We start from the raw sequence: 69184 nt of genomic DNA on the forward strand, positions 1-69184 counted from the left end.
TGCTCTTTGTCCTCCTTGACCCTGGCAAAACGAAAGACAGTTTTACCCACCAACAATACCCACTGCATTTTAAGTGAACGTGCTCTAAGGCAGGACCCGAGGTGACAAGATCCACACCTCCAGACCATCTGCTGACTGCTATGCAGAGCCCAGAAATCAGGTTTGGACAAAAGAAAGGACAGAAAGCATGGAGCTCTGGAGAGTTGTCCTTCTTTCTTTACACCACAGGATCCAGGCAGGAGGAATTTGTGACTCAACTAAGAAACATCGCATGAAAACCAGGACACCTGTTTACCAAATGAAGAGTACACTAACACTTGCCTGTTCACTACCCTGGAGCAGGCAACTGCTGCCTGAGAGAACTCCACGTACAACTTGAGTCCTTGGTTACCTCTTCAGAGCTGGCTGGAAACACTTGTGGCCCCCTCCAACCGATCTTGATTTGAGTGTACCACCTGCAGGAAGCAGCACCAGACCAGAAGTACAGCTGCCTTCAGAAATACTGTGGCCTGCAAGGCTGAAAATCAGAGGCCAACCTTGCATCCTGAGAGCTGCAGAGAACACGGTATTTTGCCAATTGACTGGGGAGACAGGGCGACAGAAAGAATCAGACACCACTGGAAAGAATGGTCTTATTTCACTATTAATATTAAGGCAGTACAGAATGATACATTTAACAAAATAGCTTATTGCACACTCGGTTTTAGCAACAGACAAAATAAGCAAGGTAATGCACCTAACCATTACTATACGAGAAAGAGAATAGTGATTAAAAGATACATCACCAATTGCCTAAATATGTTACTGTCATACAGATCCGCATTCGCTGGGGAATGCCTGTTATGGTGAGGATTTGGAGAACCTTCCTGGCAACTGGGAAGTCTTACGTGGTGCATCCACCCATGAGGTCTCCAAAATCACGGCAAGAGTGTCCATCTTTTATTGAGCCAAATCAGCAAATCATGATAACTTGCATTTTGTTTGTGAGCGGTAACATCTGATGTGGCATACTTTCCCTATCATGTGGGATGGGGATCTGGTCAGAGCCCAGGCCTTGGATGGGAGCGTTCCCTTCAAGGTCAAAAACAGCTGCATGAGAGCTTAAAAAAGCTACAGTTTAATAAGCCTCCATGCAAGCTGGCATGAACAATTTTACAGGCGAGTGTTGTGTACTGCAAAGGCAGGGCCGTATTCATCTCTAAGTCAACCCCAACTCGGGCCTGTCGATCAGGCTTTGGCACTTCAGTTCCTCACGTTCCACTCTGTTGTGACACACCAGGTTATATTCGTCCCCACATTGTGGGGCTGCCAAGAGTTTTCCATGGTAGTGGGAAGCAGCATGAAAAGAGGAAACAGGACCAAAATACAGCTTGGGAAGCTCAGATTGGGCAATAGGATAAAGAAATATCACTTGAAGGGTAGAGCAATGATGCTACAGGGCACCCAGAGCAAGTCTGTCACCACCAGTGGCTTTGTGTTTCAAGAAACAGCCACTGAGGATGGAAAAGCCATCAAGGAAGGGAAGGAGAACCTCTTGTGAGACCTTGCTGGGGAAGCAGATTGGGTGTCTATAGTCTGCAGGGACACAGGAGCAGGTCTACGATAACCTGTGGTAGAGATGGCCAAGGGCGCTGCCAAGGCCCCAACAGAATGGAGGTCTTTAGCCTCTTGACTATGGCTGTTGTGTCTGTTACCGAGGCCTACCAGGAATCACTAGGACTTCTCCCAGGGTCCCCAGAAGGATAAAGGGGGCAAAGGTGTCATGTGTTTGTCCTGCGCTCAGCATTGCACACCCTCACCGAAACACTGATGCCAGGAAGAGACATGGGCAACACATGGAGGAAAGGATCTCCCTTCCCAGGGTTCCTCTGCCTATGCTCGGCCATTTCCCTTGATAAAACACATCAAGGGTGTATTCAGCATGAGGGTCATCTGAGTATTTTCTCTACCTATTATTGATGATTAAATTTTTTAGCTTTAATCAGCCCCTGGTGAGTTGTTGTAGTTAATGGCCCCAGTGGGATCCATTAGTGCTCTACAAATCTTTAGGGTTTCCTTCTGACTTTGACTTCTTCACGGATTTCTTTAATCTCCTTTCAATAGCTGCAATTCATGGACTCAGCTCCAAGTACTGCACGAAGCTCATTAAAAAGCAAAATGTCCTGATAAACCCGGACTCTCCCTGCTATTTCCTTCAAGTGTCCATGGCTAATTGGAGAGGTCTGGGGAATCTAGCTGAAAGCTGAAGACAACAATCATATACAAGTATTTCATCTCTTTAAAGTTTTCAATTATTATTCTAAAGAAGAGCTGACAGTACACCATCTCATTCACAGCCATCCAGAGTGACTCCTAATGAAGTCAGCGTATGTAGGAAAAGCAGTGTCCCAGAGATCAGGCACTGTATGCATAATCTTCCTCCCCCATCTTCCCAGCCCTACCAGTTCCCTCATCAGCCTCTTGGGAATTTAAATCACTCATGTTGAAAGCTAGCCTTTGTCCACCTAAGTCTGCACTCAATGTTATAGCTCACCTGCCCCAATTCTCACCTGCTTTACTTAGACAACTGTCTGCCAACAGGCACAGGGTGATCTTCTTTTAGTTACAAAGAAACGAAAAAATAAAGCAGAGTATAGTTTCATGGAAAATAATGACACTCTTTGAATGTATGCTAGGTCCATACAATCCGTACATATAGTAAGGACTCAGCTAATGGGGCAGACTGCAGAAAGACAGAGCAAGCTTTAACCTCCCTAAAGGGCAAACCAGCCGCTGGGTCCCTGAGTGAACAGAGTATCGGGAGGAGTCACAATGTGTCCAGATAGTGCCCTAAAGAGAATGTTAGAAATTGCCACTTTAAACAGGACATGTAGGAATGGGAGACTTACGTAGATGCACAGGAGGCAGGGGAGAGAATGGGCCAAGACCCCCAGCATGAAGAGCTGGGCTCACAGCATCACCAATGAGCTGCCACAGACTGAATAAGCAACCCAAAGAAGTCCTTCCTTTGGCAGTGACTTGGAAAGCCACCTCTCTGACAGGATTCCAGGGAGATGGGATTTCTCTTCTTTATGATGGTCCCCAGGACGATGCAGAGATGAGGAAGAGCATGAAGGGAGGTTGCAGGGATATTCACCAGCTTCATCAGCTGCAGAGCAGGGAGCTGGTCATCTCACAAACTGCTGATTGAGTCAAATGAGAGGGGGACGGATGAGTGAGATGGGGACTGCTGGATCAACACTCGCAGCCTGGACCTCAGTTCTTGCTCCCAGTGATCCTGCTGCTCTCCAACAAGGCTCCCAGTGTCGGGAGCTCCTTCCCGAGGTGTCACACAGAAACTGTCATTGCAAAGACCCCTGTGGATCCCGGGCTGTGGCAGCAGCTGCTCAGGGCTGGAGGCTGCCACAAGAGTCCTGCGTGAGGGTCCCACCTTGCTCAGGGGACAATGTGGCAGCCAGGACCCCTGGGGCTGGGGCTTTCCCGAGGCCCAGGGCTCCCGTGGGGCAGCTCCAACCCTTGTGTGGGTGCTGGGGCAGAAGGAGAGAATCCAGGGCAGGTTTCCCTGGCACTGGCTGCCCCTCTTCTCCCCCACGCCGGGGTGGGCAGTGCTGGCTGAGCCCAACACAGCAGCTCACACAGCCCCCCAGGCCCCCACACCAGCACCCGCAGCCCCGAGCTGGGCTCCCCTCCCTGCCCCACGCTAGAGGCACCGCACAGCCTCTAGCACAGCCAGGAGCCCCGCGGGGCCTCACAGCCAATGGCTGCGCTGTGCACGAGGAGGTCACTGCTGCCGCAGCCCCTGATAGGCCAGCTGCAGGGAGAGGGCGTGGCTGCTGCTTGGGAGGTCCCCGCTGCGGGCAGAGCTGATTGGGCAGCAGCAGGGCTGGCTCTGCCTGGTGACTGTGAGGTCACCGCTCCCGCAGCGCCTCATTGGGCAGCAGCCGGGCCCTGCGGGGCTCTGCGCTGCTGAGATCATCTCCGCGGAGCAGCTGCTGAGCCCGGGCTGGGCTCCTGGCGGGGAAGGGCTGGGGAGGCCATTGCTGCCCTGGAGGGCAGGGCCAGAGAGCTGGGCGGGACGGCGCTGTGACGTCATGTCTTTGTGAGTGCCTGATTGGCCGGCAGCAGGCAGGCAGGCGTGGGCGGTGGGTGGGGGGTCTCTGTGGTGAGAGAAGCTGAGAGGGCAGCAGTGGTTCCTGTGTGGGGAAGGGGATTGAGGAAGCTGCTGTCTCTGAAGGCCACAGGCAGCATCAGGGATGTGGTGGGGTTTGCACCTGTGATGTCACCTCCACCTGAGCAGCTGGTTCTAGGTTTTAGGGTTGTGATCAGTGGCACAGAGCCTAGCTGGAGGCCTGTAGCTAGCAGTTTCCCCCAGAGGTCCAGTCCTGTTCAGTTTATTCATTCGTGACCTGCATGAAGGGACAGAGTGCAGCAGGTTTGCTGAGGATGTAAACCTGAGAGGAGTGGTGGTGCTTTGGAGGCGGTGCAGCCATTCAGAGGGACTTGGGCAGGCTGGAGAGTTGGGGGTAGATGAACCTCATGAAGTTCAACACAGTCAAGACCAGCACATGGGGTGAAATAACTCCCTGCACCAGGACAGGTGGGGGTTGACCTGCTGGAGAGCAGCTGCGCAAAGAAGGACCTGTGCATCCTGGTGGCCAAGTAGTTGTCCATGAGCCAGCAATGATGGCCTGTGGCGGAGAAGGCCAATGGTGTCCTCGTTGGAGAGGAGATCTTATCAGTGCTTATAAATACCTTAAGAGAGGATGTTCAAAGGAGGGGGACAGCTCGTGTCATCAGGGGCTCTGTAGGCCACTGCCATGGAGATGGCCCAGCGAGGCAGACAACAATCCTGGAAAGCAGTACCCTCCACTCACCCCTGTTGTTATCCAGAACTTGCTGATAAATGCTTCAGAAATGTCTCCAGGTGGTACCAAAGGATGTAAAGTATTTCCAGTGGGGCACTGGAGAAGTCGCCTCTACTCCCCTGTACTAACAGGCCTCTGCACTGGGCACAGCTGTGCAAGAAGCCACGACTTTGGGGTTGTTTAGAGGTTTGGTGTTTTGTAAGGGAACCAGGACTTCAGGGCTACTTTCAGGCTAGGCATTTTTCAAAGCCAGGATCCGAGGCATGTGGGATGAAACAGTGCAAAGTGTGGCCATGGGACAAGATGCTTTGTTGAGCCTCAGTACGGATTTCTCCTGGAGGTTGCTTTTTTTGTCTGAGTGAGATGAAGGACAATATGGGACAGGGCAGAGGTTTCCTTCTTTAGGCACCAGAGCCCTTTTTAAGCAGAAGGAATCATATTTCTTAGTTGCTACATATGATTACTAGGAAGAAGGTGCGTCTTGGTTAGGAGCGCAAGAAGGATCCTGAACATTTTTCTGTCTAACTTTTAAGCAGGGCTAAATTTTTACATATACATTATTTTACATGATGGATCAGATCCATCCACAACTCTTAGTTCCACCAATCCCTTTGCCATGTTATAGTGTGAGTTAGTTCTGTGCAGACCTGAAATGGGCCATTGGGGCTGATTCTGCACTTCTAGTGTAACCTTTGAACAACCTTTGTACCGCTGGCTGGATTAGACAGCTTTCTTTGCAGCACTTCAATTTTATTAGAAGAGCGGGGCTGTGGAAGGTCAGCTGGGATGTTCTGCTCACGGGGCACACAGGCTTGCATGTTGTTTCCTGCATAACTATAGTATAATATAAATTTCCTTCACAAGTGACCAATAAATTTCTGCAATGGAAGGAGGTTGTGGGAAGAACATAGGGTTTGATGGACCACAGTTCTTGCAAGGAAAGCAGAAGGGTGGGACCGGAGGGTGGCCCTTGTTTTAAATAAGCTGCAAGACTTGAGTGGAGCAGTTGACCATCTTGCAGCTGAGCGGTTCAAGTGGTTGTGCAAATGCCTTTGACCATGTTAATCAAAAGAGAGTGAATGTCTCCCTGAGTGAGACAGACCAGCGTGTGTTGGGTAGGGGGAGTGTGGACAAGGCTCAGCTCAATGCAGGGTATAAAAACCAAAATGTAGCAAAGAAATAAAAAAGGGGTCTGGAGCTGTTTTCATCGTATTCCTTTCTGGCAGCTGGGGATGCTCAGTGTGGTGGCAACGAGCACTTTGTAAAGACAGGTTAATGGGAATCCCATTTGTACTGTCACACACCTGAGTTCCCATCCAGCTGTGGGACGGTCCCTGGCCAGCTCCATCCTCCTGCAGGTCCCCATATCCCAAGGGAGAGGAACAGGCCAGGCTTGCACGACCTCTCTTGTGCAGCAGAGCCCAGCAGGTCCTGCAGCCCAGCTGCCTGCGGAGCCTTGTGTGGGGCACAGCCTGGGGTGGGCAGGGACCGGCTCCTCAGCTGCCCCAGACCTGACCCTGCTGAGCAGCAGCCCCCATTTCCCTCCCTCCTTCCTTGTGCTCTGGATATGCTGGCAGGAGGCCTCTGTGTTGCCCTCCCCTCCCCTCGCTCTTTCCAGCTCCAGCCGAGCTCTGCATTTCCTCTCTCCGTCCCTGCATGCACAGAGCAGGTCTCGATACTCCCCCAGGGCATCCCGTCCCCTCCTGTCCTCTGTGCACTCCCACCCCAGCACCCTGAGTGCTGGTGCTGCTGCCAGGGCAGAGGGGGAGGATCCCCTGGAGCGGCTCCTCAGGGAGCTCCCAGGGAAAAGCTGTGCCCAGCACCAGTCCCAGCATGGCAGAGAGGGTTGCCCTCTCCTACCCACCCTTGTGGTGCCAGACGCACCTTAGCCCAATCCTGAATGGCTGCAGCGCAGCCCTGGAGGAGCTGGAGCTGCCTAGGGCCCTGGGGCAGACTGGAGCCTGAAGGGTTTGACATGGGCACAGCATTTGTGGTGCTGGAAGCAGGAGAAGAGCAGGGGAATTGGGGCAAAGAGCCTTGCCCTCAGCTGCACAACTTTGGCACTGGGCAGGAGATGTCTTTGTGGGGGCCGGTCTCCAGGCTTCGGCGATGCCAGCTCGAAGGTAGGAGCACCAGGATCTTCATGCAGAATGAACTTCCAATGCTTCTGGATCAGGGGACGAGGCAAATGAAGTCATTGAGTTGCAGAGCAGTTGTGGTGAGGGGTGACCTCTGGAGGTCTCCAGTCCATGTCCCCCACAAACCTGCGCTGCTTGGTGGCTTCTGGTCCTGTGTGGCCATCACTAGACTGTGCTTGACCCCCGTTAACATCCCCAAAGCTGCTCTGCTCCTCTTGTCCTGGCACTGTGGGATGTCACCTCTTCTCAGGGGGTACCTCCCCTGCCAGCTCTGCCAGCACTCTCAGCTCCCAGTTCCCACGTGGAGCAGCCCTGCTGTGGGGCTAAGGGCCATACTGGCCAATGCGTGAAGGAGAGCCAGCTGGACAGGGATCAGCACTGCTGATTCTGCTGGCTCAGGTCTGTGCTGATGGACGGTACCCTCCAGTGCCCCTTCCCTGGGCCTCCTGGGTCCCCACTCTCTGTTTTGGGATTGCAGAGCTCTCCTTTCCCTGTGTGCACCTGGATTTAGTGCTCTCCCTTCTGGTCACTGCACTGTGAATCCCCCTGGTTCAGTAAAGCTGCACTCGCTGCCCCTGGAGCTCCCCTGGGGGTTTGGATGCCCCTCCAGAAGCATCTCTCACCAACACGGTCACATGTGGGGCAGCCTGGCACAGGCAATGCAGAGCCCATTGCCCATGTCCACTGGTCACTGAGTGATGAACACTGGATTCAGGCTAACAGAGCACCCGGGAGCACTGAGCTCATCGCTTGGATCTCATGGAGTTCACAAGCACAAGAGCAGGCCCTTTGGGGTTGCACACCCTTGGGCATATTTTTTGGCTCCAGTGTCTGAAGGAGGGCCAGATTTAAGCTGATGACAGGGCAGATCCCCCTTTATTATGGAAATGTTATTCTGGAGTCCAGCTGTGGTGAAAGGGAGCCCAAGGACTCATCCTGCCTGTTGTTCTAGGACACATGCACATGGAAACACAAGCCTGTGACCCTCAGGGTATGGGAGATGCTGGACCATATCCACAGAATAGAGCATGGAAGGACAGCATGGAAATGAAGAGAGCGACTCAAAAAAAAGAGTCCTGTTGCTCTGCTGGGACGTGTCTCCAGGAAAGCTGCCACCCCCACAGGAAGGCTGCTGTCACTGTGGGGATGATGCTGTCAAGCACGGGGTCTGTCCTCACAAACGGCTGCCTGAGTCCCCTCCTCTCCAATGTTCCCCCTCTCCCACAAGTTGGAGCTCTGTAGAGGGAAAGGATCAGCCCACGGTGACACGTGGCTGTCACCCTTGCAGGAGAGGGTTGTGAGATGACATGCTGACTGTGCCTGGAGCAGCTGAGCTCTCCCAGTGGACAGGGGACCCATGGTCTCACCCCATCTGTACTCGTCTGAGCAGAACTCTGTGCCCCGGGGCTCCCTTGGTGCCAGAGCAGGAAGAGACATTGCACAGGGAAACTCTCCTCACTGCACTGAGGGACATGACACCTGGGGGAGCTCTGACCAGAGGGTTCTGAGGTTGCCCCTCTTTGCTGATGAAGGGGGAAGCCTGGTTTCCTGCTTCAACACAGTCTCTGGAGAAGATACAAATGAGAAGAATTGGTACTCACTATTTGTATATTCACTTATTTATTTTTTATGTGAATGCATCAAAAGGAAAAAAAAAGAGAGATAAAAGGAGAAAGAGTAGAAGAGAGAAAAGTGAAGGAAGGAAGAAAGGGAGGAAGGAAGGAAGAAGGGAGGGAGGAAGGAAGGAAGAAGGGAGGAAGGAAGGAAGGGAGGAAGGAAGGAAAAGTATAAAGCCTTGATGCCAGACAGCCTATAACTGGTGAGTGGCTGCACAAGAGGGGGTTATTGTTGCTGACACTGGACCCTTGTAACAAGTTTCCTCACTGCGTCCTTGAGCTCCTTGTTCCTCAGGCTGTAGATGAGGGGGTTCAGAGTTGGAGGCACTACCGCATATAGAAGAGCCACCACCAGATCCAGAGCTGGGGAGGAGATGGAGGGGGGCTTCAGATAGGCAAAAAATGAAGTGCTGACAAACAGGGAGACCACGGCCAGATGCGGGAGGCACATGGAAAAGGCTTTGTGCCGGCCCTGCTCAGAGGGGATCCTCAGTACAACTGTGAAGATCTGAATGTAGGACACCACAATGAAAATGAAACATCCAATGCATAAAGAGGCGCTTACACCAAGAAGCCCAACTTCCCTGAGGTAGGAGTCTGAGCAGGAGAGCTTGAGGATCTGGGGGATCTCACAGAAGAACTGCTCCACCACATTGCCTTGGCAGAGAGGTAGGGAAAATGTGTTCCCACTGTGCAGGAGAGCATGGAGAAAGCCACTGGCCCAGGCAGCTGCTGCCATTTTCACACAGGCTCTGCTGTCCAGGAGGGTCCCATAGTGCAGGGGTCTGCAGATGGCAACGTAGCGGTCATAGGCCATGACTGTGAGAAGAGAATACTCAGCTGATATGAAAACAGTACAACTTAAGACCTGCCCAACACATCCCACGTAGGAAATGGCCCTGATGTCCATCAGGGAATTGGCCATGGATTTGGGGACAGTGGTGGAGATGGAGCCAAGGTTGAGGAGGGAGAGGTTGAGGAGGAAGAAGTACATGGGGGTGTGGAGGTGGTGGTCACAGGCTACGGCTGTGATGATGAGGCCGTTGGCCAGGAGGGCAGCCAGGTAGATGTCCAGGAAGAGTGAGAAGTGCAAGAGCTGCAGCTCCCGCCTGTCTGAGAACAGCAGGAGGAGGAACTCTTTGAGGGAGCTGCTATTGGATATCTGCTCCATGGGGTACAGGAAAACTGTCAAAAGGAAAAAAGACAGTGACAACTTAGAAGAATTTTCTCTGAGAAAGCTTTATAGAAATGCTTCACCTGCCCCTGACCACCAGCCCCTAGCAGTGAAGAGAAAATTGTTTTGTCCTTCTCGGAATGACCTTTTTCAGCTCCTGAGCCTCAGCTACTGCTGACTCTTCTGTGAGGAACAGGGGCCTGTCCCCTCTAAGCCCATGGTATGTCACAATGGGTGTGAGAGGACATCCACCTTTAACAGGAAAGATCCCTTAGTATCCCTGCATATAATTCTAAAGTTGTTCTGCTGAAGAAGAGAGGCTTAGCATTGATTTTTTTTACAGTTATTTTGTTTGGTAATTTTCAATTCTGCCATTACATCTGGTGAGGGTTCTTTAGAGGCACATATGCTTTTATTGCTGCAAGCATGAACATTAAACAGAGCAGAGAGGGAAACGGGCTCTCTGCTGCTTAGTGCAGAGCGAGGTGTGCTGTTGAGTCCATCTGCCATCCGCTGGTTTCAAATCACTGATTTAACTCTGCTCTCCCTCTTAGCCCGAGGTGGAGACGTGATGAAGAGAACAGGACACTGCTCCTGACTTGAATAATCACACCAAAAAGACAACACTTTCCTCAGTCCCTCCAGCCACATCGCCCAGCACCCTGGGATGAGAACAGGCCCTGGACACCTCACCCCTAATCAGACATCTCCATGACACTCAGGGTGGCTGTCTGTATTTGCGTGTGAAGCCCCAGCTGAGTGCAAGAACAAGGGCAGAAAGGAGAGATAGAGAAATGAGGAGAGACACTGTGAGTCTGCTGCCAAGGGAGGACAGCGGGACAGAGCAGCACAGTTCCCAGGTTGCACCTCCTAGACAGTGTGTCCTCCCAGGACAGTGGTTCTCAGCCCCTGTGCCTTGCAGTGAGAAACAGACATGTGGCAGGAGAGAGGCAGCTCTGCTGTTCTGGAAATCTGACTGCAGAAGAGGTGAAAGATGCCATAGAGCCCTTCCCCTTGAGAGCGGAGTGAGACTAAGCACAATGAGAATGATGGGAGCTGAAAAGGGGATATTGCTGCTGCCCACAGGTGAAAAGGCATGTTCAGGAAGGAATGTTCAGGGATCCTTGCAGACCTATTGATCCCTCGGAGCAGATCTTGCAGAACTCTCCTTCAGGCATTTAAACCTAAAACGTCCCCTTCGGTTGGTGATTTTCCAAAGATACAAACCAAAATCTGGCCCTCTGGAGATTGCCTTCCCTTTCATAGAAGCTCGCCATGAGTGTCCTCTTGAAAAGCCCCTTCCAGATATGTTGTGTGGGTGAGGCTGAGCTGTGAGCAGCCCTGACCCCACGCAGCAGCCTCTCAGCAGGAGAATGAACCTGCCCGGGTGGGATCTCTCCTCTCATGCAGAGCTTCTCCCTGCAGCGCCCTGTCAGGCTGAGTGCTGACCTCCTAGTCGGCTGAATCACTGCCCCGGGCACACGGCACCCTGGGGTGCAGGGACACTGCTCTCAATTACAGCCCTGCACAGATTGGTGTGCACACCCAGCTTCACATCCCTGCAGCTTCCCTGAGAGAAGGGAGCAGGACGCCCTGTCCCTGTGATGCTGCGGCAGGGAATCCCTGCTCTGTACTAGAGAAGCCAGGAGAGAGATGCTAAGAACACTTTCAGTAAGAGCATGGACTGCGTGCTGAAGACCCCTCCAGAAACTCAGCAGAATTGCCCTGCAGCCAGAGACTTACTGTGTCAAGAAGTTGTGAAGAATTCTCCTACAACAAGCTCTCCTCTGTCCTCCCACTCCACGCTGCCTTTCACTCCTCTGACTTCGCTCCTGTCCGCAGCAGCAGGCAGTGCCCGCAGCCCTGCTGCTCTTGGCACAGGAGCTGCTCCTGCACACGCTGTCTCTGGGCAGTGCTGCCAGGCTGCCACAAGCTGCCTCCATCCCAGGGGCCTGGCCCTGCTCAGGAGCAGAGGAACAGCTGAACTCACCAATTTCTCTGTCCCTTGTGCTCCCTCCTCCGGGGAAAATGTCCCTGAAGTAATCAGCTATTTTGCTTCGGTAAAGAGCACAGGGAGACTGATTTCAACATTGCAAGCTCTTTCATCACAGGATGACTATGAAAGTTGGAAATATCCCACTCTGAAAGCCCCAATTCAAATCTCTTTAATAGGCAGGACATCCAGACAGGGATAAGAAGGGAGCTCATTGGCCCATGATGCAGGTGTGGATTCAGAAGACTTATTTGAGGCACCACATGCCTATTTAGAGGACCCTGGCTTGGAGGAGATTCAACTAAATTCCATGAACTGCAGAAATACATAGAAGGTGGCATTCCCCTTGCCAAGCTAAGTGTGCACAGCACAGACATCTGCTTGAGAGCCCCTTGTCTACGTTCTTAAGGGAATCACTGGATATGGATTCACTTGTTCACGCAAAAGCATCTGGTGACATTGGAAGAGACAGGGGTGGCTCAAGGCATGTAGTGTGCTTGCTATGGTGGAGGAAGTGTGATAACCTGCATCCTTCTGGAGCTTCAGCTGCATGCCAGACCAGGAATTTCCCTGGCCCTCTCAAATGGCCTGCATGCCTTCTACTCCTACTAGAGCACCACTCACTCTCAAGCTGAGGGACAGGCAGATCCCTACTGCTCAAAAGGTTAATATATTTCACTGCAGGCATTTTACAGAATTACAGAATGGTTCAGGTTGGAATGGACCTTTGCAGGTGATCTAGTCCACCCTCCAACTCCCGCAATCAAACAGTGCCACCTACAGCACATTGCAGAGGATCGTGCCCAGGCAGGTTTGGAATATCTCCACAGAAGGAGATTCCACAAGGTTTCTGGACAGCCCATGCCAGTGCTCTGTCACCCTCACAGTCAAAACGTTTTTCCTCAAATTCAGGCAGAACTTCCTGTGCTTCACTTTGTGTCCATTGTCACTTATTCTATTGCTGGGCACCACTGAAAAGAGTCTATTCTCCTGTTTCCCTTCTCTTCTTGACACCTTCCTTTCAGGTATTCATACATGTTGATAAGATCCCCTCTCAGCCTTCTCTTCTCCAGACTAAGCTGGCCCCGCTCTCTCAGCCTGTCCTCATGGCTGAGATGCTTCAGTCCCTTGATCAACTTTGTAGCCCCACACTGGGGCTCCTTGTCCCTCTTGTACTGGAGAGCCCAGAACTGCAGACCATATTCCACTTGTGGCTTCACCAAGGCTGAGTAGAGAGGCAGGACGACCTTCCTCAACCTGCTGGCAGAGCTCTTCCTAATGCAGGCCAGGGTCCCATAGGCCTTTTTGGCCAAAAGTCACATTGCTGGCTCTTGGTCAGTCTGTAATCCACCAGGATTCCAAGGTCCTTCTCTGCAGAGCTGCTTTGCACCCTTGTGATCTTCAGGGCATGTTCTGCTTAGCAGCAACTTTTGCCCTGAGGGGATGTTCTGACAGCAGTCTGCCTGTGGTAGTCAGGCTTGATGAGGGCGTGTGTGAGTCAGAGCAGCCCTCCAAGACAGAAGGCACCTTTGTGGGGATGAAGATGCAGGTCACCATGTGGCAGCTCTCCTGCATCGGAGCAGCTGCAGGGACAGGAACGGTTTGCAGCCCGTCTGCTTGGTTGGTCCACAAGAGCTCTGCCAGAAAGTCAGCATGGTCAAGTGAATGCTTGCAAGCACCTAGTAGGCCAGTGGAAGGCACATGGCACTGCTGCTGACTGGAAGGTCACTTGGACTCTGGAGCTGCCCCTGTCCCAGCAGCAGCGCGGCCGGCAGCGGGGTCTGGTGCAGACACGCGGGGAGGTCCCTTGTGTGCGCGGAGCTGCCGGGGCAGCAGCAGGCGCTGCCTGTGAGGCCAGGGGTGTCTCAGCAGTGGGCAGGGACACGGAGGCCATTGCGGGGACGCTGCCGGGAGGCCCCTGCTCTCTGCAGGGCTGGCTCTGTGCTGACGCGTGGGCGTTGGCTGGTGACTTCACTGCTGCCGCAGCCCCTGATAGGCCAGGCCGTGCAGCTGGTTGTGACGTCAGCAGCCCCTTCCTGGCCGGGGCAGCTCTGCCGAGGAACCTGGTGTCCCTGCAGCCCGCGGCGGCAGCAGCCCACGCTGGGCTGTGCGCGAGCGAGGTCCCCCTGCCCGAGGAGCTGCTGGGCCAGCAGGAGGCTCATGGCGGGTGCTGGCGCTGAGGTCGCTGCTGAGGGGCCAGCAGCAGCAGGGATGGTCCTGAAGAGACAAGGGGTCCAAGAAAGCTGGACTTTTTTCAAAAAAGAAATGTTAAAGATGCAGGAACGGGCCATCCCTGTGTGCTGTAAGATGAGTCGGAGGGGAAGAAGATCAGCTTGGCTGAATAGGCAGCTGTCACAGAGACTCCAAGAAACAAAAAAAAACAGAGTTTACCACCTTTGGAAGAAGAGGCAGACAACTTGGAAGAGTACAAGGGCATTGCTAGAGTATGTAGGGAGGAAATCAGAAAGGCGAAAGCTCAGATAGAACTCAATCTGGCCGTCACTGTAAAAGACAACAAAAATGTTTCTACAAATACATTAACAAGAAGAGAAGGGCCAAGAAGAATCTCCATCCTTTATTTCACGTCACAGTCGTGGCAGCCAAAGGCACCAACGACTGGGGTAGATGCAACGCAAACTACGCTTTATTGTTTTCTAGGTACATTATTTATACCGAGCTTTCCTCGTTGTGGCTGCTGCTTATTGGTGAGGACTACAAAGGACAGTAGCTAGTAACAGAATTATGACTGGACGATTCTTAGCTTGGCCAGTTTCTGCTCCTTGGCCAAAACCTCCTTAAACTTGTTAATAACTTTCTGCTGTCTCTGTGCAACCTCCCTATCTCATAGATACACTCTAATCTTTTCAAGGTTAACGTTCTCTGCTAAGGGAGCCAGGGATTTCACAGACCAGCTGCAATCCCTGACAATTGCATGCAGTAGGGATGAGGATGGGGATCACAAAGGACGAGGCTAAGTCTGAGGAACTTAATGCCTAGTTTGTCTCAGTCTTTAACAACAAGATCAGTTCTCCTCAAGATGCTTGCCCCCTGAGCTAGAAGACACCTGTGTAGAGCAGAACAACTGCCCCATAAATCAGGAGGAAACAAACAATGACCTGGTACTCCACTTGGACACTCACAAGTCCATCTATGGGTCCAGGTGGCATCCACCTAAAGATTCTGAGGGAGCTGGCAGAAGTGCTCGTCAAGCCACTCTCCATCATCTATCAGCAGTCCTGATCAACAGGGGAGGTCCCAGATGGCTAGAGACTTGCTAATGTTGGCAAGATGGAGGATCCAGGGAAACTACAGGCCTGTCAGCATGACCTCAGTATTGGGGAAAGTTATGGAGCAGATCATATTGAGGGCAATCATACAGCATGTCCTTGATAAGCAGGGAATCAGGCTGGAACAATATGGGTTCATGAAAAGCAGGTCCTGCCTGACCAGCTTGCTCTCCTCAGAGCAGGTGACCTGCCTAATGGATGAGGGAAAGGCTGTGGACATGGTCTCAGTAGACTTTAATAGGGTTCTTGACACAGTCTTCCACTACATTGTCCTGGAGAAGCTGGCAGCTCATGGCTTAGACAGGTGTACTCTTTGCTGGGAGAAAAACGGAGAAGATGGCCAGGCCCAGAGAGTGGTGGTGAATGGTGTTAAATCCAGCTGGTGACTGGTCACGAGCGGTGTTCCCCCAGGGTCAGTGTTGGGTTGAGTCCTCTCTAATATCTTTGTCAATGATCTGAATAAGGGATAAGGGGATTGAGTGCACCTTCAGCAAGTTTGCAGACAACACCAAGCTCAAAGGAACATTTGATCAACTTGAGGGCAGGAAGGCTCTAGAGGAGGATCTGGACAGTCTGGATCAATAGGCTGAGGCCAACTGTGTGAGTTTCAACAAGGCCAAGTGCTGGATCCAGCACCTCAGTCACAAGACCCCCATGCAGCTACAGGCTTGAGGCTGAGTGGCTGGAGAGCTGTGTGGCAGAAAAGGATCTGCAGGTGTTGGTTGACAGCCATCTGACCATGAGCCAGCAGTGTGCTTGGATGGTCAAGAAGGCCAAAGGCATTCTGGCTAGTATCAGGAACAGTGTAGCCAGCAGGACCAGGGAATCAATCATCCCCCTGTACTCAGCATTGCTGAGGCCACACCTCGAATCCTGTGTTCTATTTGGGGCCCTTCACTACGAGGAAGACATGGAGGTGCTGGAGTGAGTCCAAAGAAGAGGAACAAAGCTGGTAAAGGGACTGGAACACAGACCTTATGAGGAGCGGCTGAGGGAGTTGGAGTTATTTAGTGTGGAGAAGAGGAAGGTCAGGGGTGACCTCGCTCTTTACAACTGCCTTAAAGGAGGTTGTAGTGAGACAGGGTTGAAGTCCTCCCCCATATATGAAAATAGGACAAGAGGAGAAGGCCTCAAGTTGTGCCAGGGGAGGTTCAGGATAGATTTTAAGAGAAAATTCTACACAGAAAAGTAATCAAGCATTGGAACAGGCTGCCTAAAGAAGTGGCAGGGCAGTATTTAAGAAATGTGTAGATGAGGCACTTAGAGACATGGTTTAAAAGGTATGGTGTTGAAGGTTTTATGATTGGACTCGATCTTGAAGGTGTTTTCCAACGATAATGATTCTATGATTCTATGATTTCTCTTTATTATTCAGATACCTCTCAACTCTCCAGTTGCTCCTTTGAGCAAGTGGAGAATTTCAATCTTGCCTTGCCTTTCAGGAGTGCAGTTACTTCTTCAACTAGCTGTTTTAGAGTGTTTCTATGCAGGCTGTTCTATCTATCTGTCAAAAACATGTCAAGGAAGGTTATTTCTTGTAGACTGGGAACCTCCCTGGAGGCAATTTGGACTCAGCATAGTGATCAGGATTGCATTCTGTTTCTTAGGACAGAGGATGAAGCTTATGCTTGTCATACAGGTGATTAGTTTTTCTATCTCATAGGACACCGGATGAACTGCAACAGCTGTAACATTCAGTTACAGCCTGGAGCAGAAAAAGGTTAGATTTGAACCAAAGCTATCCAAGTCCCCAGTGGCTGAGGAGAGAAATGTCAGGGCTGGGGATGTGAACAGGAAGGTTGTCCATACAGGTCTCCTCTCAAAAACACTGCTTTTCCCACATGTGCAGACTTCATTGGGAGACACTGTAGGAACTGGAGAATGCGGTTGGATTTCTTCTGAAAACAGAATGAAAAAAGAAAGCTGAAAAGCAGCCATCCTTCTTTTTCAGGTGCTCATTGAAATCTGCCTCATTTCAATACATTGCTTTCCAATTAGCCACACAAGAATTGAAGATAGAAAAAAAATATGACATATCCTTAGATATATATATTTTTTTCATTTTAATGAGTCCTGGGAGTATTTGGTGCTGAGTCTGTGAACCTCCAGGAGGTTGAGAACCTGGAGGAGATTGAGGAAATCTCTTCAGCAGTTACAGTCAGAAGCAAATGGCCAACTTTCTTGGAGAGTTAATTGGTCCTCTTGAGGACCATTAGCAGCAAAGTCTCCCCAGGGGCGGAGTAGAGCAGAAAGTTGGAGTCCCTGATTGCAGATAAGCAAAGACAAAGTGCAGGTTGCTCTCATGCCAGGTTAACACTTCATGTGTTTTTCAAGTACCTTGGCCGAGCGCAGGTGTCCAGACTCTGAGTAGGGGGGTCCTTTCCACCATGCTTTGCCCCGGTCTCCTGCTGGGTCAGTGCATGGGTGGGGGTGTTCAAGGCCAAGGGCAGCACACCTTGTGTCCCTGGGGGAAAGCAGGCAAGGAGACCCTGTGGCCATGAGCAAGAAGTTTCCTCTCCCAATACTCAATATCAGAGACACCAGCCATAGCACAGGTGACATAGACCTAGTGCTTTTGGAGGCTTTTGGCCATGGCAATGAGCCTTGGCCATCTCCCCCTTGGGCTCTGCTACACTTTGCTATTTCTGTTCCTGTTTGCCTGCAGCCTGTAGACATCCAAACTGCTTCCCACCTTGCTCTCTCCATCTCAAATGGTGTCTCTGGGTCTTGTTCACTGTTCTTTGAAACAGAATCATAGAATCATAGAATGCTTAGGGTTGGAAGGGACCTCTAGAGATCATCTAGTCCAACCCCCCTGCATACGCAGGGACACCTAGAGCACGTGGCACAGGACTGCATCCAAGCGGGTTTTGAAGATCTCCAGAGAAGGAGACTCTACAATCTCTCTGGGCAGCCTGTTCCAGTGCTCTGTCACCCTCACTGTTAAGAAATTTTTCCTTAAGTTCCTATGGAATTTTTGATGTTTCAGTTTCCGGCCATTTCCTCTAGTCCTATCAGTGGCCACCACTGAAAAGAGACCATGACCGTCCTCTGCACTCCCTCCCTTGAGGTATTTATATACACTGATTAGATCCCCTCTCAGCCTTCTCTTCTCCAGGCTGAACAGGCCCAGCTCCCTCAGCCTCTCCTCATAGGGCAGATGTTCCAGGCCCCTGATCATCCTTGTAGCCCTGCGCTGGACTCTCTCCAGCAGCTCCACATCCCTCTTGTCCTGTGGAGCCCAGAACTGGACACAATACTCCAGATGCGGCCTCACCAGGGCTGAGTAGAGTAGAGAAGCATGGAATGGTCCTAGATACCTTCTGCATGGTCTCTTACGCCACAAAACTACCCTTGAAGTGAAATTTCTTGTTTTCCTGAAGTGCAGTCTGTACATTTCAAGCTGCTATTGGTGGCTCTTTCAACTTCTCATGCTCTTTCCGATTGTCAGAGTAGGCTCCATCATCTATGAAACCACCCTTCTAGCAGTCGCTGGCCAGTGTTATATTCACCTTAGCTGTAACACCTCACCAGGGTGAAGAAACCCAGGTCCTTCAGCTTCTCCACACAGGCCATGTGCTTTAGGTCTCCAACTGCATCTCTGCAGACCCCCTCTGGAGCCTCTCCTGTTCCTCCTCATTGCTGCAGCACTGGGTGTTCCACAGGGGGACACACAATTCCACATGCGACCAAAACAGGCCTGAGTAATGGGGACTTAGAACTGCTCTTGCCTGAGTGTCCAGGCACTTCCTAACGCAGCTCTGTGTGCAGCAGGCCCAGCTGTGGTGAGCATGCACCACAGGCTTGTGTATCATAAAAGGTAATGCAAAAGAAAAGCGAAGGCTATATGGGAATCCCTGCCTAGCAGTCCTGAACCTGAATACCTTAAAGTGAAGGGGGACAAGGAATCATAGAATCATAGAATCATAGAATGCTTAAGGTTGGAATGGACCTCTAGAGGTCATCTAGTCCAACTCCCCTGCACACGCAGGGTCACCTAAAGCACATGGCACAGGACTGCGTCCAAGAGGGTTTTGAAGATCTCCAGAGAAGGAGACTCCACAACCTCTCTGGGCAGCCTGTTCCAGCGCTCTGTCACCCTCACTGTTAAAATTTTTTTCCTTAAGTTCATGTGGATCTTTTGGTGTTTCAGTTTGTGGCCATTACCTCTAGTTCTGTTGGTGGCCACCACTGAAAAATGGCCAGCACCATCCTCCTCATTCCCTCCCTTGAGGTACTTCTAGACACTGATTAGATCCCCTCTCAGCCTTCTCTTCTCCAGGCTCAACAGGCCCAGGTCCCTCAGCCTTTCCTCATAGGGCAGATGTTCCAGGCCCCTGATCATCCTTGTGGCCCTGCGCTGGCCTCTCTCCATCAGCTCCACATTGCTCTTGTACAGCAGGACCCAGAACTGGACACAATGCTCCAGATGCGGCCTCACTAGGGCTGAGTAGAGGGGCAGGATCACCTCTCTCGACCTGCTGGAGACACTCTTCTTAATGCACCCGAGGATCCCATTGGCCTTCTTGGCCACAAGAGCACACTGCTGCCTCATGGTCAACTTGTCATCCAACATGACACCCAGGTCTTTCTCTGCAGAGCTGCATCTGGTCCTGCATGTTTCTGACATTTGTCCATGGTCACCCACAACTGTGCAAGGGCACTGTGGTTTTCCTTGGCCATCTCAGGTGACCCTGGATGCCTTTTCCTCCTACACGAGTACCAGTCACTATAAGGATGAGGCACAGGCAGTCTGTACCAGTGCATTCAGTAATTCTTCCCTAGGTGTAGGACCCTGAACTTCATGAGGCCCAACTCCAGCCTGTTCATTTCCCTCAGAATGGCTGCACGGAGGTGTGGGTTATCAGACACTGCTCCCAGTTTGGGACCATAAGGACACTTGCTAAGTGTGCACTCATCCCCTTCATCCAGGTCATTAATCAAGTAGCTGGACGAGACTGAACCCAATATTGACATCTGGGGAACACCAAGAGCTACAGGCCTCCAGCTAGACTCTGCACCACTGATCACAACCCATGGAGCTCTGCCATTCAGCTGCTTTCCACTCATCTAAACGCACACTTCTTGACCTTGCCCATGATGGGAGACAGTGTTCAAGACTTTGCTGAAGTCAAGGCAGACAACATGCACCAATCTCCCCTCATCTACCCAGCCAGTCCTTCCATCCTAGAAGACTCTCAGACTGATTCAGCTTAATTTCCCCTCAGTGACTTCATGCTGACCACTGCTGATGCCCGTCCTTTCCTCCACATGCTTAGAGACAACATCCCTGATGAGGTGCTTCTTCACCTTTCCAGAAAGGTTCATCCCTTCCACAGTCACTGGTCACCAATGAGTGAGTCCTAAATGCAGAGCTCATTACACATTTCTGAGCTGTTTTCTCCTGAACACATGGAGAATCCTGTGATGTAAGCCTTTGGGGTACAATTCCTTGAGCCTGTTCTTAAAAGCAGCTTCCTCTAAAGAGCAGCCTTCAGGCACTGCACTGGTGGAACTTTCTGCTTTTAATGACAGAGTGGGGGGGTCAGCTCTGACCCAGACTTAGACACCAATTTATTTGGAAACCATATGAGACAAAGTAGTCTAATTCAAGGAGGAACAAATCCAACCATTCGTGTAGCAGCATGTTAACAAATGCTAGTAATAGTAAATCTAATAAACATAAAGAAATATTGCTCAGTCCTGGTACAGGATACAGTGGGATTCACATGTGGAGAGCAACACCAATATTGCCATTTCTGAATAATGTCCATGAAATAACTTTCCTCAGGGCATCCTTGAGCTCCCTGTTCCTCAGGCTGTAAATGAGGGGGTTCACTGTTGGAGGCACCACCGCAGACAGAACAGCCAGCACCAGATCCAGAGCTGGGGAGGAGATGGAGGGAGGCTTCAGGTAGGCAAACATGGCTGTGCTGATGAACAGGGAGACCACGGCCAAGTGCGGGAGGCACATGGAAAAGGCTTTGTGCTGGCCCTGCTCAGAGGGGATCCTCAGCACTGCTCTGAAGATCTGCACGTAGGACAACACAATGAAAATGAAACACCCAGAGTGTACACAAAGAGTAATCACAAGGACTCCAGCTTCCTTGGGGTAGGAATTAGAGCAGGAGAGCCTGCAGAACTGCTCCACCTCATTACTTTGGCAGAGTGGTAAGGAAAATGTGTTGCCAGTGTGCAGGAGAGCATTGACAAAACTGCTACTCCAGGCAGCTGCTGCCATTTTGACACAAGCTCTGCTGTCCATGAGGGTCCCATAATACAGGGGTCTGCAGATGGCAACATAGCGGTCATAGGCCATGACTGTGAGAAGGAAATACTCTCCTACCATCAAGAAAAGAAACATAAAGAACTGTGCAGAACATCCTGAGTAGGTAATGGCCCTGGTGTCCCACAGGGAATTGGCCATGGATTTGGGGACAGTGGTGGAGATGGAGCCAAGGTCGAGGAGTGAGAGATTGAGGAGGAAGAAGTACATGGGGGTGTGGAGGTGGTGGTCGCAGGCTACAGCTGTGATGATGAGGCCATTGGCCAGGAGGGCAGCCAGGTAGATACCCAGGAAGAGCGAGAAATGCAAGAGCTGCAGCTCCCTCCTGCCTGTGAATGGCAGGAGGAGGAACTCACTGAAGGAGCTGCTGTTGGACATTTGCTATTTCAGGGCATAGTGCACTGTCCTGGGAGAAGAAAAAAAAAAAAAAAAAGATGTGGCATTTTAGCAAGAGACATTTCAAGAAAGAAAAACCAGTAAATTAAAAAAATATTCAATTTCTCAATAAAAAACATCACACTGATTCTCTCTTTATTAAGGGGAGGCGACGGGGAAGGGGCATCTGCACACTTACCTGGCTTGAAACCCGTTTTGTGCTGACCGGTTGTGTTGTAAGGATTTGGGACCTCTGCCCATGGAATGTGGAGGGAATTGAAGTGAGTAATTCTGACACTCACAATAAAATCACTTTTCATGTAACAGGGCTGTTCAGCATCTTCACACCCATTTCTAAAGGATGTGGATTGTAGAAGAAAGGTTTTTTTTGACATTATTTATTTTCTTTGAGATGCCCCTCTCCCACCTGGGCAGCACTCCTTGAAGACGGCAATCATTGTCCTTTCTGCTGCGAGTGCTGAGAGGAAAGGCTTCCCTATCACTTGGGGCAGAGTAACAAGAGCTTCTCTATTACCCAGGTTCCAGCTGTCCTGCACTCACACTGCTTTGAGCTGGAGGATGATCACACTTACATGTTACCCTAAAAACCACACTCCCGTGCAGACCCCTGTTTCACATAACTTGCAGCATTGATATCTGAACTGCAGCTGAAGTCCTCTCCACCCAAGTGAGCCTAAGAGAAGACCAGGAGCAGCATGGACAGGAGGGAAGCAAGGAGCAACCCTGAGGCACAGGGACACTACTCTGGATTAGAGCCCATGCAGACCTGGGTGCACACCCAGCTTCACAGCCCTGCAGCATCCCTGGGAGAAGGAAGCAGGATGCCCTGTCCCTGTGACGCTGAGGCAGGGAATCCTGCTCTGAAGCAGCCTCTGCATTGGAGATGGTGGGAAAGCGATTGTCCCCAAACCCTATCAAGTGATGGCGTTGACTGGGTGCAGAAGACCCCTCTGGAAACTCAGTAGCATTGCCCTGCAGCCAGAGACTTACCATGCAAGGGGCTGGGAGCTCACTTCCACAGTGAGCTCTGCTCTGTCCTCCCGCTCCACACTGCCGTTCCCCTCTCGCTGCCTTCTCTCCTCTGCTGTCCACAGCAGCAGGCAGTGCTCGCAGCCCTGTGCTCCCAGGAGCCTGGCCCCGCTCAGGAGCAGAGGCCCCTCTGAACTCACCAATTTTTCTGTCTCTTGTGCTCCCTTCTCCTGGGGAATGTACACTAAATAACCTGCAATCCTTTTCTTGGCAGTTCAGACAGACAGATTCCAACATTGCGATTTCTTTAATCAGAGGATGACTTTCTATGAAAGGTAGAAATGTTCCCCTCTGGAAGCTCCGTTTTGCATTTCTCAATTAGCCAGGACACGTAGGTGTGACAAGTGCAGAGATCAGTGACACATGGTTCACATGTTGATTCAGATGAGCCAATCTGGGCATCTTGTGCTGGTTTAGAGGCCCCTGGCATGGAGTGGGATTCAAGTTCCTCCTGTGAACTCCACAAATATGAGATTCCCCTTGCCAAAAGCAAGGCAAACACAGTGTAGTTTTCTACATGAAAACTCCTTGTCCAAGCTGGCATTTTAATCATTTGAGATGGAGGATGAGAGGCAGTTGCTCACAGCAATACCTGGTGACAGTGGAGGAGACTGAGCTGATCTAAGGCATATGCCTGTGTTCGCTTGCTCTGATGGAGCAACTGGGAGAGATGCATCCTCCTAGGGGATCAGGTGGTGACCAGGTGTGGAATTGCCTTGGCCGTCTGAAATGACCCCAGATGCCAACTGCGACTTGTGCCCCACTCCTTATGACGCCAAGGTAATGTGCTGGAAGGACCATGTCAATGAATTTGGTGTCCAGCACAGCCACAGGCATGTTTCTGGCAGATACAGTACAGAAGGTAAAGGAAAATCACGCCCCTTTGGAGTGATTGTGTTGCCGTTCAAACGGCGTGGTGACCTGGTTCAGGAACGGCACGGCGACCACCCCCAGGCCGCTCGGGCCATCAGCTCGCTAACACCAATGTGATGGATGGCAAATGGCGTTTATTGATGGTTACACGGTGTTATATAGCTAAGGTTTACAACGTCACATCCATCTGCTATTGGCTATTAGGGGCCCTATCTTTCCATACAGCGCGATATCTTTCGGCCGCCGGACCCTAACTATCTGCAACATTTCCCCCCTCCCTATGCATAACAAAACTAGCTAAAATATAACTACCTTATTCTTACTTATTCTTATCTTATTCTAATTACTTATTCTCATGATTATCTTATTCTTATTACTATCTTATTATTATCTTATTGTGATCACTTATTGTCATTATTACCTTATTCTTATTACTTACTCTTATTATTATATTACTCTTACTTATTCTTATTATTATATTATTCTATTCTTATAGTTTATAACAATCTTAAAATTACGTATCATAAACTTGACATAAAAACATAAGGCACAAAGAAGAAGGCACGTAGAAGGTAGAGGATGACAGGTAATACTGGGGTGTAGGAATAGGGTGTACCTTGGGATAACTTGGGGATAAAACTGAGTGGATATATTCTTAAAGCAGTTGTCGGCGTTCTACTAACATGATGTTAACCTTCTCTAGCCGACTCTTGACAAACGACATGAGCTTATTCAATATACAGGGTTCAAAGACTAGTGTCATCATGATCATTGCTATCGGCCCTATCAAGGTAGATATCAGGGTAGTTAACCATGGCGAACCGATGAACCAATTTTCATACCAGCTGCATTTGGAACAGGTTTAATGGGTGCTGGTTGGCAAGGCATGGCACTGAAAACTGGTGACCCTGTAGTTACTTTTGTACTAATTGCTCGAGATTGTTCGATCTGTTCAAGTACCCATTTAAAGGGCTGGTGTGACTTTACCTGTCCTATAGTGACAAGATGCAAAATTAAGATAACGCAGAGGCATCGCGGCCCCCTCTTGCGGAGGCTGTTTTGTTGTTTTCTGGATTCGGTCAGCGTGGAACTCACAGGCTCAGGCGGGACGCTTGTCACCGGGGCGTACGGGTTACGGGGGAGTCCGATGATCCGGTCCTGTGAACAGAAACTCACTATTTTCATTAGTTTTATTTTGAAGGTCTGGTTTAATAGACTTAAGCGGGCACCACTTGACTCTGCCATCTTTCCTGACAGCGACCTTTGGGTTGATCTTGGCATGGGGGGAGCGCTGCCAGCGAGTCCCCCAGCCGAGGGCAGTTTACTGCAACGTGGCCTGCCTGGCCACATTTAGAACATGCCATTACGTTGGCTAGTGCGGTGTGAACAGCCACCTGAATTGGGGTCAGATGCTCTTCCTTTGCAACGTGCTTAATCATGTCTGCGATACTTGCCCCCGCCGGCAATGATCGCAAGATTTCTTTGGTTGCCGAATTGCATTGTTGGCGTAAACATTCCGCTACGACCGGGCCTTTTACCTCCGTGGGCAGGGACAAAGAGTCGACCGCTGCCTGGAGACGATCTACAAATTGTGTAAAGCTCTCACTTTCACTTTGCTTTATTGTGGACCATTGCGATGGTCTGGCAACAACTCTACAGGCTGTGCGAATAGCTTCTCTGGCCGCACGAGTAGTTGTCATAACCTCATGGGCCCGCAGGCCATTCGCCTGTGCCTGGGGGGTGATCATTGTTGGATCTGCACCCATTAACCGCTGCAGGCTGGAGCCGTGTAATGGATGATCTGCCCCAGTTACTTGGGCTAAATACTTCGTACAGTTGTCTTCCATTCTTGTCTGAAAACGATCATCCCTGCTCCACCAAAGATTAGCCTACAAGTTTGTTTTATATCGAACGGGAGCATATCGTCCCCCCCGAAGATACCATCTATGAGGGTTAAGACCATGGCAGAATTAATCCCTTTATCTGCAATTGCTTTAACAATTGCTTGTACATCCTTAGATTTTATCGGCGAGTGGACCCTCTGTCCCGCCTCCGTCACCCGGACCGGGAACGCTAGTGCGGCTGATGGGGCCCAGTCGGCACACGCGATCTTTATTTCCTTCCAGTCCGTGAGTGGGGTTTCTCCCCTTCACAGTTTTTCTTTAACTCGGATGGGAATATTTTGGCTCTTAGCTCTGTTTACCTTCATTTCCTCCTTCCTTAAGTTTGATTCAGTTGTGAGCCACTCGTCCTCACTAGTGTCTGATCCGGAGTCGGAACTCGACTGACTGGTCACTTCCGGGCTCCGGTACCTTTTCGTTGGGCTCCGGCCCCGCCTACTTCTGTCCCGCCTACTTCCGTTGCGGGCGGGCTGTTCCCCCCCTCTTGGCTCGCCCCGCCTTCTACTCACGGAGGCCGTTTTTTGAAATGGCCGCTCTGATCGGTTCTCGGCCCCTCGCTCGGGCTTCCCTCACCTGTCCGGTCAGGCTCATTGGTTCTCAGCGCCTCGCTCGGGCCTCCCTCACCTGTCCGGTCAGGCTCATTGGTTCTCAGCGCCTCACTCGCGCTTCCCTCACCTGTCCGGTCAGGCTCATTGGTTCTCAGCGCCTCACTCGCGCTTCCCTCACCTGTCCGGTCACTCCCATTGGTTCTCAGCGCCTCACTCGCGCTTGTTAGTTCTAACGGTTCCTCCCTGTTCCCGCCGGGGGCACCCTCGCCCCGCCCTTCTCCTTGCGGCTCGGCGCCATTTTGGGGGGCATAGGGTGGTGGCCTGGCCCAGACGTCCCCAAGCTCTGACTTCTTTTCAATGTTCCTTCCTCTTTCTCATCTTGGCCAGAGACACGAGAGAGAGGGAAAGTGGGGGAAGGAAGAGAAAAGGAGGCAAAGAGAAGAAAAGCACAAGGAAGGAAGACAAAAGCAGTTTGCTGAAAGTCTACTTGGGTTCTTGGCCTGAATTCCTCTGAGCCTCTTTCCCTTCAGCATGGGGCTTCTCCCCCCGGAAAGCCAGCATATGTGTTCCCTGGGGTCTATGAGGATGACTGGGTGCCCCTGAAGTCTGGCACCACCAGGGACCTTCAGGAGCTCAGGACACCTGGGTTCCTTTCCCCTCAGAGAGCCCAGGGTGTCTGCGTGGACAGGGCATGGCTGGTGTGTGCTGGCTCTGGGAGGAAGCCAGGTTTCACAGCCGCGTCCCTCAGCACATCCCTGGCCGCAGCTGCACAGCAGCATCCCTGTTGGAATGGGTATCCTTTGGCAGTTGGGGTGGTCATTGGGGGATTTGAGTATGTGGAGGGCTGTGCTCGGGAGGCCTTAGAGGTATTGGGGTTGATCTGGTGTTCGCTGGGGCCTTTATGGTGCTCTCTGAGTCTCTATGGAGATGTCTGGGATTACTCTTCTGGTCCTTGGGGTTCACGGGGTGTTTGGTGGGTGTTGGAGCTTCCCTGGTAGTCAATCAAGGTGCCCAGGGGAAGGGTTTGGGATCCACAGGCCTCTTTGTGTCACCGTGGGATTTTTGGTGGGCACTGTGAGGGTCCTGGGGGAATTCCTGGCAGCTCTGCTGAATCGGGGGCTCCATGGGGGATCGTCTGTGCACTGGGGACAGTGAGGGAGTTTCTTCGCTGCCGTGGGTTGTTTGTAGGGGCCCTGGGGACATGGCAGTGGCCAGTAGTTGGTGTGGCCTGTGGAGAGCCAGTTGTCAGGGGTGGCTGTGGTGGTTGATGCCATGTGGCCTCTGCGAGAGGGCTCTAGGACATGGGGGCTGTGGCCTCCAGAGCCTGAAAGCTGGAAAAGCATGTATGTGAAAAGAAAAGAAATGGAAATGGGGGGGAAGAGGGGAAAGGAATGGAAAAAGGTAAGGAAAAAGGAGAGAGGAGAGGGGAAGGGAGGGAAGCGGAGGCGAGGAGATGCAAGGAAAGAAAAGTAGACAGCAAAAGGGGAGAAGTGTTTTGGAGAGGAAAGAGGAAGTAAAGAAAATAAAGTGAGAAAACCTAAGTGGGGGAAAAAGGAAAGGAAGAAAGGAGGAGCAATTGCAATTTCAGGCAAGCAGCCAATAATGTTTCCATACCGCACCAAGGCTGAGAAACATCTCCAGCTGCCATGGGGGGTATTGTCTCCTCTCCGATCAGCCCCGGAATGTTTTGGCACTGGGAAATGCTCATGAGCCTGCTGGCTGGGGATGGCTTTTTCTTCTGCTGCTGTCTATTCACTGTACAGTGTTGGGGTGCATCCCACCTGGAGACTCCTGCCTTGGATTCCTCTAGACGGGTTTCCCTCAGGCATCAGTGATTTTCCCGGGACATCGCAAAACCCACGTTTTTCTTTCATGTTTGGAAGGTTGAGTCCCTTCTGCCGGGCTCCAGTAGGGACCTTCAGGACATCCCCACACACACCTGCGCCATATTCCTGGGGACACTGTCGTAGCAGAGGGGCGCCGACCGCTCGGCGCTGCTGCCAGCGCATCCTCCCAAACGTGTCCCGCCGGGAGCACCGTGGCCAGCGTCTTCCCACCCCCAGGCACTCCTGGCCAGTTCTGCTCCTCCCTGTGCCTGGCAAAAGCCCAAGTGTTCAAAGTCTAAGGGAAGACGTGCACGGCTGGGGCTTTCAGACACACGGAGCAGCTCCAGTGAATTGGGGGAAAGCGAAGCGATGGGCAAAGGTAGGGGCAGGAGAGTGAAAAGGAAATCCCATGAACTGAGACACTTCTGCAGCCAGAGAGGGAAGAGGAGCATAAAGGTGTCTCTGGGAGAGGTGCTTGTGTAACCCATGCAGCTCTGCCTGCCTCGTCCTGCTCTCAGAGAACGTCTCGGGCTTGGCTTTACCACTGGGCCATTGGGCCATGGGGAGTGGGACAGACCTGTCCTGCAGGAGAAACATGCAGGACAGATGCCCTCCAAACAGGGCAAGGGAGGTCAACATGGGTCCTGCTGCCACATGGTCACCCTAAAAGGCAGGGGGACAAGAAGCCCCACAAGACACTGGTGTGGGCACAGGCATGTGCACAAAGTGGGAGCTCCTTCCCTGTCTCCTAAACCTTCCTTTTATTCCCCTCCCAAAGAAACCAGGGTGCAGATTGGTGCTTCACATCCACTCCAACATATTTGCAAACACTCTGAATATATTTTAATAAAACAGAGGAGTCTTGGAGTGCCGGAATCCAGCTGCAGATCAGCGGTACCTCTCCCTCTTGTCCAGGAGGCGAGGTGTCTGCTGACTGCTGCAGAGTTCAAGAGAAAGGGGCTGAGCGTGAGCACAAAAGCAGGGCAATGGTGCCGGCCGCGCTCAGGCCCTTGCTGAGGAGGAGAAGCTGGCAGCTTCCCGTGGCCTCCTGAGTGGCCAAGAGCTGCGCAGGGGCAGCAGGGCTGTGCGGCTCAGGCGCCAGGCTGCCAAGGCTGCTGCGCTGCCAGCACAGGGCTGAGGAGCAGATCCTCCTTGGCAGGTGCTGCTGCCCAGGCCAGGTAAGGTTTGGAGGGGAACGGGAGCTCCCGCCATCATGGCAGGTCCTTACCGACGCAGGTAGAGGCTGCGGTAATGCTCCAGGAGCTTCCTGGTGCTTTCCTGCAGCTCCTCCTCCAGAGCTCTCCTGCGGGGGCTGAGCGGGGGCAGAGGCTGTGGTCCCTGCGCTGAACTTCTCCCGCCGCAGCAGTGACAAAGCCCCTCTTGCTGTGCAGCTGGGGCCCGTCGTGTCCCTGCCCTCCTGCAGCAGAGGACACAGTGTCGCTTGGGTGCCCCTTTGGTCCCTTAGGGCCCTTGGTGCCCTTGAAGACAGGGCAGCAGAAGGCTCCTGCAGGGAGGATCTCCCCAGGGTCCGTTGGGGTCCCACAGAAGACAGGAGATGTGGGTCCCAACCCCATGGAAGAGGCGCTGGGAAAGGGGACATTCCACACATGGAGCTACGGGCACTTGTCTCTGCCAGGACTTTACCGCAGCTGTGCGCACTTACGTTTTCTCAGGCTCCGGCAGCTTAAAGATGACATTCTTGATGCGAGAGATACCATTCCCCCGCTTCAGTATTGACTTGGGCTGTGTCCTGGGCCCGTCAGGGGGATGGGGAATCCTCTGCGCCGGAGCACCCAACTGCTGCTGAGGAAGCAAGGCAGAAATGAGTGAGAGCACAGGGACCCTTCCTCCCAGGCTTGCATAGAGGTACCCTGCAGCAGCCATGCTGTGCCTCCGACATGGTATGTCCTTGCAAATTCTTCCCTGGAGCACACCAAGCCTGCCTGCACTTCCCTTTCCTCTCCCCAGTGCTTGTGGAGCACAGCTCCCACCAGGCTTAGATGGAGAAGCTGCTTCCCAAAGTGGCTCCAAGCGCATCCTGTCCCAAGAAAAGCCTTACCTGATGGTCCCACCTTTCTTCCTTTCTCTGCAGCCTCTCCCTCCTAGCCAGAGAGGAGTCTTGTGCAGAGATGGTATCTTTTCTGGGAGCAGGCTATCATGTAAGACATGGAAAAGAGAAAGCGGTGGATATGATGATTATGGAGAGGGAAACCCTCACTGTGCACAAGACAGCCACGCAGAGCTGAACGGTTTCCAAGGTTGCCATACCTTGTTCCTCCAAGCCTCACGTGTAGTTTCGTGGGAATAGGCCTCCCAGAAATGGTCCATATCCCACTTACTGAGGAGCTTGCGGGTGTTCTGCAGGGTGAGAGGAAGGCAAGAGCACCCCAGATGAGTTATGCAGCTCTCCCCATCTCTCCCGCTCTGTGAAGCAAAGTCCTTTTCCAAACAGGCACAGCCAGGCAAGCAGGCCTTTCCGCAGGGGCCGCAGGGGCCACAGGAATTGTGTGCAAGCGGAGCTCCTACCTCTGCAATGCCCCAGCAGTTTTGGCACTCCTGCACCATCCTTTGGACTTCCCAAGGATTCAGGAGTCTCTTCCTGCTGTTCTCCTCTGCCCAGGGGGAGCCCGCCAGACACGGCACGTGCGCTCTAGGGAGAAGCACCATGGGCAGTGGGTGGCAGCACAGGAAAACTTGGTTGTTGTCGCTCACAAACCATGCGCCATCTTCACCTCCATGGTGTCCATCCCTCCAAGGTCTCCATCCTCCCTCAGTCCCTTCCCACTCCCCTCCAGCAGGAGCCCAGTGTGAGCAAAGCTCCCAGCAGCCTTGCACCCTTGGCAAGCAACGGGAAGGGGAGAGCATGGGCACCCCTTGTCCCTGCTGCACTCTAGAAGCACTCTGAACACTGTCTCCCTCAGGGAAACGCGTCCTGCTCCTCCACAGAGCGAGCAGTTGGAGAGCCTGCACTTCCCACTTGAGCATTGCCAGGGGCTCCCCAGATGCTGTGCGTGGTGGGAGCAGAGGGTGAGGGGAGAAATGAGCCCCTGCTCGGAGGGCAGTGGAGCTGCTCCTTCCCCTGGAGCCTTGGCAGAGACACTGTGTGCAAGGCAGGAGCTCCCTGGTGTGGCTCAACAGCAGCCTCCTGCACGAGTCTCACCTGGCGGGAGGTGTTTCCTCAAGGACTCTCTCCTCCCTGGGTTTGTAGATATTGCCCTCAGGGATTCTGGGCAGGTGCCGAGTTCCCTGGGAGCCGGAGAGCCTGGCAGGATTCTTCTCTGCACGGGCTGAAAGAGAAATCTCCTGAGAACAGAGTCCAAGGGCTCCTGTCCAACACGGCCACCTCCAGGCGTCTCTCAGCAGCCCGAGAGCAGCCAGGCTGCGCGGGGCCACGTTGTCCCCTTGCACACGCAGGCAGCCTCGGGCAGGGCTCTGGGGGCTGTCCCCAGCCCTGTGCAGCCATGTGTCCCACAGCCCAGGCCTTCCCCAGCGCCTTTGCTGGGAAGAGCCTCTGGGACAGCCCTCCCGGCAGAGCTCCACAAGGCCTTACCCTCCAGTTGGCGCCCGCGCAGCGTCCCGTGGGGCAAGGGGCCGGCTTGGCCAAGGGCCCGCTCCAGGCTCTCCTTGCCCTTCCTCTTGGGCATCCCCATGGCTCCAGGCGGATGCCAGCAATGGGAGAAAGGTCTTCCCTCCTCGACCAGAAGCAGCTGGTCCTCCGGGCTCTCTTCTCCCGCAGAGCCCTCCCAGGAGGCACCTCCCGCGCTCTGGTGACACCTCCTTGGCCTTGCTGGTGTGGCTGCAGAGCAGCAGCTGTGCAGCAGGCGGAGGCCAGAGCAGCTCCCCGTGCCTTGCGTGAGCGAGGCCGGGCAGGGAAGTGTGGGGCGGGCATGGGGCGCCGTGGGGAGAGGGCAGCTGTGGCGCGTGCGGCCCACTGTGAGGCCAGCCCGTGTCACAGAGGGGCTGCAGGGCCCCTGCTGGCCCTGGCCACGACAGGCTGCCCAGGAGGGCTGTGTGCGCTGTCCGTGCAGCCCTGTGTGAGGCGCGCTGAGCTCCCAGCGGGATGTCCCAGCTCCCAGGAGCTGCTCCCCTCTCCCCACGGCCAGCGCAGCCTCTCCCCACGGCTCCCAGCAAGGCCCACGCAGTGCAGGCCCTGGGCCGGCTCTGGGCGCCGCGCTGCTCCGCACCAGCTGCTCCGCTGGGAGCAGAGGAGGCCGAGGGACAGCACTGGAGATGAGGAAAAGGGAGAGAGGCAGAAAGATTGTCCTGTGCTTTAGGAGGGCCCTGGAGATCTCCAGCCACAAGCAGGGCTTCCTAAAGCACTGGAGAAGGTTAGCAATGGGAAACAGAGCCAGACACAGCTGCTGCATGGAAAAGGGGCCTCCTGCAGAGCGCCCAGAGCAGTAAACCATGACTCAGGTGTAGCTAATATTACCAATTGAGACGGGACTGTGCTAGCCAGGAAACTGGTGGAATATATCATGCGCAGGTGTGTGACTCCAGGCTCTGACCTTGAATCCTCCAAATGAAAAAAGTTTTGCTTCTCATTCAAAGGATCTTGTGGTCTTGCAGTTTGTGTCCATCGCCTCCTGTGTTCTCCTTGCCCCACTGACAAGAGTCCAGCTTCAGCTTCTTTAGTGACCCTACCCACTGCACTAGTGTTTGCCCATGGACACGATGCACTCCCCCTCCCCCAGCCCTCTCTTCTGCAGGCTGAACAATTCCAGAGCATTCCCTATGGAATTCCCGTGGCGTAGTCTTGAGCTCCTGGCCACATCCTGGGTTGTTTGTGATGTGCTGGGCATTCCTGGGAGGTCAAGCAGGGTGCCTGTATGCAGAAATGGGAGTCTTTGGGACTGTTTGGCATTTGGGGAGCTGTGGGGCTATTGAGGGAATCCGTGTGCTGTGTGCAGAGTCTTGTGCTCAATGGGGGAATCATGTGTGTATTGGGGAGCCTGAGGGAGCTTCTCAACTCCCATGTGATGCCTGGCAGCTCATGGGGACACGCGGTGGGGTGGGAGGTGGAATAGTGTCTGGAGGGAATGTCCTTTAGCCTGGAGAGAGGGAAAGTGGGGGAAGGAAGAGAAAAGAAGGCAAAGAGAAGAAAAGCACAAGGAAGGAAGATAAAAGCAGTTTGCTGAAAGTCTACTTGGGTTCTTGGCCTGAATTCCTCTGAGCCTCTTTCCCTTCAGCATGGGGCTTCTCCCCCTGGAAAGCCAGCACATGTGTTCCCTGGGGTCTATGAGGATGACTGGGTGCCCCTGAAGTCTGGCAGCACCAGGGACCTTCAGGAGGACACCTGGGTTCCTTTCCCCTCAGAGAGCCCAGGGTGTCTGCGTGGACAGGGCATGGCTGGTGTGTGCTGGCTCTGGGAGGAAGCCAGGTTTCACAGCCGCGTCCCTCAGCACATCCCTGGCCGCAGCTGCACAGCAGCATCCCTGTTGGAATGGGTATCCTTTGGCAGTTGGGGTGGTCATTGGGGGATTTGATTATGTGGAGGGCTGTGCTCGGGAGGCCTTAGAGGTATTGGGGGTGATCTGGTGTTCCCTGTGGGATTTCTGGTGCTCCCTGAGCCTCTGTGGAGATGCCTGGGATTACTCTTCTGGTCCTTGGGATTCACGGGGTGTTTGGTGGGTGTTGGGGCTTCCCTGGTAGTCAAGCAAGGTGCCCAGGGGAAGGGTTTGGGATCCAGAGGCCTCTTTGTGTCACCGTGGGATTTTGGGGGGCACTGTGAGGGTCCTGGAGGAATTCCTGGCAGCTCTGCTGAATCAGGGGCTCCGTGGGGGATCGTCTGTGCACTGGGGACAGTGAGGGAGTTTCTTCGCTGCCGTGGGTTGTTTGGAGGGGCCCTGGGGACATGCAGGGGCCAGTAGTTGGTGTGGCCTGTGGAGTGCCAGTTGTCAGGGGTGGCTGTGGTGGTTGATGCCATGTGGCCTCTGCGAGAGGGCTCTAGGACATGGAGGCTGTAGCCTCCAGAGCCTGAAAGCTGGAAAAGCATGTATGTGAAAAGAAAAGAAATGGAAATGGGGGGGAAGAGGGGAAAGGAATGGAAAAAGGTAAGGAAAAAGGAGAGAGGAGAGGGGAAGGGAGGGAAGCGGAGGCGAGGAGATGCAAGGAAAGAAAAGTAGACAGCAAAAGGGGAGAAGTGTTTTGGAGAGGAAAGAGGAAGTAAAGAAAATAAGGTGAGGAAAGCTAAGTGGGGGAAAAAAGAATGGAAGAAAGGAGGAGCAATGGCAATTTCAGTCAAGCAGCCAATAATGTTCCCATACCGCACCAAGGCTTAGAATCATCTCCAGCTGCCATGGGAGGAATTGTCTCCTCTCCCATCAGCCCTGGAAGGTTTTGGCACTGGGAAATGCTCATGAGCCTGCTGCCTGGGGATGGCTTTTTCTTCTGTTGCTGTCCATTCACTGTACAGTGAATGCCCACTGTGCTTTAGGTGAATTTTAGTGAATTGCCCTGTGCTTTAGGAGGGCCTTGGAGAGCTCCAGCCACAAGTAGGGCTTCCTAAAGCACTGGAGAAGGTCATCAATGGGAAACAGAGCCAGGCACAGCTGCTGCATGGAAAAGGGGCATCTTGCAGAGCACCTCGAGCAAAAAACCATGACTCTGGTGTAGCTAATGTTACCATTTGAGACTATACAGTTCTATTGGGATACTGATGGAACGCATCCTTAGGATGTGTGTGATTCCAGGCTGTGACTGCAAATCCTCCAAATGGTAAAATTTTTGGTTCATATTGAAAGGATCTTGTGGTCTTGCAGTTTGTGCCCATTGCCTGCTGTGCTCTCCTTGCCCCACTGACAAGAGTCCAGCTTCAGCTTCTTTAGTTCCTCTACCCACTGCAGTAGTGTTTTCCCATGGACACGATGTGCTCCCCCTCCCCCCAGCCCTCTCTTCTCCAGGCTGAACAATTCCAGAGCACTCTATGGAATTCCCGGTGTTTGGTCTTGTTCTCCTGGCAGCTTCCTGGGTTGTTGGAGGTGAGCTGGGCATTCCAGGGAGGTCCACAGGGTGCCTGGATGCAGGGATAAGTGTGCTTGGGGGTGTTTGGCATGTTAGGAGCTGGGGGTCTCTTGGGGGAATGTGTGTACTGTGTGCAGAGTCCTGGCTCAGTCAGGGAATCATGTGCGTATTGGGGAGCCTGAGGGAGCTTCTCAACTCCCATGGGATGCCTGGCAGGTCATGGGGACACGCGGTGTGATGGGAGGTGGAATAGGGTCTGGGGGCAGTGTCTTTCATCCCGGAGGGAAGGAAGGAAAAGGAAGGCAGGGAAAGAGGGGGAAGGAAAAAAAAAGAAGAGAAAGGGAATAAAAGCACAAGGAAAGAGAAGGACGTATCCCGTTTGCTGAAAGTTAACTTGATATTTTGGCCTGAATTCCTCTGAGCCGCTTTCCCTTCAGCATGGGCGTTTTCCCACGGGACACCCCAATACGTGCGTTCCCTGGGGTCTACGAGGATGATTAGGTGCCCCTGCAGTCTGTCACCACCAGGGACCTTCAGGAGCTCAGGACACCTGGGTTCCTTTCCCCTCTGACAGCCCAGGGTGTCTGCGTGGGCAGGGCACGGCTGGTGTCTGCTGGCTCTGGGAGGAAGCCCGGTTTCACAGCCAGTCCCTCAGCACATCCCTGGCCGCAGCTGCACAGCAGCATCCCTGTTGGAACGGGTGTCCTTTGGCAGTTGGGGTGGTCATTGGGTGATTTGATTATGTGGAGGACCGTGCTTGGGAGGCCTTAGAGGTACTGGAGCTGTTCTGGTGTTCGCTGTGGGATTTCTGGTGCTCCCTGGGCCTCTGTGGAGATGCCTGGGATTACTCTTCTGGTCCTTGAGATTCACAGGGTGTTTGGTGGGTGTTGGGGCTTTCCTGGTAGTCAAGCAAGGTGCCCAGGGGAAGGGTTTGGGATCCACAGGCCTCTTTGTGTCACCTTAAGTGGTTTGGGGGGCACTGTGAGGGTCCTGGGGGAATTCCTGGCAGCTCTGCTGAATCAGGGGCTCCATGGGGCATCGTCTGTGCACTGGGGCAGTGAGGGAGGTTCTCAGGTGCCGTGCGTTGTTTGGAGGGGCCCTGGGTACATGGCAGGGGCCAGTAGTTGGTGTGGCCTGTGGAGTGCCAGTTGTCAGGGGTGGCTGTGGTGGTTGATGCCATGTGGCCTCTGCGAGAGGGCTCTAGGACATGGGGTCTGTAGCCTCCAGAGCCTGAAAGTGGGGAAAGAATGTATGTGAAAAGAAAAGAAATGGAAAAAAAAAAAAGGAAAAGAAAGGAAAGAAAGGAAGGGAAGGGAAGGGAAGGGAAGGGAAGGGAAGGAAGGGAAGGGAAAGGAACGGGGGGGAAGGGAAGGGAAGGGAAAGAAAGGGAGAGGAGGGGAAGGGAGGGGAAGGGAAGGGCAGGGAAGGGCAGGGAAGGGAGGGGAAGGAAAGGGAAGGGAAGGCAAGGGAAGGGAAGGGAAGGAGGAGGGAAAGGGAAGCGAGGAGAGGAGAGGGGAAAGGAAAGGAAAGGAAAGGAAAGGAAAGGAAAGGAAAGGAAAGGAAAGGAAAGGAAAGGAAAGGAAAGGAAAGGAAAGGAAAGGAAAGGAAAGGAAAGGAAAGGAAAGGAAAGGAAAGGAGACAGGAAAAGGGGAGGAGTGTTTTGGAGAGGAAAGAGGAAGTAAAGAAAATAAAGTGAGAAAACCTAAGTGGGGGAAAAAGGAAAGGAAGAAAGGAGGAGAAATGGCAATTAGAGGCAAGAATGTTCGCATACCACACCAAGGCTGAGAAACATCTCCAGCTGCCATGGGGGGAATTGTCTCCTCTCCCATCAGCCCTGGACGATTTTGGCACTGGGAAATGCTCATGAGCCTGCTGCCTGGGGATGGCTTTTTCTTCTGCTGCTGTCTATTCACTGTACAGTGTTGGGGTGCATCCCAGCTGGAGACTCCTGCCTTGGATTCCTCTAGACGGGTTTCCCTCAGGCATCAGTGATTTTCCTGGGACATCGCAAACCCCGCTCTTTTCTTTCATGTTTGGAAGGTTGAGTCCCTTCTGCCGGGCTCCAGTAGGGACCTTCAGAACGTCCCCACACACACCCGCCCCGGACGCCTGAGGACACTGTTGTAGCAGAGGGGCCCCAAGCGTTCAGCGCGGCCACCAGCGCATCCTCCCAAACGTTTCCCGCCGGGAGCACCGTGGCCAGCGTCTTCCCACCCCCAGGCACTCCTGGCCGGTTCTGCTCCTCCCTGTGCCTGGCAAAAGCCCAAGGGTTCGAAGTCCAAGGGAAGACCCGCACGGCTAGGACTTTCAGACACACGGAGCAGCTCCAGTGCCATGGGGGAGAGCGAAGGGATGGGCAAAGGTGCAGGCAGGAGAGTGAAAGGGAAAGCCCATGAACTGAGAGACTTCTGCAGCCAGAGAGGGAAGAGGAGGAAAAAGGTGTCTCTGGGAGAGGTGCTTGTGTAACCCATGCAGCTCTGCCTGCCTCGTCCTGCTCTCAGAGAACGTCTTGGGCTGGGTTTTACCACTGGGCCATGGGCCAAGGGGAGTGGGACAGACCTGTCCTGCAGGAGAAACATGCAGGAGAGATGGCCTCCAAACAGGGCAAGGGAGGTCACCAAGGGTCCTACTGCCACAAGGCAGCATCCAAAGGCAGGGGTACAAGAAGCCCCACAAGACACTAGTGTGGGCACATGCGTGGGCATATCTGAGTGCACAAACTGGGAGCTCCTTCCCTGTCTCCTAAACCTTTCTTTAATTCCCCTCCAAAGAACCCAGGCTGCAGATTGGTGCTTCACATCCACTACAACAAATTTGCAAATACTCTGAAAACAGTTTAATACAACAGAGGAGGCTTGGGAGTGCAGGAGTCTTGCTGCAGATCACCGGTACCTCTCCCTCTTGTCCAGAAGGCGAGATGTCTGCTGACTGCTGCAGAGTTCAAGAGAAAGGGGCTGAGCGTGAGCACAAAAGCAGGGCAATGGTGCCGGCCGCGCTCAGGCCCTTGCTGAGGAGGAGAAGCTGGCAGCTTCCCGTGGCCTCCTGAGTGGCCAAGAGCTGCGCAGGGGCAGCAGGGCTGTGCGGCTCAGGCGCCAGGCTGCCAAGGCTGCTGCGCTGCCAGCACAGGGCTGAGGAGCAGATCCTCCTTGGCAGGTGCTGCTGCCCAGGCAAGGAAAGGTTTGGAGGGGAACGGGAGCTCCCGCCATCACGGCAGGTCCTTACCGACGCAGGTAGAGGCTGCGGTAATGCTCCAGGAGCTTCCTGGTGCTTTCCTGCAGCTCCTCCTCCAGAGCTCTCCTGCGGGGGCTGAGCGGGGGCAGAGCCTGCGATGCCTGCGCTGAACTTCTCCCGCCGCAGCAGTGACAAAGCCCCTCTTGCTGTGCAGCTGGGGCCCGTCGTGTCCCTGCCCTCCTGCAGCAGAGGACACAGTGTCTCTTGGGTGCCCCTTTGGTCCCCTAGGGCCCTTGGTGTCCTTGAAGACAGGGCAGCAGAAGGCTCTTGGAGGGAAGATCCCCCCGGGCCCTTTGGGGTGCCGCAGAAGTCAGGAGGTGTGGGTCCAAACCCCATGGAAGAGGCAGTGGGAAAGGGAACATTCCACGCACGGCGCTACGGGCACTTTTCTCTGCCAGGCCTTTGCCGCAGCTGTGCACACTTACGCTTTCTCAGGCTCCGGCAGCTTAAACATGACATTCTTGACGCGAGAGGCTGCATTCCCCTGCTTCAATATTGACTTGGGCTGTGTCCTGGGCCCGTCAGGGGGATGGGGAATCCTCTGCGCCGGAGCACCCAGCTGCTGCTGAGGAAGAAAGGCAGAAATGAGTGAGAGCAGAGGGAGCCTTCCTCCCAAGCTTGCATAGGGGTACCGCGTAGCAGCCATGCTGTGCCTCCAACACGGCATGTCCTTGCAAATTCCTCCCTGGAGCACACCAAGCCTGCCTGTACTTCCCTTTCCTACCCCCAGTGCTTGTGGAGCACAGCTCCCAGGCTTAGATGGAGAAGCTGCTTCCCAAAGTGGCTCCAAGCGCATCCTGTCCCAAGAAAAGCCTTACCTGATGGTCCCACCTTTCTTCCTTTCTCTGCAGCCTCTCCCTCCTAGCCAGAGAGGAGTCTTGTGCAGAGATGGTATCTTTTCTGGGAGCAGGCTATCATGTAAGACATGGAAAAGAGAAAGCGGTGGATATGATGATTATGGAGAGGGAAACCCTCACTGTGCACAAGACAGCCACGCAGAGCTGAACGGTTTCCAAGGTTGCCATACCTTGTTCCTCCAAGCCTCACGTGTAGTTTCGTGGGAATAGGCCTCCCAGAAATGGTCCATATCCCAATTACTGAGGAGCTTGCGGGTGTTCTGCAGGGTGAGAGGAAGGTAAGAGCACCCCAGATGAGTTATGCAGCTCTCCCCATCTCTCCCGCTCTGTGAAGCAAAGCCCTTTTCCAAACAGGCACAGCCAGGCAAGCAGGCCTTTCCGCAGGGACAGGGGCCACAGGAATTGTGTGCAAGCGGAGCTCCTACCTCTGCAATGCCCCAGCAGTTTTGGCACTCCTGCACCATCCTTTGGACTTCCCAAGGATTCAGGAGTCTCTTCCTGCCGTTCTCCTCTGCCCAGGGGGAGCCCGCCAGACACGGCACGTGCGCTCTAGGGAGAAGCACCATGGGCAGTGGGTGGCAGCACAGGAGCACTTGGCTGTTCACGCTCACAAACCATGCGCCATCTTCACCTCCATGGTGTCCATCCCTCCAAGGTCTCCATCCTCCCTCAGTCCCTTCCCACTCCCCTCCAGCAGGAGCCCAGTGTGAGCAAAGCTCCCAGCAGCCTTGCACCCTCGGCAAGCAACGGGAAGGGGAGAGCATGGGCACCCCTTGTCCCTGCTGCACTCTAGAAGCACTCTGAACACTGTCTCCCTCAGGGAAACGCGTCCTGCTCCTCCACAGAGCGAGCAGTTGGAGAGCCTGCACTTCCCACTTGAGCACTGCCAGGGGCTCCCCAGATGCTGTGCGTGGTGGGAGCAGAGGGTGAGGGGAGAAATGAGCCCCTGCTCGGAGGGCAGTGGAGCTGCTCCTTCCCCTGGAGCCTTGGCAGAGACACTGTGTGCAAGGCAGGAGCTCCCTGGTGTGGCTCAACAGCAGCCTCCTGCACGAGTCTCACCTGGCGGGAGGTGTTTCCTCAAGGACTCTCTCCTCCCTGGGTTTGTAGATATTGCCCTCAGGGATTCTGGGCAGGTGCCGAGTTCCCTGGGCTCCGGAGAGCCTGGCAGGACTCTTCTCTGCACGGGCTACAAGAGAAATCTCCTGAGAACAGAGTCCAAGGGCTCCTGTCCAACACGGCCACCTCCAGGCGTCTCTCAGCAGCCCGAGAGCAGCCAGGCTGCGCGGGGCCACGTTGTCCCCTTGCACACGCAGGCAGCCTCGGGCAGGGCTCTGGGGGCTGTCCCCAGCCCTGTGCAGCCATCCCCCCCACAGCCCAGGCCTTCCCCAGCGCCTTTGCTGGGGAAGAGCCTCTGGGACAGCCCTCCTGGCAGAGCTCCACAAGGCCTTACCCTCCAGTTGGCGCCCGCGCAGCGTCCCGTGGGGCAAGGGGCCGGCTTGGCCAAGGGCCCGCTCCAGGCTCTCCTTGCCCTTCCTCTTGGGCATCCCCATGGCTCCGGGTGGATGCCGGCAATGGGAGAAAGGTCTTCCCTCCTCGACCAGAAGCAGCTGGTCCTCCGGGCTCTCTTCTCCCGCAGAGCCCTCCCAGGAGGCACCTCCCGCGCTCTGGTGACACCTCCTTGGCCTTGCTGGTGTGGCTGCAGAGCAGCAGCTGTGCAGCAGGCGGAGGCCAGAGCAGCTCCCCGTGCCTTGCGTGAGCGAGGCCGGGCAGGGAAGTGTGGGGCGGGCATGGGGCGCCGTGGGGAGAGGGCAGCTGTGGCGCGTGCGGCCCACTGTGAGGCCAGCCCGTGTCACAGAGGGGCTGCAGGGCCCCTGCTGGCCCTGGCCACGACAGGCTGCCCAGGAGGGCTGTGTGCGCTGTCCGTGCAGCCCTGTGTGAGGCGCGCTGAGCTCCCAGCGGGATGTCCCAGCTCCCAGCAGCTGCTCCCCTCTCCCCACGGCCAGCGCAGCCTCTCCCCACGGCTCCCAGCAAGGCCCGCGCAGTGCAGGCCCTGGGCCGGCTCTGGGCGCCGCGCTGCTCCGCACCAGCTGCTCCGCTGGGAGCAGAGGAGGCCGAGGGACGGCACTGGTGGCGTCTGCTGGCAGCAGAGCAGGAGGCCGCAGGGCAGCCGTGTCCTGGGCACCTCCCGCTCACTTTGCTGCTCGGGGCTTCTCTCTCCTGGCGGGACTCTGGGTGGCCTCAGGACTGCTTCCAGCTGTCCTCATGTTGGCCAGAGTCACGAGCCTGTGGGGAGAGCGAGAGAGTGTGGCAGGAGGAGAGGTGGAGATGGGGAAAAGGGAGAGAGGCAGAAAGATTGCCCTGTGCTTTAGGAGGGCCTTGGAGAGCTCCAGCCACAAGCAGGGCTTCCTAAAGCCCTGGAGAAGGTCAGCAATGGTCAACAGAGCCAGGCACAGCTGCTGCATGGAAAAGGGGCCTCCTGCAGAGTGCCCAGAGCAGTAAACCATGACTCAGGTCTAACTAAAATTACAATTGGGACAAGGCAGCGGTAGCCAGGAAACTGGTGGAACGCATCCTGAGGATTTGTGGGATTCCAGGCTGCAAGTGCGAGTCCTGCAAATGAAAAATATTTGCTTCTCATTCAAAGGATCTTGTGGTCTTGCAGTTTGTGCCCATCGCCTCCTGTGCTCTCCTTGCCCCACTGACAAGAGTCCAGCTTCAGCTTCTTTAGTGCCCCTACCCAGTGCACTAGTGTTTTCCCATGGACACGATGCGCTCCCCCTGCCCCAGCTCTCTGTTCCACAGGCTAAACAATTCCAGAGTGTTCTCTATGCAGTTTGTGGGGCTTGGTGTTGTGCTCCTGGCAGCTTCGTGGGTTGTTTGAGTTGAGCTGGGCATTCCCGGGAGATCCAGCAGGGTGCCTGGATGCAGGGATGGGAGTCTTTGGGGCTGTTTGGCGTGTGGGGAGCTGGGGGCTATTGCGGGAATGTGTGTGCTGTGAGCAGAATCCTGGACACAATGGAAGAATTGTGTGTGTATTGGGGAGCCTGAGAGAGCTTCTCAACTCCCATAGGATGCCTGGCAGCTCATGCGGACACTCAGTGGGGTGGGAGGTGGAATAGTATCTGAGGGGAGTGTCTTTCATCCTGGAGGGAAGGGAAGAAAAAGAAGGCAGGGAAAGAGGAGGAAGGAAGATAAAAGAAGGCAAAGAGAAGAAAAGCACAACGAAAGAGAAGGACCAAGCCAGTTGGCTGAAAGTTAACTTGAGATGTTTCCCTGAAATTCTCTGAGCCGCTTTCCCTTCAGCATTGGTGTTTTCGCATGGGACACCCCAGTACGTGGGTTCCCTGGGGTCTATGAGAATGATGAGGTGCCCCTGCAGTCTGGCACCACCAGGGACCTTCAGGAGCTCAGGACACCTGGGTTCCTTTCCCCTCAGAGAGCCCAGGGTGTCTGCGTGGGCAGGGAATGGCTGGTGTCTGCTGGCTCTGGGAGGAAGCCAGTTTTCACAGCCGCGTCCCTCAGCACATCACTGGCTGCAGCTGCACAGCAGCATCCCTGTTGGAATAGGTGTCCTTTGGCAGCTGGGATGGTCACTGGGGGATTTGAGTATGTGGAGGGCTCTTCCCTGGAGGTGTTAGAGGTATTCGGGTTGTTCCAGTGTTCGCTGGGGTAATTCTGATGCTCCCTGAGCCTTTGTAGAAATGCCTGGGATTACTCTTCTGGTCCTTAGGGTACATGGGGTGTTTGGTGGGTGTTGGGGCTTCCCTGGTAGTCAAGCAAGGTGCCCAGGGGAAGTGTTTGGGATCCACAGGCCTCTTTGTGTCACCGTAAGTGGTTTGGGGGGGCACTGTGAGGGTCCTGGGGGAATTCCTGGCAGCTCTGCTGAATCAGGGGCTCCATGGGGCATGGTCTGTGCTCTGGGGGGACTGAGGGGCTTTATTCAGTGCTGTGGGTTGTTTGTAGGGGCCCTGGGGACATGGTGGGGAACAGTGTTTGAGGTGGCCTGTGGAGAGCCAGTTGTCAGGGGTGGCTGTGGTTGTTGATGCCATGTGGCCTCTGAGACAGGACTCTAGGACATGGGGGCTGTGGCCTCCAGAGGCTGAAAGCTGGGAAAGCATGTATGTGAAAAGAAAAGAAATGGAAAGGGAGAAAGGACGGGAAGTGAACGGAAAAAGAAAAAATAAAGGAAAAAAATAGGATGGGGGTGAGAGGAGAGGAGAGGAGAGGAGAGGAGAGGAGAGGAGAGGAGAGGAGAGGAGAGGAGAGGAGAGCAAATGGGAAGAACTGTTTTGATGAGGAAATAGGAAGTAAAGAAAATAAAGTGAGGAAAGCTAAGTGGTGGAAAATAAAATGGAAGAAAGGAGGAGAAATGGCAATTTCAGGCAAGCAGCCAATAATGATCCCATACCGCACCAAGGCTGAGAAACATCTCCAGCTGCCATGGGGGGAATTGTCTCCTCTCCCATCAGCCCTGGAAGGTTTTGGCACTGGGAAATGCTCATGAGCCTGCTCTGGGAATGGCTTTTTCTTCTGCTGCTGTCTATTCGCTGTACAGTGTTCGGGTGCATCCCACCTGGAGACCCCTGCATTGGATTCCTCTAGACAGGTTTCCCTCAGGCATCAGTGATTTTCCTGGGACAACGCAAAACCCCCGTTTTTCTTTCATGGTTGGAGGGTCGAGTCCCTCCTGCCAGGCTCCACTAGGGACCTTCAGGATGTCCCCACACACACCCGCCCCGGACGCCTGGGGACACTGTTGCAGCAGAGAGGTCCCGACCGCTTGGGTTGCTGCCAGCGCATCCTCCCAAACGTGTCCTGCCGGGAGCACTGTGGCCAGCGTCTTCCCACCCCCAGGCACTCCTGGCCTCTTCTACTCCTCCCTGTGCCTGGCAAAAGCCCAAGGGTTCGAAGTCCAAGGGAAGACCCGCACGGCTGGGGCTTTCAGACACACGGAGCAGCTCCAGTGCCATGGGGGAGAGCAAGGGGATGGGCAAAGGTACAGGCAGGAGAGTGAAAGAGAAAGCCCATGAACTGAGACCTTCCCCCAGCTAGAGAGGGAAGGGGAGGGTAAAGGTGTCTCTGGGAGAGGTGCTTGTGTAACCCATGCAGCTCTGCCTGCCTCGTCCTGCTCTCAGAGAACGTCTCCGGCTGGGCTTTACCACTGGGCCATTGGGCCAGGGGAGTGGGAAAGAAGTGTTCTGCAGGAGAAACATGCAGGACAGATACCCTCTAAACAGGGCAAGGGAGGTCACCAAGGGTCCTACTGCCACAAGGGAGCATCCAAAGGCAGGGAGATAACAAGCCCCACAAGACACTAGTTTGGGCATATGCGTGGGCATATCTGAGTGCACAAAGTGGGAGCTCCTTCCCTGTCTCCTAAACCTTTCTTTAATTCCCCTCCAAAGAACCCAGGCTGCAGATTGGTGCTTCACATCCACTCCAACAAATTTGCAAATACTCTGAAAACAGTTTAATACAACAGAGGAGGCTTGGGAGTGCAGGAGTCTTGCTGCAGATCAGCGGTACCTCTCCCTCTTGTCCAGGAGGCGAGATGTCTGCTGACTGCTGCAGAGTTCAAGAGAAAGGGGCTGAGCGTGAGCACAAAAGCAGGGCAGTGGTGCCGGCCGCGCTCAGGCCCTTGCTGAGGAGGAGAAGCTCGCAGCTTCCCGTGGCCTCCTGAGTGGCCAAGAGCTGCGCAGGGGCAGCAGGGCTGTGCGGCTCAGGCGCCAGGCTGCCAAGGCTGCTGCGGTGCCAGCACAGGGCTGAGGAGCAGATCCTCCTTGGCAGGTGCTGCTGCCCAGGCCAGGAAAGGTTTGGAGGTGAACGGGAGCTCCCGCCATCACGGCAGGTCCTTACCGACGCAGGTAGAGGCTGCGGTAATGCTCCAGGAGCTTCCTGGTGCTTTCCTGCAGCTCCTCCTCCAGAGCTCTCCTGCGGGGGCTGAGCGGGGGCAGAGCCTGTGGTCCCTGCGCTGAACTTCTCCCGCCACAGCAGTGACAAAGCCCCTCTTGCTGTGCAGCTGGGGCCCGTCGTGTCCCTGCCCTCCTGCAGCAGAGGACACAGTGTCGCTTGGGTGCTCCTTTGGTCCCCTAGGGCCCTTGGTGCCCTTGAAGACAGGGCAGCAGAAGGCTCCTGGAGGGAACATCTCCCCAGGGTCCTTTGGGATCCCGCAGAAGTCAGGAGATTGGGGTCCTGACCCCATAGAAGAGGCAGTGGGAAAGGGGACATTCCATGCACGGGGCTACGGGCACTTGTCTCTGCCAGGCCTTTGCCGCAGCTGTGCGCACTTACGCTTTCTCAGGCTCCGGCAGCTTGAACATGACATTCTTGACGCGAGGAGCAGCATTCCCCTGCTTCAATATTGACTTGGGCTGTGTCCTGGGCCCGTCAGGGGGATGGGGAATCCTCTGCGCCGGAGCACCCAACTGCTGCTGAGGACATAAGGCAGAAATGAATGAGAACAGAGGGCCCATTTCCCCCCAAGCTTGCATAGAGATTCCCCCGCAGCAGCCATGCTGTGCCTCCAACACGGCATGTCCTTGCAAATTCCTCCCTGGAGCACACCAAACCTGCCTGCACTTCCCTTTCCTCTCCCCAGTGCTTGTGGAGCACAGCTCCCAAGCTTAGATGGAGAAGCCGCTTCCCAAGGTGGCCGCAAGCGTATCCTGTCCCAAGAAAAGCCTTACCTGATGGTCCCACATTTCTTCCTTTCTCTGCAGCCTTTCCCTCCTAGCCAGAGAGGAGTCTCGTGCAGAGACGGTATCTTTTCTGGGAGTGGGCTATCATATAAGACATGGAAAAGAGAAAGCAGTGTAGATGAAGGTTATGGAGAGGGGAACCCTCACTGTGCGCAAGACAGCCATGCGGAGCTGAACGGCTACCAAGGCTGCCATACCTTGTTCCTCCAAGCCTCATGTGTACTGTCGTGGGAATATGCCTCCCAGAAATGGTCCATATCCCACCTATTGAGGAGCTTGCGGGTGTTCTGCAGGATGAGAGAAAGGCAAGAGCACCCCAGATGAGTTATGCAGCTCTCCCCATCTCTCCCGCTCTGTGAAGCAAAGCCCTTTTCCCAAACAGGCACAGCCAGGCAAGCAGGCCTTTCTGCAGGGACAGGGGCCACAGGAATTGTGTGCAAGCGGAGCTCCTACCTCTGCAATGCCCCAGCAATTTTGGCACTCCTGCACCATCCTCTGGACTTCCCAAGGATTCAGGAGTCTCTTCCTGCCGTTCTCCTCTGCCCAGGGGGAGCCCGCCAGACACGGCACATGCGCTCTAGGGAGAAGCACCATGGGCAGTGGGTGGCAGCCCAGGAGCACTTGGCTGTTCTCGCTCACAAGCCATGCGCCATCTTCACCTCCATGGTGTCCATCCCTCCAAGGGTTCCATCCTCCCTCAGTCCCTTCCCACTCCCCTCCAGCAGGAGCCCAGTGTGAGCAAAGCTCCGAGCAGCCTTGCACCCTTGGCAAGCAAAGATGGGGGTTGAGCATGGGCACCCCTTGTCCCTGCTGCGCTCTTGAAGCACTCTGAACACTGTCTCCCTCAGGCAAACGCGTCCTGCTCCTGCACAGAGCGAGCAGTTGGAGAGCCTGCACTTCCCCCTTGAGCATTGCCAGGGGCTCCCCAGATGCTGTGCGTGGTGGGAGCAGAGGGTGAGGGGAGAAATGAGCCCCTGCTCGGAGGGCAGAGGAGCTGCTCCTTCCCCTGGAGCCTTGGCAGAGACACTGTGTGCAAGGCAGGAGCTCCCTGCTGTGGCTCAACAGCAGCCTCCTGCACGAGTCTCACCTGGCGGGAGGTGTTTCCTCATGGACTCTCTCCTCCCTGGGTTTGTAGGGATTGCCCTCAGGGATTCTGGGCAGGTGCCGAGTTCCCTGGGAGCCGGAGAGCCTGGCAGGACTCTTCTCTGCACGGGCTGAAAGAGAAATCTCCTGAGAACAGAGTCCAAGGGCTCCTGTCCAACACGGCCACCTCCAGGCGTCTCTCAGCAGCTCGAGAGCAGCCAGGCTGCGCGGGGCCACGTTGTCCCCTTGGGCATGCAGGCAGCCTCGGGCAGGGCTCTGGGGGCTGTCCCCAGCCCTGTGCAGCCATGTGCCCCACAGCCCAGGCCTTCCCCAGCGCCTTTGCTGGGGAAGAGCCTCTGGGACAGCCCTCCTGGCAGAGCTCCACAAGGCCTTACCCTCCACTTGGCGCCCGCGCAGCGTCCCGTGGGGCAAGGGGCCGGCTTGGCCAAGGGCCCGCTCCAGGCTCTCCTTGCCCTTCCTCTTGGGCATCCCCATGGCTCCAGGTGGATGCCAGCAATGGGAGAAAGGTCTTCCCTCCTTGACCAGAAGCAGCTGGTCCTCCGGGCTCTCTTCTCCCGCAGAGCCCTCCCAGGAGGCACCTCCCGCGCTCTGGTGACACCTCCTTGGCCTTGCTGGTGTGGCTGCAGAGCAGCAGCTGTGCAGCAGGCGGAGGCCAGAGCAGCTCCCCGTGCCTTGCGTGAGCGAGGCCGGGCAGGGAAGTGTGGGGCGGACATGGGGCGCCGTGGGGAGAGGGCAGCTGTGGCGCGTGCGGCCCACTGTGAGGCCAGCCCGTGTCACAGAGGGGCTGCAGGGCCCCTGCTGGCCCTGGCCACGACAGGCTGCCCAGGAGGGCTGTGTGCGCTGTCCGTGCAGCCCTGTGTGAGGCGCGCTGAGCTCCCAGCGGGATGTCCCAGCTCCCAGCAGCTGCTCCCCTCTCCCCACGGCCAGCGCAGCCTCTCCCCACGGCTCCCAGCAAGGCCCGCGCAGTGCAGGCCCTGGGCCGGCTCTGGGCGCCGCGCTGCTCTGCACCAGCTGCTCCGCTGGGAGCAGAGGAGGCCGAGGGACGGCACTGGTGGCGTCTGCTGGCAGCAGAGCAGGAGGCCGCAGGGCAGCCGTGTCCTGGGCACCTCCCGCTCACTTTGCTGCTCGGGGCTTCTCTCTCCTGGCGGGACTCTGGGTGGCCTCAGGACTGCTTCCAGCTGTCCTCATGTTGGCCAGAGACACGAGAGAGAGGGAAAGTGCGGGAAGGAAGAGAAAAGAAGGCAAAGAGAAGAAAAGCACAAGGAAGGAAGACAAAAGCAGTTTGCTGAAAATCTACTTGGGTTCTTGGCCTGAATTCCTCTGAGCCTCTTTCCCTTCAGCATGGGGCTTCTCCCCCGGGAAAGCCAGCACATGTGTTCCCTGGGGTTTATGAGGATGACTAGGTGCCCCTGAAGTCTGGCATCACCAGGGACCTTCAGGAGCTCAGGACACCTGGGTTCCTTTCCCCTCAGAGAGCCCACGGTGTCTGCGTGGACAGGGGACGGCTGGTGTCTGCTGGCTCTGGGAGGAAGCCAGGTTTCACAGCCGCGTCCCTCAGCACATCACTGGCTGCAGCTGCACAGCAGCATCCCTGTTGGAATGGGTGTCCTTTGGCAGTTGGGGTGGTCATTTGGGGATTTGAGTATGTGGAGGGCTGTGCTTGGGAGGCCTTAGAGGTATTGGGGTTGATCTGGTGTTCGCTGGGGGCTTTCTGGTGCTCCCTGAGCCTCTGTGGAGATGCCTGGGATTACTCTTCTGGTCCTTGGGATTCACGGGGTGTTTGGTGGGTGTTGGAGCTTCCCTGGTAGTCAAGCAAGGTGCCCAGGGGAAGGGTTTGGGATCCACAGGCCTCTTTGTGTCACTGTGGGATTTTGGGGGGCACTGTAAGGGTCCTGGAGGAATTCCTGGCAGCTCTGCTGAATCAGGGGCTCCGTGGGGGATCATCTGTGCACTGGGGACAGTGAGGGAGTTTCTTCGCTGCCGTGGGTTGTTTGGAGGAGCCCTGGGGACATGGCAGTGGCCAGTAGTTGGTGTGGCCTGTGGAGAGCCAGTTGTCAGGGGTGGCTGTGGTGGTTGATGCCATGTGGCCTCTGCGAGAGGGCTCTAGGACATGGAGGCTGTAGGCTCCAGAGCCTGAAAGCTGGAAAAGCATGTATGTGAAAAGAAAAGAAATGGAAATGGGGGGGAAGAGGGGAAAGGAATGGAAAAAGGTAAGGAAAAAGGAGAGAGGAGAGGGGAAGGGAGGGAAGCGGAGGCGAGGAGATGCAAGGAAAGAAAAGTAGACAGCAAAAGGGGAGAAGTGTTTTGGAGAGGAAAGAGGAAGTAAAGAAAATAAGGTGAGGAAAGCTAAGTGGGGGAAAAAAGAATGGAAGAAAGGAGGAGCAATGGCAATTTCAAGCAAGCAGCCAATAATGATCCCATACCGCACCAAGGCTGAGAAACATCTCCAGCTGCCATGGGGGGTATTGTCTCCTCTCCCATCAGCCCCGGAATGTTTTGGCACTGGGAAATGCTCATGAGCCTGCTGCCTGGGGATGGCTTTTTCTTCTGCTGCTGTCTATTCGCTGTACAGTGTTGGGGTGCATCCCAACTGGAGACTCCTGCATTTGATTCCTCTAGAGAGGATTCCCTCAGGCATCAGTGATTTTCCCGGGACACAGCAAAACCCACGTTTTTCTTTCATGTTTGGAAGGTTGAGTCCCTTCTGCCAGGCTCCAGTAGGGACCTTCAGGACATCCCCACACACACCCGCGCCATATTCCTGGGGACACTGTCGTAGCAGAGGGGCGCCGACCGCTCGGCGCGGCCGCCAGCGCATCCTCCGAAAGGTGTCTCGCCGGGAGCACCATGGCCAGCGTCTTCCCACCCCCAGGCACTCCTGGCCAGTTCTGCTCCTCCCTGTGCCTGGCAAAAGCCCCAGTGTTCAAAGTCTAAAGGAAGATGCGCACGGCTGGGGCTTTCAGACACACGGAGCAGCTCCAGTGCATTGGGGGAGAGTGAAGGGATGGGCAAAGGTAGGGGCAGGAGAGTGAAAAGGAAATCCCATGAACTGAGACCCTTCTGCAGCCAGAGAGAGAAGAGGAGGGTAAAGGTGTCTCTGGGAGAGGTGCTTGTGTAACCCATGCAGCTCTGCCTGCCTCATCCTGCTCTAAGACAACATCTCGGACTGGGCTTTACCACTGGGCCATTGGGTCAGGGGAGTGGGACAGAAGTGTCCTGCAGGAGAAACATGCAGGACAGATGCCCTCCAAACAGGGCAAGGGAGGTCACCATGGGTCCTGCTGCCACATGGGCGCCCTCAAAGGCAGGGGGACAAGAAGCCCCACAAGACACTAGTGTTGGCACATGCATGTGAAGATCTGGCTGCAGAAAGAGGCAGCTCAGTCCCTGTGTGCTAAACCTTCCCTTAATACCCCTCTAAAGAATCCAGGGTGCAGGTTGGAGTTTCACATGCACTACAACAAATTTTTAAACATTCTGAAAATAGTTTAATAAAACAGAGGAGTCTTGGGAGCGCAGGAGGCCAGCTGCAGATCAGCGGTACCTCTCCCTCTTGTCCAGGAGGCGAGATGTCTGCTGACTGCTGCAGAGTTCAAGAGAAAGGGGCTGAGCGTGAGCACAAAAGCAGGGCAATGGTGCCGGCCGCGCTCAGGCCCTTGCTGAGGAGGAGAAGCTGGCAGCTTCCTGTGGCCTCCTGAGTGGCCAAGAGCTGCGCAGGGGCAGCAGGGCTGTGCGGCTCAGGCGCCAGGCTGCCAAGGCTGCTGCGCTGCCAGCACAGGGCTGAGGAGCAGATCCTCCTTGGCAGGTGCTGCTGCCCAGGCCAGGAAAGGTTTGGAGGGGAACGGGAGCTCCCGCCATCACGGCAGGTCCTTACCGACGCAGGTAGAGGCTGCGGTAATGCTCCAGGAGCTTCCTGGTGCTTTCCTGCAGCTCCTCCTCCAGAGCTCTCCTGCGGGGGCTGAGCGGGGGCAGAGCCTGCGATGCCTGCGCTGAACTTCTCCCGCCGCAGCAGTGACAAAGCCCCTCTTGCTGTGCAGCTGGGGCCCGTCGTGTCCCTGCCCTCCTGCAGCAGAGGACACAGTGTCGCGTGGGTGCCCCTTTGGTCCCTTAGGGCCCTTGGTGCCCTTGAAGACAGGGCAGCAGAAGGCTCCTGCAGGGAGGATCTCCCCAGGGTCCGTTGGGGTCCCACAGAAGACAGGAGATGTGGGTCCCAACCCCATGGAAGAGGCGCTGGGAAAGGGGACATTCCACACATGGAGCTACGGGCACTTGTCTCTGCCAGGACTTTACCGCAGCTGTGCGCACTTACGCTTTCTCAGGCTCCGGCAGCTTAAAGATGACATTCTTGATGCGAGAGGTACCATTCCCCCGCTTCAGTATTGACTTGGGCTGTGTCCTGGGCCCGTCAGGGGGATGGGGAATCCTCTGCGCCGGAGCACCCAACTGCTGCTGAGGAAGCAAGGCAGAAATGAGTGAGAGCACAGGGACCCTTCCTCCCAGGCTTGCATAGAGGTACCCTGCAGCAGCCATGCTGTGCCTCCGACATGGCATGTCCTTGCAAATTCTTCCCTGGAGCACACCAAGCCTGCCTGCACTTCCCTTTCCTCTCCCCAGTGCTTGTGGAGCACAGCTCCCAAGCTTAGATGGAGAAGCCGCTTCCCAAGGTAGTCCCAAGGGTATCCTGTCCCAAGAAAAGCCTTACCTGATGGTCCCATGTGTCTTCCCTTCTCTGCAGCCTTTCCCTCCTGGCAATTGAGGAGTCTCGTGCAGAGATGCTGTCTTTTCTGGGAGCGGGCTATCATGCAAGACATGGAAAAGAGAAAGCAGTGGAGATGAAGGTACAGAGAGGGGCACCCTCACTGTGCACAAGACAGCCATGCAGAGAAGAACGCCTTCCAGGGCTGCCATACCTTGTTCCTCCAAGCCTCACGTGTACTGTCGTGGGAATAGGCCTCCCAGAAATGGTCCATATCCCACTTATTGAGGAGCTTGCGGGTGTTCTGCAGGATGAGAGAAAGGCAAGAGCACCCCAGATGAGTAACGCAGCTCTCTCCATCTCTCCCGCTCTGTGAAGCAAAGGCCTTTTCCCAAACAGGCACAGCCAGGCAAGCAGGCCTTCCTGCAGGGACAGGGGCCACAGGAATTGTGTGCAAGCGGAGCTCCTACCTCTGCAATGCCCCAGCAATTTTGGCACTCCTGCACCATCCTTTGGACTTCCCAAGGATTCAGGAGTCTCTTCCTGCCGTTCTCCTCTGCCCAGGGGGAGCCCGCCAGACACGGCACATGCGCTCTAGGGAGAAGCACCATGGGCAGTGGGTGGCAGCCCAGGAGCACTTGGCTGTTCTCGCTCACAAGCCATGCGCCATCTTCACCTCCATGGTGTCCATCCCTCCAAGGGTTCCATCCTCCCTCAGTCCCTTCCCACTCCCCTCCAGCAGGAGCCCAGTGTGAGCAAAGCTCCGAGCAGCCTTGCACCCTTGGCAAGCAAAGAGGGGGGTTGAGCATGGGCACCCCTTGTCCCTGCTGCGCTCTTGAAGCACTCTGAACACTGTCTCCCTCAGGCAAACGCGTCCTGCTCCTGCACAGAGCGAGCAGTTGGAGAGCCTGCACTTCCCCCTTGAGCATTGCCAGGGGCTCCCCAGATGCTGTGCGTGCCGGGAGCAGAGGGTGAGGGGAGAAATGAGCCCCTGCTCGGAGGGCAGAGGAGCTGCTCCTTCCCCTGGAGCCTTGGCAGAGACACTGTGTGCAAGGCAGGAGCTCCCTGCTGTGGCTCAACAGCAGCCTCCTGCACGAGTCTCACCTGGCGGGAGGTGTTTCCTCAAGGACTCTCTCCTCACTGGGTTTGTAGGCATTGCCCTCAGGGATTCTGGGCAGGTGCCGAGTTCCCTGGGAGCCGGAGAGCCTGGCAGGACTCTTCTCTGCACGGGCTGAAAGAGAAATCTCCTGAGAACAGAGTCCAAGGGCTCCTGTCCAACACGGCCACCTCCAGGCGTCTCTCAGCAGCTTGAGAGCAGCCAGGCTGCGCGGGGCCACGTTGTCCCCTTGGGCATGCAGGCAGCCTCGGGCAGGGCTCTGGGGGCTGTCCCCAGCCCTGTGCAGCCATGTGCCCCACAGCCCAGGCCTTCCCCAGCGCCTTTGCTGGGGAAGAGCCTCTGGGACAGCCCTCCTGGCAGAGCTCCACAAGGCCTTACCCTCCAGTTGGCGCCCGCGCAGCGTCCCGTGGGGCAAGGGGCCGGCTTGGCCAAGGGCCCGCTCCAGGCTCTCCTTGCCCTTCCTCTTGGGCATCCCCATGACTCCGGGTGGATGCCGGCAATGGGAGAAAGGTCTTCCCTCCTTGACCAGAAGCAGCTGGTCCTCCGGGCTCTCTTCTCCCGCAGAGCCCTCCCAGGAGGCACCTCCCGCGCTCTGGTGACACCTCCTTGGCCTTGCTGGTGTGGCTGCAGAGCAGCAGCTGTGCAGCAGGCGGAGGCCAGAGCAGCTCCCCGTGCCTTGCGTGAGCGAGGCCAGGCAGGGAAGTGTGGGGCGGGCATGGGGCGCCATCGGGAGAGGGCAGCTGTGGCGCGTGCGGCCCACTGTGAGGCCAGCCCGTGTCACAGAGGGGCTGCAGGGCCCCTGCTGGCCCTGGCCACGACAGGCTGCCCAGGAGGGCTGTGTGCGCTGTCCGTGCAGCCCTGTGTGAGGCGCGCTGAGCTCCCAGCGGGATGTCCCAGCTCCCAGCAGCTGCTCCCCTCTCCCCACGGCCAGCGCAGCCTCTCCCCACGGCTCCCAGCAAGGCCCGCGCAGTGCAGGCCCTGGGCCGGCTCTGGGCGCCGCGCTGCTCCGCACCAGCTGCTCCGCTGGGAGCAGAGGAGGCCGAGGGACGGCACTGGTGGCGTCTGCTGGCAGCAGAGCAGAAGGCCGCAGGGCAGCCGTGTCCTGGGCACCTCCCGCTCACTTTGCTGCTCGGGGCTTCTCTCTCCTGGCGGGACTCTGGGTGGCCTCAGGACTGCTTCCAGATGTCCTCATCTTGGCCAGAGACACGAGCCTGTGGGGAGAGCGAGAGAGTGTTGCAGGAGGAGAGGTGGAGATGGGGAAAAGGGTGAGAGGCAGAAAGATTGCCCTGTGCTTTAGGAGGGCCTTGGAGAGCTCCAGCACAAGCAGGGCTTCCTAAAGCCCTGGAGAAGGTCATCAATGGTCAACAGAGCCAGGCACACCTGCTGCATGGAAAAGGGGCCTTCTGCAGAGTGCCCAGAGCAGTAAATCATGACTCAGTTCTAGTTAATATTAGCATTTGGGACACGACAGCGCCATCCTGGGTAGTGGTGGAACGCATCTTGTGGAGGTGTGTGACTGCAGAGTGCGACTTCGAACCTCCGAATGAATCAAGAATTCATAGAATGCTTAAGTTTGGAAGGGACCTGTAGAGGTCAATTAGTCCAAGGAAAAAACTTTTGCTTCTCATTCAAAGGATCTTGTTGTCTTGCAGTTTGTGCCCATCACCTCCTGTGCTCTCCTTGCCCCACTGACAAGAGTCCAGCTTCAGCTTCTTTAGTGCCCCTACCCACTGCACTAGTGTTTGCCCGTGGACACAATGCACTCCCCGTGCCCCCAGACCTCTCTTCTCCAGGCTGAACAATTCCAGAGCACTCTATGGAGTTCCCGGGGAATTAGTCGTGTTCTCCCGACAGCTTCCTGGGTTGTTTGAGGTGAGCTGGGCATTCCAGGGAAGTCCAGCAGGGTGCGTGGATGCAGGGATGAGAGTCCTTGGAGGTGTTTGGTATATGGTGAACTGTGGGGCTATTGAGGGAATCCGTGTGCTGTGTGCAGAGTCCTGGACTCAATGTGGGTATCATGTGTGTACTGGGGAGCCTGAGGGGGCTTCTCAGCTCCCATGGGATGCCTGGCACCTCATGGGGACATGCAGTGGTGTGGGAGGTGGAATAGTGTCTGGGAGGAATGTCTTTCATCCTGGAGGGAAGGAAAGAAAAGGAAGGTAGGGAAAGAGGGGGAAGGAAGAGAAAAGAAGGGAAAGAGAAGAAAAGCACAAGGAAGGAGAAGGACAAATCCACTTTGCTGGAAGTCGACTTGATATTTTGGCCTGAATTCCTCTGAGCCGCTTTTGGGATCCTCTGTTTGGGATCCAGAGGCCTCTTTGTGTCACCATGGGATTTTGGGGGGCACTGTGAGGGTCCTGGGGGAATTCTTGGCAGCTCTGCTGGATCAGGGGCTCTATGGGGGATGGTCTGTGCACTGGGACAGTGAGGGAGTTTATTCGGTGCTGTGGGTTGTTTGTAGGGGCCCTGGGGACATGGTGGGGAACAGTGTTTGGGGTGGCCTGTGGAGAGCCAGTTGTCAGGGGTGGCTGTGGTGGTTGATGCCATGTGGCCTCTGCGAGAGGGCTCTAGGACATGGAGGCTGTTGCCCTCCAGAGCCTAATAGCTGGGAAAGCATGTATGTGAAAAGAAAAGGAAAGGGAGAAAGAGAAAGGAGGGGAAATGAATGGAAAAAGGAAAGAAAAAGGAAAAAAAATGATGGGAGGGAGAGGAGAGGGGAAGGGAGGAGAGGAGAAAAGAGGAGAGGAGAGGGGAGGGGAGGAGACGAGAGGGGAGGAGAGGAGAGGGGAGGAGAGGAGAGGAGATGAGAGGAGAGAGCAAAAGGGGAGAACTGTTTCGATGAGGAAATAGGAAGTAAAGAAAATCAAGTGAAGAAAGCTAAGTGGGGGAAAAAAGAACGGAATAAAGGAGGAGAAATGGCAATTTGAGTCAAGCAGCCAATAATGATCCCATACCACACCAAGGCTGAGAAACATCTGCAGCTGTCATGGGGGGAATTGTCTCCTCTCCCATCAGCCCTGGAAGGTTTTGGCTCTGGGAAATGCTCATGAGCCTGCTGCCTGGGGATGGCTTTTTCTTCTGCTGCTGTCCATTCACTGTACAGTGTTGGGATGCATCCCAGCTGGAGACTCCTGCATTGGATTCCTCTAGACGGGTTTCCCTCAGGCATCAGTGATTTTCCCGGGATACCACAAAACTCCCATTTTCCTTTCATGGTTGCAGGGTCGAGTCCCTCCTGACGCCTCCACTAGGGACCTTCAGGACGTCCTCACACAAAACCACCCCAGATGCCTGGGGACACTGTTGTAGCAGAGGGGCCCCGACCACTCGGCGCGGCCGCCAGCGCATCCTCCCAAAAGTGTCCCGCCAGGAGCACCATGGCCAGCGTCTTCCCACCCCCAGGCACTCCTGGCTAGTTCTGCTCCTCCCTGTGCCTGGCAAAAGCCCAAGTGTTTGAAGTCCAAGGGAAGATCTGCATGGCTGGGGCTTTCAGACACACGGAGCAGCTCCAGTGCCATGAGGGAGAGCAAAGGGATGGGCAAAGGTACAGGCAGGAGAGTGAAAGGGAAAGCCCATGAACTGAGACCCTTCTGCAGCCCGAGAGGGAAGAGGAGGGTAAAGGTGTCTCTGGGAGAGGTGCTTGTGTAACTCATGCAGCTCTGCCTGCCTCGTCCTGCTCTCAGAGAACATCTCAGGCTGAGCTTTACCACTGGGACATTATGTCAAGGGGAGTGGGACAGAAGTGTCCTGCAGGAGAAACATGCAGGACAGATGCCCTCCAAACAGGGCAGGGGAGGTCACCAGAGGTTCTGCTGCTACATGGATGCGTCCAAACGCAGGGGGACAAGAAGCCCCACAAACACTAGTGAGGGCACATACAAGGGCACATCTGAGTGCACAAAGTGGGAGCTCAGTCCCTCTCTCCTAAGCTTTTTTAAATCCATTCCAAAGACCCCAGGCTTCAGATTGGTGCTTCACATCCACTCCAACAAATTTTTGAACATTCTGAAAATAGTTTAATACAGCAGAGGAGGCTTGGGAGTGCAGGAGTCTTGCTGCAGATCAGCGGTACCTCTCCCTCTTGTCCAGGAGGCGAGATGTCTGCTGACTGCTGCAGAGTTCAAGAGAAAGGGGCTGAGCGTGAGCACAAAAGCAGGGCAATGGTGCCGGCCGCGCTCAGGACCTTGCTGAGGAGGAGAAGCTCGCAGCTTCCCGTGGCCTCCTGAGTGCCCAAGAGCTGCGCAGGGGCAGCAGGGCTGTGCGGCTCAGGCGCCAGGCTGCCAAGGCTGCTGCGGTGCCAGCACAGGGCTGAGGAGCAGATCCTCCTTGGCAGGTGCTGCTGCCCAGACCAGGAAAGGTTTGGAGGGGAACGGGAGCTCCCGCCATCACGGCAGGTCCTTACCGACGCAGGTAGAGGCTGCGGTAATGCTCCAGGAGCTTCCTGGTGCTTTCCTGCAGCTCCTCCTCCAGAGCTCTCCTGCGGGGGCTGAGCGGGGGCAGAGCCTGTGGTCCCTGCGCTGAACTTCTCCCGCCGCAGCAGTGACAAAGCCCCTCTTGCTGTGCAGCTGGGGCCCGTCGTGTCCCTGCCCTCCTGCAGCAGAGGACACAGTGTCGCTTGGGTGCCCCTTTGGTCCCCTAGGGCCCTTGGTGCCCTTGAAGACAGGGCAGCAGAAGGCTCCTGGAGGGAAGATCCCCCTGGAGCCTTTGGGGTCTCACAGAACTCAGGAGATGTGGGTTCCAACCCCATGGAAGAGGCAGTGGGAAAGGGGGCATTCCATGCACGGCGCTACGGGCACTTGTCTCTGTTAGGCCTTTGCCGCAGCTGTGCGCACTTACGCTTTGTCAGGCTCCGGCAGCTTAAAGATGACATTCTTGATGCGAGAGGTACCATTCCCCCGCTTCAGTATTGACTTGGGCTGTGTCCTGGGCCCGTCAGGGGGATGGGGAATCCTCTGCGCCGGAGCACCCAACTGCTGCTGAGGAAGCAAGGCAGAAATGAGTGAGAGCAGAGGGACCCTTCACCCCAGGCTTGCATAGAGGTACCCTGCAGCAGCCATGCTGTGCCTCCGACATGGCATGTCCTTGCAAATTCTTCCCTGGAGCACACCAAGCCTGCCTGCACTTCCCTTTCCTCTCCCCAGTGCTTGTGGAGCACAGCTCCCAAGCTTAGATGGAGAAGCTGCTTCCCAAGGTCGCCCCAAGCATATCCAGTCCCAAAAAAAGCCTTACCTGATGGTCCCACGTTTCTTCCTTTCTCTGCAGCCTCTCCCTCCTAGCCAGAGAGGAGTCTTGTGCAGAGATGGTATCTTTTCTGGGAGCAGGCTATCATGTAAGACATGGAAAAGAGAAAGCAGTGGAGATGAAGGTACAGAGAGGGGGACCCTCACTGTGCACAAGGCAGCCATGCAGAGAAGAACGCCTTCCAGGGCTGCCATACCTTGTTCCTCCAAGCCTCACGTGTACTGTCGTGGGAATAGGCCTCCCAGAAATGGTCCATATCCCACTTATTGAGGAGCTTGCGGGTGTTCTGCAGGATGAGAGAAAGGCAAGAGCACCCCAGATGAGTTACGCAGCTCTCCCCATCTCTCCCGCTCTGTGAAGCAAAGCCCTTTTCCCAAGCAGGCACAGCCAGGCAAGCAGGCCTTTCCGCAGGGACAGGGGCCACAGGAATTGTGTGCAAGCAGAGCTCCTACCTCTGCAATGCCCCAGCAATTTTGGCACTCCTGCACCATCCTTTGGACTTCCCAAGGATTCAGGAGTCTCTTCCTGCCGTTCTCCTCTGCCCAGGGGGAGCCCGCCAGACACGGCACATGCGCTCTAGGGAGAAGCACCATGGGCAGCAGGTGGCAGCCCAGGAGCACTTGGCTGTTCTCGCTCACAAGCCATGCGCCATCTTCACCTCCATGGTGTCCATCCCTCCAAGGGTTCCATCCTCCCTCAGTCCCTTCCCACTCCCCTCCAGCAGGAGCCCAGTGTGAGCAAAGCTCCCAGCAGCCTTGCACCCTTGGCAAGCAAAGAGAGGGGGAGAGCATGGGCACCCCTTGTCCCTGCTGCGCTCTTGAAGCACTCTGAACACTGTCTCCCTCAGGGAAACGCGTCCTGCTCCTCCACAGAGCGAGCAGTTGGAGAGCCTGCACTTCCCACTTGAGCATTGCCAGGGGCTCCCCAGATGCTGTGCGTGGTGAGAGCAGAGGATGAGGGGAGAAATGAGCCCCTGCTCGGAGGGCAGAGGAGCTGCTCCTTCCCCTGGAGCCTTGGCAGAGACACTGTGTGCAAGGCAGGAGCTCCCTGCTGTGGCTCAACAGCAGCCTCCTGCACGAGTCTCACCTGGCGGGAGGTGTTTCCTCATGGACTCTCTCCTCCCTGGGTTTGTAGGCATTGCCCTCAGGGATTCTGGGCAGGTGCCGAGTTCCCTGGGAGCCGGAGAGCCTGGCAGGACTCTTCTCTGCACGGGCTACAAGAGAAATCTCCTGAGAACAGAGTCCAAGGGCTCCTGTCCAACACGGCCACCTCCAGGCGTCTCTCAGCAGCCCGAGAGCAGCCAGGCTGCGCGGGGCCACGTTGTCCCCTTGCACACGCAGGCAGCCTCGGGCAGGGCTCTGGGGGCTGTCCCCAGCCCTGTGCAGCCATGTGCCCCACAGCCCAGGCCTTCCCCAGCACCTTTGCTGGGGTAGAGCCTCTGGGACAGCCCTCCTGGCAGAGCTCCACAAGGCCTTACCCTCCAGTTGGCGCCCGCGCAGCGTCCCGTGGGGCAAGGGGCCGGCTTGGCCAAGGGCCCGCTCCAGGCTCTCCTTGCCCTTCCTCTTGGGCATCCCCATGGCTCTGGGTGGATGCCGGCAATGGGAGAAAGGTCTTCCCTCCTCGACCAGAAGCAGCTGGTCCTCCGGGCTCTCTTCTCCCGCAGAGCCCTCCCAGGAGGCACCTCCCGCGCTCTGGTGACACCTCCTTGGCCTTGCTGGTGTGGCTGCAGAGCAGCAGCTGTGCAGCAGGCGGAGGCCAGAGCAGCTCCCCGTGCCTTGTGTGAGCGAGGCTGGGCAGGGAAGTGTGGGGCGGGCATGGGGCGCCGTGGGGAGAGGGCAGCTGTGGCGCGTGCGGCCCACTGTGAGGCCAGCCCGTGTCACAGAGGGGCTGCAGGGCCCCTGCTGGCCCTGGCCACGACAGGCTGCCCAGGAGGGCTGTGTGCGCTGTCCGTGCAGCCCTGTGTGAGGCGCGCTGAGCTCCCAGCGGGATGTCCCAGCTCCCAGCAGCTGCTCCCCTCTCCCCACGGCCAGCGCAGCCTCTCCCCACGGCTCCCAGCAAGGCCCGCGCAGTGCAGGCCCTGGGCCGGCTCTGGGCGCCGCGCTGCTCCGCACCAGCTGCTCCGCTGGGAGCAGAGGAGGCCGAGGGACGGCACTGGTGGCGTCTGCTGGCAGCAGAGCAGGAGGCCGCAGGGCAGCCGTGTCCTGGGCACCTCCCGCTCACTTTGCTGCTCGGGGCTTCTCTCTCCTGGCGGGACTCTGGGTGGCCTCAGGACCGCTTCCAGCTGTCCTCATCTTGGCCAGAGACACGAGAGAGAGGGAAAGTGCGGGAAGGAAGAGAAAAGAAGGCAAAGAGAAGAAAAGCACAAGGAAGGAAGACAAAAGTAGTTTGCTGAAAGTCTACTTGGGTTCTTGGCCTGAATTCCTCTGAGCCTCTTTCCCTTCAGCATGGGGCTTCTCCCCCGGGAAAGCCAGCACATGTGTTCCCTGGGGTCTATGAGAATGACTAGGTGCCCCTGAAATCTGGCACCACCAGGAACCTTCAGGAGCTCAGGACACCTGGGTTCATTTCCCCTCAGAGAGCCTAGGGTGTCTGCGTGGACAGGGCATGGCTGGTGTCTCTGGGAGGAAGCCAGGTTTCACAGCCGCGTCCCTCAGCACATCACTAGCCGCAGCTGCACAGCAGCATCCCTGTTGGAATGGGTGTCCTTTGGCAGTTGGGGTGGTCATTTGGGGATTTGAGTATGTGGAGGGCTGTGCTTGGGAGGCCTTAGAGGTATTGGGGGGTGATCTGGTGTTCGCTGGGGGCTTTCTGGTGCTCCCTGAGCCTCTGTGGAGATGCCTGGGATTACTCTTCTGGTCCTTGGGGTTCACGGGGTGTTTGGTGGGTGTTGGAGCTTCCCTGGTAGTCAAGCAAGGTGCCCAGGGGAAGGGTTTGGGATCCACAGGCCTCTTTGTGTCACCGTGGGATTTTGGGGGGCACTGTGAGGGTCCTGGAGGAATTCCTGGCAGCTCTGCTGAATCAGGGGCTCCGTGGGGGATCATCTGTGCACTGGGGACAGTGAGGGAGTTTCTTCGCTGCCGTGGGTTGTTTGTAGGGGCCCTGGGGACATGGCAGGGGCCAGTAGTTGGTGTGGCCTGTGGAGTGCCAGTTGTCAGGGGTGGCTGTGGTGGTTGATGCCATGTGGCCTCTGCGAGAGGACTCTAGAACATGGAGGCTGTAGCCTCCAGAGCCTGAAAGCTGGAAAAGCATGAATGTGAAAAGAAAAGAAATGGAAATGGTGGGGAAGAGGGGAAAGGAATGGAAAAAGGTAAGGAAAAAGGAGAGAGGAGAGGGGAAGGGAGGGAAGCGGAGGCGAGGAGATGCGAGGAAAGAAAAGTAGACAGCAAAAGGGGAGAAGTGTTTTGGAGAGGAAAGAGGAAGTAAAGAAAATAAAGTGAGAAAACCTACGTGGGGGGAAAAAGGAAAGGAAGAAAGGAGGAGAAATGGCAGTTTCAGGCAATCAGCCAATAATGTTCCCATACCGCACCAAGGCTGAGAAACATCTCCAGCTGCCATGGGGGGTATTGTCTCTTCTCCCATCAGCGCCGGAATGTTTTGGCACTGGGAAATGCTCATGAGCCTGCTGCCTGGGAATGGCTTTTTCTTCTGCTGCTGTCTATTCGCTGTACAGTGTTGGGGTGCATCCCACCTGGAGACTCCTGCATTCGATTTCTCTAGACGGGTTTCCCTCAGGCATCAGTGATTTTCCCGGGACACCGCAAAACCCACGTTTTTCTTTCATGTTTGGAAGGTTGAGTCCCTTCTGCTGGGCTCCACTAGGGACCCTCAGGACATCCCCACGCACACCCGCGCCATATTCCTGGCGACATTGTTGTAGCAGAGGGGCCCCGACCGTTCGGCGCGGCCGCCAGCGCATCCACCCAAACGTGTCCCGCCGGGAGCACCGTGGCCAGCGTCTTCCCACCCCCAGGCACTCCTGGCCAGTTCTGCTCCTCCCTGTGCCTGGCAAAAGCCCAAGTGTTCAAAGTCTAAGGGAAGACGTGCACGGCTGGGGCTTTCAGACCCATGGAGGAGTTCCAGTGCCATGGGAGAGAGCGAAGGGATGGGCAAAGGTACAGGCAGGAGAGTGAAAGGGAAAGACCATGAACTGAGAGCCTTCTGCAGCCAGAGAGGGAAGAGGAGGGTAAATGTGGCTCCGGGAGAGGTGCTTGTCTAACCCATGCAGCTCTGCCTGCCTCGTCCTGCTCTCAGAGGAGAGGAGAGGAGAGGAGAAGAGAGGAGAGGAGAGGAGAGGAGAGGAGAGGGGAGGGGAGGGGAGGGGAGGGGAGGGGAGGGGAGGAGAGGAGAGGAGAGGAGAGGAGAGGAGAGGAGAGGAGAGGAGAGGAGAGGAGAGGAGAGGAGAGGAGAGGAGAGGAGAGGAGAGGAGAGGAGAGGAGAGGAAAGGAAAGAAGACAGCAAAAGTGGAGGAGTGTTTTGGAGAAGAAAGAGGAAGTAAAGAAAATAAAGTGAGAAAACCTAAGTGGGGGAAAAGAAGAAAGGAGGAGAAATGGTAATTTGAGGCAAGCAGCCAATAATGTTCCCATACCGCACCAAGGCTGAGAAATATCTCCAGCTGCCATGGGGAAAATTGTCTCCTCTCCGATCAGCCCTGGACTTTTTTGGCACTGGGAAATGTGCATGAGCCTGCTGCCTGGGGATCGCCTTTTCTTCTGCTACTGTCTATTCTCTGTACAGTGTTGGGGTGCATCCCACCTGCAGACTCCTGCATTGGATTCCTCTAGACAGGTTTCCCTCAGGCATCAGTGATTTTCCTGGGACACGGCAAAACCCCCGTTTTTCTTTCATGTTTGGAAGCTCGCGTCCCTCCTGCCGGACTCCACTAGGGACCTTCAGGACGTCCCCACACACACACACCCTGGACGCTCGGGGACACTGTTGCAGCAGAGGGACCCCGATCGCTCGGCGTAGCCGCCAGCGCATCCTCCCAAACGTGTCCCGCCGGGAGCACCGTGGCCAGCGTCTTCCCACCCCCAGGCACTCCTGGCCGGTTCTGCTCCTCCCTGCGCCGGGTAAAAGCCCAAGTGTTCGAAGTCCAAGGGTAGACCTGCATGGCTGGGGCTTTCAGACACACAGAGCAGCTCCAGTGCCATGGGGGAGAGCGAAGGGATGGGCAAAGGTACAGGCAGGAGAGTGAAAGGGAAAGACCATGAACTGAGAGCCTTCTGCAGCCAGAGAGGGAAGAGGAGGGTAAAGGTGTCTCTGGGAGAGGTGCTTGTGTAACCCATGCAGCTCTGCCTGCCTCGTCCTGCACTCAGAGAACGTCTCAGGCTGGGCTTAACCACTGGGCCATGGGCCAAGGGGAGTGGGACAGAAGTGTCCTGCAGGAGAAACATGTAGGACAGATGCCCTCTAAACAGGGCAAGGGAGGTCACCATGGGTCCTGCTGCCACATGGGCGCCCTCAAAGGCAGGGAGACAAGAGGCCCCACAAGACACTAGTGTTGGCACATGCGTGGGCACATCAGAGTGCACAAAGTGGGAGCTCCTTCCCTGTCCCCCAAACCTTCCTTTAATTCCCCTCCAAAGAACCCAGGCTGCAGATTGGTGCTTCACATCCACTCCAACAAATTTGCAAATACTCTGAAAATAGTTTAATATAACAGAGGAGGCTTGGGAGCGCAGAGTCCAGCTGCAGATCAGCGGTACCTCTCCCTCTTGTCCAGGAGGCGAGATGTCTGCTGACTGCTGCAGAGTTCAAGAGAAAGGGGCTGAGCGTGAGCACAAAAGCAGGGCAATGGTGCCGGCCGCGCTCAGGCCCTTGCTGAGGAGGAGAAGCTGGCAGCTTCCTGTGGCCTCCTGAGTGGCCAAGAGCTGCGCAGGGGCAGCAGGGCTGTGCGGCTCAGGCGCCAGGCTGCCAAGGCTGCTGCGGTGCAAGCACAGGGCTGAGGAGCAGATCCTCCTTGGAAGGTGCTGCTACAAAAGCCAGGAAAGGTTTGGAGGGGAACGGGAGCTCCCGCCATCACGGCAGGTCCTTACCGACGCAGGTAGAGGCTGCGGTAATGCTCCAGGAGCTTCCTGGTGCTTTCCTGCAGCTCCTCCTCCAGAGCTCTCCTGCGGGGGCTGAGCGGGGGCAGAGCCTGCGATGCCTGCGCTGAACTTCTCCCGCCACAGCAGTGACAAAGCCCCTCTTGCTGTGCAGCTGGGGCCCGTTGTGTCCCTGCCCTCCTGCAGCAGAGGACACAGTGTCGCTTGGGTGCCCCTTTGGTCTCCTAGGGCCCTTGGTGCCCTTGAAGACAGGGCAGCAGAAGGCTCCTGGAGGGAGGATCTCCCCCGGCTCCTTTGGTGTCCACAGAAGACAGGAGATTGGGGTCCTGACCCCATAAAAGAGGCAGTGGGAAAGGGGACATTCCGTGCACGGGGCTACGGGCACTTTTCTCTGCCAGGCCTTTGCCGCAGCTGTGCGCACTTACGCTTTCTCGGGCTCCGGCAGCTTAAACATGACATTCTTGACGCGAGGAGCAGCATTCCCCTGCTTCAATATTGACTTGGGCTGTGTCCTGGGCCCGTCAGGGGGATGGGGAATCCTCTGCGCCAGAGCACCCAATTGCTGCTGAGGAAGCAAGGCAGAAATGAGTGAGAGCAGAGGGACCCTTCCTCCCAGGCTTGCATAGAGGTACCCTGGAGCAGACGTGCTGTGCCTCCAACACGGCATGTCCTTGCAAATTCCTCCCTGGAGCACACCAAGCCTGCCTGCACTTCCCTTTCCTCTCCCCAGTGCTTGTGGAGCACAGCTCCCAAGCTTAGATGGGGAAGCTGCTTCCCAAAGTGGCTCCAAGCTCATCCTGTCCCAAGAAAAGCCTTACCTGATGGTCCCACCTTTCTTCCCTTCTCTGCAGCCTCTCCCTCCTAGACAGAAAGGAGTCTTGTGCAGAGATGGTATCTTTTCTGGGACTGGGCTATCATGCAAGACATGGAAAAGAGAAAGCGGTGGATATGATTATGGAGAGGGGAACCCTCACTGTGCACAAGACAGCCATGCAGAGCTGAACGGCTTCCAAGGCTGCCATACCTTGTTCCTCCAAGCCTCACGTGTATTTTCGTGGGAATAGGCCTCCCAGAAATGGTCCATATCCCACTTATTGAGGAGCTTGCGAGTGTTCTGCAGGGTGAGAGGAAGGCAAGAGCACCCCAGATGAGATATGCAGCTCTCCCCATCTCTCCCGCTCTGTGAAGCAAAGGCCTTTTCCAAACAGGCACAGCCAGACAAGCAGGCCTTTCCACAGGGACAGGGGCCACAGGAATTGTGTGCAAGCGGAGCTCCTACCTCTGCAATGCCCCAGCAGTTTTGGCACTCCTGCACCATCCTCTGGACTTCCCAAGGATTCAGGAGTCTCTTCCTGCCATTCTCCTCCGCCCAGGGGGAGCCCGCCAGACATGGCACGTGCGCTCTAGGGATAAGCACCATGGGCAGTGGGTGGCAGCACAGGAGCACTTGGCTGTTCTCGCTCACAAGCCATGCACCATCTTCACCTCCATGGTGTCCATCCCTCCAAGGGCTCCATCCTGCCTCAGTCCCTTCCCACTCCCCTCCAGCAGGAGCCCAGTGTGAGCAAAGCTCCGAGCAGCCTTGCACCCTTGGCAAGCAAAGAGAGGGGGAGAGCATGGGCACCCCTTGTCCCTGCTGCGCTCTTGAAGCACTCTGAACACTGTCTCCCTCAGGGAAACGCGTCCTGCTCCTCCACAGAGCGAGCAGTTGGAGAGCCTGCACTTCCCCCTTGAGCATTGCCAGGGGCTCCCCAGATGCTGTGCGTGGTGGGAGCAGAGGGTGAGGGGAGAAATGAGCCCCTGCTCGGAGGGCAGAGGAGCTGCTCCTTCCCCTGGAGCCTTGGCAGAGACACTGTGTGCAAGGCAGGAGCTCCCTGCTGTGGCTCAACAGCAGCCTCCTGCACGAGTCTCACCTGGCGGGAGGTGTTTCCTCATGGACTCTCTCCTCCCTGGGTTTGTAGGGATTGCCCTCAGGGATTCTGGGCAGGTGCCGCGTCCCCTGGGAGCCGGAGAGCCTGGCAGGACTCTTCTCTGCACGGGCTGAAAGAGAAATCTCCTGAGAACAGAGTCCAAGGGCTCCTGTCCAACACGGCCACCTCCAGGCGTCTCTCAGCAGCCCGAGATCAGCCAGGCTGCGCGGGGCCACGTTGTCCCCTTGCACACGCAGGCAGCCTCGGGCAGGGCTCTGGGGGCTGTCCCCAGCCCTGTGCAGCCATCCCCCCCACAGCCCAGGCCTTCCCCAGCGCCTTTGCTGGGGAAGAGCCTCTGGGACAGCCCTCCTGGCAGAGCTCCACAAGGCCTTACCCTCCAGTTGGCGCCCGCGCAGCGTCCCGTGGGGCAAGGGGCCGGCTTGGCCAAGGGCCCGCTCCAGGCTCTCCTTGCCCTTCCTCTTGGGCATCCCCATGGCTCTGGGTGGATGCCGGCAATGGGAGAAAGGTGTTCCCTCCTTGACCAGATGCAGCTGGTCCTCCGGGCTCTCTTCTCCCGCAGAGCCCTCCCAGGAGGCACCTCCCGCGCTCTGGTGACACCTCCTTGGCCTTGCTGGTGTGGCTGCAGAGCAGCAGCTGTGCAGCAGGCGGAGGCCAGAGCAGCTCCCCGTGCCTTGCGTGAGCGAGGCCGGGCAGGGAAGTGTGGGGCGGGCATGGGGCGCCGTGGGGAGAGGGCAGCTGTGGCGCGTGCGGCCCACTGTGAGGCCAGCCCGTGTCACAGAGGGGCTGCAGGGCCCCTGCTGGCCCTGGCCACGACAGGCTGCCCAGGAGGGCTGTGTGCGCTGTCCGTGCAGCCCTGTGTGAGGCGCGCTGAGCTCCCAGCGGGATGTCCCAGCTCCCAGCAGCTGCTCCCCTCTCCCCACGGCCAGCGCAGCCTCTCCCCACGGCTCCCAGCAAGGCCCGCGCAGTGCAGGCCCTGGGCCGGCTCTGGGCGCCGCGCTGCTCCGCACCAGCTGCTCCGCTGGGAGCAGAGGAGGCCGAGGGACGGCACTGGTGGCGTCTGCTGGCAGCAGAGCAGGAGGCCGCAGGGCAGCCGTGTCCTGGGCACCTCCCGCTCACTTTGCTGCTCGGGTCTTCTCTCTCCTGGCGGGACTCTGGGTGGCCTCAGGACTGCTTCCAGCTGTCCTCATGTTGGCCAGAGACACGAGAGAGAGGGAAAGTGCGGGAAGGAAGAGAAAAGAAGGCAAAGAGAAGAAAAGCACAAGGAAGGAAGACAAAAGTAGTTTGCTGAAAGTCTACTTGGGTTCTTGGCCTGAATTCCTCTGAGCCTCTTTCCCTTCAGCATGGGGCTTCTCCCCCGGGAAAGCCAGCACATGTGTTCCCTGGGGTCTATGAGGATGACTAGGTGCCCCTGAAGTCTGGCAGCACCAGGGACCTTCAGGAGCTCAGGACACCTGGGTTCCTTTCCCCTCAGAGAGCCCAGGGTGTCTGCGTGGACAGGGGACGGCTGGTGTCTGCTGGCTCTGGGAGGAAGCCAGGTTTCACAGCCGCGTCCCTCAGCACATCCCTGGCCGCAGCTGCACAGCAGCATCCCTGTTGGAATGGGTGTCCTTTGGCAGTTGGGGTGGTCATTGGGGGATTTGAGTATGTGGAGGGCTGTGCTTGGGAGGCCTTAGAGGTATTGGGGTTGATCTGGTGTTCGCTGGGGGCTTTCTGGTGCTCCCTGAGCCTCTGTGGAGATGCCTGGGATTCCTCTTCTGGTCCTTGGGATTCACGGGGTGTTTGGTGGGTGTTGGAGCTTCCCTGGTAGTCAAGCAAGGTGCCCAGGGGAAGGGTTTGGGATCCACAGGCCTCTTTGTGTCACTGTGGGATTTTGGGGGGCACTATAAGGGTCCTGGAGGAATTCCTGGCAGCTCTGCTGAATCAGGGGCTCCGTGGGGGATCGTCTGTGCACTGGGGACAGTGAGGGAGTTTCTTCGCTGCCGTGGGTTGTTTGGAGGAGCCCTGGGGACATGGCAGTGGCCAGTAGTTGGTGTGGCCTGTGGAGAGCCAGTTGTCAGGGGTGGCTGTGGTGGTTGATGCCATGTGGCCTCTGCGAGAGGGCTCTAGGACATGGAGGCTGTAGCCTCCAGAGCCTGAAAGCTGGAAAAGCATGTACGTGAAAAGAAAAGAAATGGAAATGGTGGGGAAGAGGGGAAAGGAATGGAAAAAGGTAAGGAAAAAGGAGAGAGGAGAGGGGAAGGGAGGGAAGCGGAGGCGAGGAGATGCAAGGAAAGAAAAGTAGACAGCAAAAGGGGAGAAGTGTTTTGGAGAGGAAAGAGGAAGTAAAGAAAATAAAGTGAGAAAACCTAAGTGGGGGAAAAAGGAAAGGAAGAAAGGAGGAGAAATGGCAATTTCAGGCAAGCAGCCAATAATGATCCCATACCGCACCAAGGCTGAGAAACATGGGGAGCTGCCATGGGGGGAATTGTCTCCTCTCCCATCAGCCCCGGAATGTTTTGTCACTGGGAAATGCTCATGAGCCTGCTGGCTGGGGATGGCTTTTTCTTCTGCTGCTGTCTATTCGCTGTACAGTGTTGGGGTGCATCCCACCTGGAGACTCCTGCATTTGATTCCTCTAGACAGGATTCCCTCAGGCATCAGTGATTTTCCCGGGACACAGCAAAACCCACGTTTTTCTTTCATGTTTGGAAGGTTGAGTCCCTTCTGCCGGGCTCCAGTAGGGACCTTCAGGACATCCCCACACACACCCGCGCCATATTCCTGGGGACACTGTCGTAGCAGAGGGGCCCCGACCGTTCGGCGCCGCCGCCAGCACATCCTCTGAAACGTGTCCCGCCGGGAGCACCATGGCCAGCGTCTTCCCACCCCCAGGCACTCCTGGCCAGTTCTGCTCCTCCCTGTTCCTGGCAAAAGCCCAAGTGTTCAAAGTCTAAAGGAAGATGCGCACGGCTGGGGCTTTCAGACACACGGAGCAGCTCCAGTGCATTGGGGGAGAGCGAAGGGATGGGCAAAGGTAGGGGCAGGAGAGTGAAAAGGAAATCCCATGAACTGAGACCCTTCTGCAGCCAGAGAGAGAAGAGGAGGGTAAAGGTGTCTCTGGGAGAGGTGCTTGTGTAACCCATGCAGCTCTGCCTGCCTCATCCTGCTCTAAGACAACATCTCGGACTGGGCTTTACCACTGGGCCATTGGGTCAGGGGAGTGGGACAGAAGTGTCCTGCAGGAGAAACATGCAGGACAGATGCCCTCCAAACAGGGCAAGGGAGGTCACCATGGGTCCTGCTGCCACATGGGCGCCCTCAAATGCAGGGGTACAAGAAGCCCCACAAGACACTAGTGTTGGCACATGCATGTTAGGATCTGGCTGCAGAA

The 69184-nt window shown here is 55.8% G+C and overlaps 1 protein-coding gene across 1 annotated transcript; it reads right to left on the reverse strand.

The window, feature by feature from the left end:
• Positions 1 to 8845: 8845 nt before the first annotated feature.
• On the reverse strand, positions 8846 to 40533 carry LOC148595031 (olfactory receptor 14A16-like). The gene is made up of 2 exons (XM_088522753.1): positions 40434 to 40533; positions 8846 to 9804 (listed from the first exon to the last, which is right to left on the reverse strand). The coding sequence occupies exons 1-2, from the start codon at positions 40531 to 40533 to the stop codon at positions 8846 to 8848; spliced, it is 1059 nt and encodes a 352-aa protein (XP_088378879.1).
• Positions 40534 to 69184: the final 28651 nt, after the last annotated feature.

Source organism: Tinamus guttatus, unplaced genomic scaffold (assembly GCF_059628265.1).
Source record: "Tinamus guttatus ecotype Peru unplaced genomic scaffold, ASM5962826v1 Tinamus_guttatus_pri_ptg000161l, whole genome shotgun sequence".
Lineage (NCBI taxonomy): Eukaryota > Metazoa > Chordata > Aves > Tinamiformes > Tinamidae > Tinamus > Tinamus guttatus.

What these genes read in the sequence shown, in the direction of transcription:
- LOC148595031 (XM_088522753.1), bottom strand. Translation starts at nt 40,533, where the DNA reads ATGGGGATGCCCAAGAGGAAGGGCAAGGAGAGCCTGGAGCGGGCCCTT. An exon ending in GCGCGGGCGCCAACTGGAGG is followed by an intron (nt 9,805 to 40,433) that starts GTAAGGCCTTGT and finishes TCCTTTTGACAG; the next exon opens with TTTTCCTGTACCCCATGGAG.